General features: G+C 41.4%; 2 protein-coding genes across 2 annotated transcripts; one reads left to right on the top strand and one right to left on the bottom strand.

Annotated features, from left to right (window-relative positions):
- Positions 34912 to 37619, bottom strand: LOC109839194 (zinc finger MYM-type protein 1-like). The gene is made up of 4 exons (XM_020407624.1): positions 37226 to 37619; positions 35702 to 36892; positions 35092 to 35604; positions 34912 to 35024 (listed from the first exon to the last, which is right to left on the bottom strand). Exons 1-4 carry the CDS (start codon positions 37617 to 37619, stop codon positions 34912 to 34914), a joined length of 2211 nt encoding a protein of 736 aa, XP_020263213.1.
- Positions 39895 to 56599, top strand: LOC109838014. The gene is made up of 5 exons (XM_020406424.1): positions 39895 to 40017; positions 40599 to 40653; positions 47809 to 47861; positions 48643 to 49583; positions 56350 to 56599. The coding sequence occupies exons 4-5, from the start codon at positions 48645 to 48647 to the stop codon at positions 56353 to 56355; spliced, it is 945 nt and encodes a 314-aa protein (XP_020262013.1). The 5' UTR covers positions 39895 to 40017; positions 40599 to 40653; positions 47809 to 47861; positions 48643 to 48644; the 3' UTR covers positions 56356 to 56599.

Here is a 72089-nt window from a genome sequence, read left to right on the forward strand (position 1 = left end):
TCTTGTTCAGAAGTTGCTCCAACATCTCCCTTAAGGAGTCGATGGTTGCCTATTGTTCTTTGAACTTTTGGGCCACCGTATGTTCATGGGTGGGTACAGCCATATGTACCCTTGCCAGTACGTCCTGACTTGAGTGTGATGTTTGGGACGTGGCTGCTGCTGAGTACACCTTGTCTTCGTCGCCGGAGGAAGATGCCATGTTTGAGTAATCAAACCCGATGCTCACCCCCGTGCGACTACGGGTACACTAGTATATGCTGCTGTTCGCGGGAAAAATCGTATCTTTCTTCATTATTGATTCCATTGCACACTCTTGTAATAGTTTATCGATTACAAAAATCCGATCTTTTTATAAGATCCGGTTACAACGAAAATCAAATAAAAGAAATGAAAATTACAACTTTTCTCTTTTTTGTCGAACAAATCGCGAGCTCCTGTTTTGCGGTCGCTCGCTTTGTGGGTTCTTTGCCTGCGCCGGGGTTTATCCGTGGACCACCGCGAGATCTAGATCCGGTCGGATCTAAGCAGTACTGTTCGTAGGAAAATCGTGGTTTTCTTCATCATTGATTCCATTGCAAATTCTTGTAATAGTTTATCGATTACAAAGATCCGGTCTTTTTTAGATCCGGTTACAACGAAAATCAAATAACACAAGAAATAAAGAAAATTACAACTTTCTCCTTATTTGTCGAACGAATCGTAAGATCCTGTTTTGCGGTCTCTTGCTTTGTGTGGGTTCTTTGCCTGCACCGGGGTTTATCCGTAGACCACCGCGAGATCTAGATCCGATCAGATCTAAGCAGTACGACGGGTATTATTCCACAAAGGAAATAACAGCCGGGGAGGATTAATTCACCAAGGAAACAATCATCCAAGTCTCAGGATCTAAGACCAAGCTTAGATCCGAAGTACGTCTGCGTAGATCTGAGATCCGGTCCTCTCGAACACCTGCCTTTTTTGGCGTTGACGATCGTTGAGCACCAGATCTGGAAGAGTGAGTCCCCGAAGTCCCAAAGCTCCAATCTTTTTTAAGTTTTGAGTCTTCAGATCTGTTCTTTGCCTCCTCTCGAAATCCTGCCTTTTCTGACGTAGGTGCTCGCCGAGGATCAGATCTGTACGTGCAAGTCTTCAGGTCTTCAAAGCTTTGAGTTCACTCTTCAATCCGGCAGAGTTTTGGCTCTTGAAATTCCAACCTCTGAAAATGAACACCCCCTCTCCTATTTATAGGCACCCAGATCTGTGCCTAGGCACAGATCTGGGCTGAGGTGGCTCGGCCATCGAGCCACCTCAGGGTGGCTCAGCTTGGGCCGAGCCACCTTGAGGTGGCTCGGTTTCGGCCGAGCCCCTCCGGGTTTTGCGTCCGTCGTTCGGTTGTTTTGGTTCTTGTATCCGCTTCGTCCGTGATTCGGTTATGCGGTTGATTGGTCTGAAATCGATTCGTTGACTTGATTCCTGATTTGGCAATAGATCCACTTTTGAGTTCGAGTCCGAAACTGATCTTGATTCGTCTGAGTATGCCCTTGGTTGGATGACTCGTTGACTCCTTGAACACTTGGCTTGATTCCGCACGCGAGTGGATGTATTCCGTTGCTTGCGTGCGATTAGTCAATCTCGTTGCCTCGTTGGTTTGTCGGTTTGTGTCGAGCTGAGCTAAGGGATCTATAAGCAATTTTATATGCCTACAGATACCCCCTCCAAAGTATTTCAGTCTCGTTCTTTTATAGAAGAGTCTGGAATACTTTGGATATGATCGTCCCAACCTTCAGTCGGTGTAACGGGACTTTGGAATGACTTCTGTTCTTGATTCCTTCAATCTTCCAGGCTATTCGGTGCTTTGTCGAATGTCTGTAAGAGTTCCGACAGTGCATTTATTGTCTGACCGTTGTCGGAATTTTAAACTTGAAGTTGATTCCTGACTTTCTATTCTTTAGCTGACCATCGATTGTTGGCGTCGAGTCTTTATCTGCAACGCGTTGTCCGGCATAGTGTTGTTGAGTTATCCTTAAGAATATTTATGAAAAATATTCTCCAGGAACTTCTCAACAAAAATTAGGGAACAGTTTATACTCATATACCTTATTGGAGTATCAGGGAGCAGTTTAACCTCTTATACCGGTCGGAGGATTGAGAAACAGTTTATACTCGTATACTCTTTGGAGTTATGATTCTTTCATTGCAACGCATTGATTGGCGTTGACCTAGGGTTACGCGTTGACCGGCGTTGACCTTAGGGTTTTAAACGTCGTACGCTGGCTTTTTGATCGCAACGCGTTGACTGGCGTTGACCTAGGGTTACACGTTGACCGGCGTTGACCCTAGGGTTTTGAACGTCGTTGGATGTTCAAGTCACGAGACAAGCTAATGAAGTTGATGCATCAGTGACTCTCGTATTTATAGGATTTTTGGCAAACCCTCAGCCATCAACGGGTTTGATGAGCCTTTACCGACTACCGTTTGAGTCGGGCTAGCATGCGGATTGTTTTAAGTCCGTTCCGCATGTGACGTTATGCTAAAAGAGTTAACTCTTTTAGTGCTACGATATTGAATACGTAGACTTCGTCTTTCTCACGGGAATAGACTACCCGGCGACGCGTTTTAGGCGTTGACTTTAGGATTTTTGGCTAATCCCCAGTCTTCAACGGATTTGATTATCCTTTACTGACTACCGTTTGAGTCGGGCTAGCATGCGGATTGTCTAAATTCGTTCCACATGTAACGTTGTGCTAAAGGAATGAAACCCCTTAGACTTGATGCTACGACTTCGAATACGTAGACTTCGTCTTTCTCACGGGAATAGACTACCCGGCGACGCGTGTTAGGCGTTGACTTTAGGATTTTTGGCTAACCCCAAGCCTTTAACGGATTTGATTAGCCTTTACCGACTACCGTTTGAGTCGGGCTAGCATGCGGATTGTCTAAATCCGTTCCGCATGTAACGTTGTGCTAAGAGAGTGAATTCTCTTAGACTTTGTGCTATGATGTTGAATACATAGGCTTTACCATTGTTATGGGAATAGGCTACCCAGCAACGTGTATTAAACGTTGACTTATCCCTCCTTAGGCTTCGGGATAAAATACCCCAGAATCGAACTCTGGTGTCTTTTTCAATCGGTAAAAGACTAAACCGGCGACACGTGTTAGGTGTCGACATATCCTTTCTTAGGATTCAGGATGACATTCCCCATGCGTGTAAGGCATGGATTTTGGTGTTATTAATAACAACCTGCCACAATGTTGAATATGTGGACGGATATTCTTTTCAACGGTTAAGAACTAACCGGCGGCGCGGGTTAAGCGCCGACTTATCCTTGCTTAGGTTTCAGGATAAAATACCCTAGAATCGAACTCTGGCGTCTTTTTGTACGGAAAAAGACTAAGCCGGCGACGCGTGTTAGGCATCGGCATATCCTTTCTTAGGATTCAGGATGAGATTCCCCATGCGTGTAAGGCATGGATTTTGGTGTTATTAATAACAACCTCCCACAATGTTGAATATGTGGGCGAGTGTTCCTTTTAACGGTTGAGAACTAACCGGCAACGCGGGTTAGGCGCAGACTTATCCCTGCTTAGATTTAAGGATAGGATACCCCAGAATCGAACTCTGGTGTCTTTTTCTACGGAAAAAGACTAAACCGGCAGCGCGTGTTAGGCGCAGACTTATCCCTGCGATAAAATTCCCTGTACCTGTGAGGCACAGATTTTGGGATTTGAAAAAGGTGGTGTCTTCTCTTGGGGCAAAGACGAACCCGAAATGGGAGAGGAAGAATTTTATATTCTATCTCCCGACACTGAGGAAGAAGAATTTTATATTCTATCTTCAGCTGGAAAGGAAACTCGAGGTAGGATCTCCACCCCCAGAATCCGGAAGGGCGAAACCAAGAGTGGGATCTCCACTCCGAGATTCGAAAAGATTCAGATAACCCTAACTGTCGGAAGGTTTGATTACCGAACCAAAGATGAATTTCTCCTTTATCGAGAGCGAATTATGGTTTTGACCCTAACTGTAAGAAGGTTTGGCCAAACAGGAGTTTGAGATGACCCTAACTGTAGGAAGGTTTGATCACTTGGAAGGTTTGAGACGATCCTAACTGTAGGAAGGTTTGATCGCTCGATTTGTGGACCTCTCGTTCATTGGGGGAATCAAGAGGGGATTTTGACTGTGGTCCTAACTGTAAGAAGGTTTGACCAATTGGGAGATTTGAGACGATCCTAACTGTAGGAAGGTTTGATCGCTTGATTTGTGGATGGACCTCTCGTTCATTGGAGGAATCGAGAGGGGATTTTGACTGTGGTCCTAACTGTAAGAAGGTTTGACCAAGTGGGTGTTTTGAGACAATCCTAACTGTAGGAAGGTTTCATCGCTCAATTTGTGGACCTCTCGTTAATTGGGGGAATCGAGAGGGGATTTTGACTGTGGTCCTAACTGTAAGAAGGTTTGACCAAGTGGGTACTTTACGTCCAGACTCTAACAGAGAGAGTGTTGAGTGCATAGACATGGTGAGAATGGGAGTTCTTATTCATTACATTGCTGTGGTTTTGGGAACTTCCCATTACATAAATCGTCCACCCCCAGTTTCCTCTGCGGAACTGGTTCGGACATTATTATCAGTTAACTAACCGGGTTATCCTTAAGAATATTAGCTTAATATTCTCCAGGAACTTCCCGTCAAAAGTGGGGAAACAGTTTAGACTCATATACCTATTGGAGTATCAGGGAGTAGTTTAACCTCTTATACCGGTCGGAGGATTGAGAAACAGTTTATACTCGTATACTCTTTGGAGTTTTAGGAAGCAGTTTATACTCTTATACCGGTCGGAGTTTTGCCATTCTCAATTGGCTTACCTCAGCGTTATGACGCCGGCTTCAACCAAGGTCTGAATGCTATTCTTGAGAGCAAAGCAATCCTTGGTGGGATGAACGACCCTCCTGTGGTATGCACAGTACTTTGGGTCCGTAGTGTTGTCAGCTTCCTCCTGATTTGTGATAGGTGGTAGCTTGATCTTGTTACCTTCAAGGAGGGATTCGAAGATGGCTGGAACGTCTTCGTCCTTGAAGGAATACTCTCTTTGGAGTCTCGGACCCGAAGTCTTTTGCTGCCTTCGGGATTGCTGTTGTGACGCTTGATTAGCACCACCAGTAGCTGCAGGTGTTTTGCCCTTACCACGAGAGGCGAAATTTGAGTCCAGCGGATTAACCGTCGGTTGGTTCCTCTCGGCCTTCTTCCTTCTAAGGAATCGCTCAGCCTGCTCCCCTCGGACCTTCTGATCCTTCCAAGTGTTAGACGGAGCTGTCCCCATTGCTTCCAACACGTCCAACGAAAGATTATTGTGGCAGGTCTGGAGAATGAACTCCTCAGTGATCGGGTCCCTGCAATTCAATGCCTTGTTCCGGAACCTCTTGACGAAAGTATCGACTAATTCCCCGTCCTTTTGTTTCTCATCGAGCAACGCTCCGATGGATATCTCGGTGTCATCATCGAAGAAGTTAGCGAGGAATTTTGTCTTCATGTCGTCCCAGCTATTTACGCTTCCTGGCTTGAGGCGGCGATACCAATCGAAGGCGGCTCCGCGAAGAGTGCCAACGAAGGACCGCACCATCAGAGGCTCATTGCCGGAGATAATACCCAGGTGCGATTTGAAATAAGTCAAATGCTGAGTGGGGGAACTCTTCCCATCGAACGACGTGAAGTTAATCAGACTGAACTTCGCCGGATAGGGAATTGATTCCCATTCTCGTGGGTAAGGACAAGGAATGCCCGTCTTCTTCACCTCTTGAGCAGAAATCAACGTATTGATTTTGCTCTCGAGGTTTTTGATCTTCAAGTTTTCATTTGTATCTTCATTGGCATCCTCGTTACCACCCCCTGCATTGATAGGAGGGTTATTGGCGTTATGAGTTTAATTTGCACCTGTGTCCTCATCTTCCAGATTGTTCTGGTTACGACGACTTGGTTCACCTTGTTGGTTCCTCAATGCCTGGATTTGTTGCTCATGCATCTCTCTCATAGTCTGCATGGCCATCTGCATCTCGAACCTGAACCTTTCCTGTTGTTTGGCCATGGCATCTTCGAGCATCTTGGCCACTTGTTCCGCTTTTATCATCAGTGACTCGCGGGGTTGTCCATCGCTGGATACCATGTTATCTGATGCGACGGCAGAGCAGGAATCTGATTCTTCATCTTCTGACGGTAATCTTATCCGAACTCTACCATAAGTTCCTCGTATGATGGCTTCAGACCTCAGACGAGTTACATATTGGGGTACCGGCGGAATTAACTCGGGATTATCCCTTGTCGATGCCCTTTTGCTAGTCATATTGGTAGTGACCCTAGGAAGTTCTCCGTCTTCAATTACCCTTCTTCTTTGCCGGAAACGCCTATGCCTTGGTTTTAGTGCTTCGGTACTAAGCCTTTCGAACATCGAAACTCTCTCGGTGACTGCCTTGATGCAGTTGCACTCAGACAGTACCGCCCGAATGAGCTTTGAACAAGGGCACTGAGTTTCTAGCCTTCGAGGACTTCTCTTTCGGGTTTTGCTCGTACCCCCAGCACGATAGTACAGCTCGTCCGTTTGGAAGTCGGAGAAACCTATCGTGTGTTGGGACGATTTCTCAAGCATAACGTAATCATCATCAGACAATAACGTTTCCTTCTGAGAGTGAACTATCTTCTTCGGGCTTTCAAAAGTTACGCGCCTCGAAACATGCCTTTTTGGGCGTGAGTTCTCAGCAGGCTCTTGGACTTCAATGCGCAAATTGGTGCGCATGACTGTCCTGGTCTCTTTGTCATGTTGGAGGAGACGGCGACCCCCAGCATGTTGCGTCGTTTGGGGATTCTTTATCGGGCCCAAACGCTCTTGGACTGGAGCCTTGCCTCTCTCGTCGGGAATTGGACCGAGGCGCTCCAAGACTGACTTTCTCCTTCGGGAAGATTCCTCATGATCTCCCGGAGTAGCTATGGGAATTCTCGGTGACTTAGCTTGGTTCGCCGGAGGTTGAACTTTGGTTGGAGGCTGCAAAGGTTGCTCCTTAGCCTGAATTGCCGCTTCAGACTTTGGCCTCCAAACTTGGCGGGTTGATGGCGGTTTCTTGGCCACCTCTTTCTGCAACTTTCTACGGGCCTCTTCAGCTTGAGCCCGTGCCTGCGCTGATAGTGCGCAGCGTTTGCGGATGCGTTCTTCCAGCGTCGAACGATTCCGTTTAACACGGATCCATTCCATTGTTGGCGGCTTGGAAGAGGTGCTATCGATTACAAAGATCCGGTCTTTTTTTGATCCGGTTACAACGAAAATCAAATAACACAAGAAATAAAGAAAATTACAACTTTCTCCTTGTTTGTCGAACGAATCGCAAGATCCTGTTTTGCGGTCTCTTGCTTTGTGTGGGTTCTTTACTTGCGTCGGGGTTTATCCGTGGACCACCGCGAGATCTAGATCCGATCAGATCTAAGCAGTACGACGGATATTATTCCACAAAGGAAATAATAGCAGATTGTTCGCGGTGAAAATCGTGTCTTTCTTTGTAATTGATTCCATTGTCATCTTAAATAACAGCTTTTTGAGTTACAAAAGATCCGGTCTTTTTTAGATCCGGTTACAATGAAAATCAAAGAAAAATAAACAAAGATTACAACTTTCTCCTTATTTGTCGAACGAATCGCAAGATCCTGTTTTGCGGTCTCTTGCTTTGTGTGGGTTCTTTGCCTGCGCCGGGGTTTATCCGTGGACCACCGCGAGATCTAGATCCGATCAGATCTAAGCAGTACGACGGGTATTATTTCACCAAGGAAATAATAGCCGGGGAGGATTGATTCACCAAGGAAACAATCGTCCAAGTCTCGGGATCTAAGACCAAGCTTAGATCCGGAGTACGTCTGCGTAGATCTGAGATCCGGTCCTCTCGAACACCTGCCTTTTTTGGCGTTGACGATCGCTGAGCACCAGATCTGGAAGAGTGAGTCCCCGAAGTCCCAAAGCTCTAATCTTTTTTAAGTTTCGAGTCTTGAATCCGGTAGAGCTTCGCCTCCAAAATTTCCAACCAGTCCCCTAAAATGATGAATGACCCCGCCTATTTATAGGCAACCAGATCTGTGCATTTGGCACAGATCTGGGCGGCCACCTCAGGGTGGCTCGGTTTCGGCCGCCGACCCCTAGGTGTTTGTCGTTTTGCCTCTTTGTGCCCGTTTTCCGGTTCTGCGGTTGATAGGTTCGGATTCGATTTGTTGACCTGATTTAGCAGTAAATCTGATTCCTGATTTGGCGGTAAATCCACTTCTGAATTTGAGTCCGAAACCGATCTTGATCTGATCTTGATTCGTCCGAGTATGCCCTTGGTTGGATGACTCGTTGACTCCTTGAACACTTGGCTTGATTCCGCACGCGAGTGGACGTATTCCGTTGCTTGCGTGCGATTAGTCAATCTCGTTGCCTCGTTGGTTTGTCGGTTTGTGCCGAGCTGAGCTAAGGGATCTATAAGCAATTTTATATGCCTGAGCTAAAGGACCTATAAGCAATTTTATATGCCTACAGATACCCCCTCCAAAGTATTTCAGTCTCGTTCTTTTATAGAAGAGTCTGGAATACTTTGGATATGATTGTCCCCACCTTCAGTCGGTGTAATGGGACTTTGGAATGACTTCCGTTCTTGATTCCTTCAATCTTCCAGGCTATTCGGTGCTTTGTCGAATGCTTGAGAGGGTTCCGGTGCTGCATTTATTGTCTGACCGTTGTCGGAATTTTGAATTTGAAGTCGATTCTTGATTTCTTGGCTTTGGTGTAACGGGACCTTGGAATGGCTTCTGTTCTTGATTCCTTCAATTCTCCAGGCTATTCGGTGCTTTGTCGAATGTCTGAAAGAGTTTCGGTGCTGCATTTATTGTCTGACCGTTGTCGGAATTTTAAACTTGAAGTCGATTCCTAATTTTCTAATCTTTAGCTCGTGTTTGTTGGTTCAACATAGAACTGACCATCGATTGTTGGCGTTGAGTTCTCATTTGTGACGCGTTGTCCGGCGTAGTGTTGTTGAGTTATCCTTAAGAATATTTTTAGAAAAATACTCTCCAGAAACTTCTCAAACCAAAAATAGGGAATAGTTTATACTCATATACCTTATTGGAGTGTTAAGAAGCAGTTTATACTCGTATACTTTTCGGAGTATTGATTCCTTCGTTGCAACGCATTGATCGGCGTTGGCCTAGGGTTACGCGTTGTCCGGCGTTGACCTTAGGGTTTCGAACGTCGTTGGATGCTCAAGTCACAAGACCAACTAATGGAGCTGATGCGTCAGTGACTTTCGTATTTATAGGATTTTTGGCAAATCCTCAGCCATCAACGGGTTTGATGCGCCTTTACCGACTACCGTTTGAGTCGGGCTAGCATGCGGATTGTTCAAGTCCGTTCCGCATGTGACGTTAAGCTAAAAGAGTTAACCCTTTTAGTGCTACGATATTGAATACGTAGACTTCGTCTTTCTCACGGGAATAGACTACCCGGCGACGCGTGTTAGGCGTTGACTTTGGGGTTTTTGGCTAACCCCCAGCCTTCAACGGGTTTGATTAGCCTTTACCGACTACCGTTTGAGTCGGGCTAGCCTGCGGATTGTCTAACTCCGTTCGCATGTAACGTTGTGCTAAGAGAGTGAATTCTCTGAGACTTTGTGCTATGATGTTGAATACATAGGCTTCGCCATTGTTACGGGAATAGGCTACCCGGCAACACGTGTTAGGTGTTGACTTTATCCCTACTTAGGTTTCGGGATAAAATACCCCAGACTGGTATTCTGGTGTCTTTTTCAATCGGTAAAAGACTAAACCGGCGACGCGTGTTAGGCGTCGGCATATCCTTTCTTAGGATTCGGGATGAGATTCCCCATGCGTGTAAGGCATGGATTTTGGTGTTATTAATAACAACCTGTCACAATGTTGAATATCTGAACGGGTGTTCTTTTTAACGGTTAAGAACTAACCGGCAACGCGGGTTAGGCACAGACTTATCCCTGCTTAGGTTTCGGGATAGAATACCCCAGAATCGAACTCTGGTGTCTTTTTGTACGGAAAAAGACTAAACCGGCGACGCGTGTTAGGCGTTGACTTAAAATTCCCTGTACCTGTGAGGCACAGATCACAGATTTTGAAAAAGGTGGTGTCTTCTCTTGGGGCAAAGACGAACCCGAAATGGGAGAGGAAGAATTTTATACCCTATCTCCCGACACTGAAAAAGAAGAATTTTATATTCTATCTTCAGCTGGAAAGGAAACTCGAGGTAGGATCTCCACCCCCAGAATCCGGAAGGGTGAAACCAAGAGTGGGATCTACCCTAACTGTAAGAAGGTTTGGCCAAACAGGAGTTTGAGGTGACCCTAACTGTAGGAAGGTTTGATCACTTGATTTGAAAGTGGACCTCTCGTTCATTGGAGGAATCGAGAGGGGATTTTGACCATGGTCCTAACTATAGGAAGGTTTGACCAATTGGAAGGTTTGAGACGATCCTAACCGTAGGAAGGTTTGATCGCTCGATTTGTGGCCCTCTCGTTCATTGGAGGAATCGAGAGGGGATTTTGACCATGGTCCTAACTATAGGAAGGTTTGACCAATTGGAAGGTTTGAGACGATCCTAACTGTAGGAAGGTTTGATCGCTCGATTTGTGGACCTCTCGTTCATTGGGGGAATCAAGAGGAGATTTTGGTTGTGGTCCTAACTGTAGGAAGGTTTGACCAATTGGGAATTTTATGTCCAGACTCTAACAGAGAGAGTGTTGAGTGCACAGACACGGTGAGAATTTGAATGGGAGTTCTTATTCATTACATTGCTGTGGTTTTGGGAACTTCCCGTTACATAAATCGTCCACCCCCAGTTTCCTCTGCGGAACTGGTTCGGACATTATTATCAGTTACCTAACCGGGTTATCCTTAAGAATATTAGCTTAATATTCTCCAGGAACTTCCCGTCAAAAGTGGGGAAACAGTTTAGACTCATATACCTATTGGAGTATCAGGGAGTAGTTTAACCTCTTATACCGGTCGGAGGATTGAGAAACAGTTTATACTCGTATACTCTTTGGAGTTTTGAGAAGCAGTTTATACTCTTATACTTATCGGAGTCTGCCATTCTCAATTGGGAGCAGTTTAACCTCTTATACCGGTCGGAGGATTGAGAAACAGTTTATACTCGTATACTCTTTGGAGTTTCAGGGAGCAGTTTAACCTCTTGTACCTGTTGGAGGATTGAGAAACAGTTTATACTCGTATACTCTTTGGAGTTTCAGGGAGCAGTTTAACCTCTTTTACCGGATACAGATCTGTGCAATCGATGGTCAGTTATACGAGCTAAAGATTAGAAAATCAGGAATCTAAGCATTGAAACGACTTTTGATCAACCTGTTGGAGCTGAACTAAGCATTGAAACGACTTTTGATCAACCTACGGTTCAGTCCTTCACCTATTTAACCCCTCTACCATATATTTGGAAGGGTCGGAGAGATTTTTGAACCCAAATACTGCCTTTTTCGCACATTTTTTGGGCCGGTTCAGATTATTCGAACCTAAAGAATACTCCAATAAGGTACACGAGTATAAATTATTCCCTCCTTTTTGTTGAGAAGTTTCTGTAGAATATTTTTCTAAAAATATTCTTAAGGATAACTCAACATAACTCCCAGGAGTGTATGAGTATAAACTAGACCTCCCCGCTCCAACTCCTTAAGAGCTTAAACTGTGTAGACTCCAAAATACTTACGAGTGTAAACTGTGTTAAACGCCGGACAACGCGTCACAATGAAGATTCAAAGCCGTCAACCGATGGTCAATTCCATGTTGAAGAAACTAATTCGAGCTAAAAAGCCAGGAAATCAAGAATCGACTTCAAATTCAAAATTCCGACAAACGGTCAGGCAATAAATGCAGCACCGGAACCCTCTCAAGCATTCGACAAAGCACCGAATAGCCTGGAGGATTGAAGGAATCGAGAATAGAAGCCATTCCAAGAGCCCGTTACACCGATTGAAGGTTGGGACAGTCATATCCAAAGTATTCCAGACTCCTCTATAAAAGAACGAGACTGGAAAACTTTGGAGGGGGTATCTGTAGGCATATAAAATTGCTTAGGGTGGCCTATTTATAGGCTACCCTCACTGTGCCTTGGGCACAGTGTGGCCGGCCACCTAGGTGGCTCGGCGGCCACCGAGCCACCAATAGGTGGCTCGGCCACCGAGCCACCACCTGGTGGCTCGGTGGTGGCCGAGCCACCTTGGTGGCCGCCGAGCCACCAAGGAGGTGGCTCGGCCTCCGAGCCACCATTTGGTGGCTCGGAGGTGGCCGAGCCACCCCAAGGTGGCTCGGCCACCGAGCCACCTAGGTGGCTCGGCCGAGCCACCACTTGGTGGCTCGGCCACCGAGCCACCTTGGTGGCTCGGTGAGCCGCCTCGGTGACTTGGTTTCCGACGAGCCCCTCCGGGTTTTGCGTCCGTCGTTCGGTTGTTTTGGTTCTTGTATCCGCTTCGTCCGTGATTCGGTTATGCGGTTGATTGGTCTGAAATCGATTCGTTGACTTGATTCCTGATTTGGCAATAGATCCACTTCTGAGTTCGAGTCCGAAACTGGTCTTGATTCGTCCGAGTATGCCCTTGGTTGGATGACTCGTTGACTCCTTAAACACTTGGCTTGATTCCGCACGCGAGTGGACGTATTCCGTTGCTTGCGTGCGATTAGTCAATCTCGTTGCCTCATTGGTTTGTCGGTTTGTACCGAGCTGAGCTAAGGGATCTATAAGCAATTTTATATGCCTACAATCACAGATGCTCCACTTACTGAAGATTATAGCTCCACACAAATTCTGAAGAAGCCGGGTTATTTGTTTGGTGATCATGTCGAGGATCTGGATATGTTGACCCTTGATGATGAGGATTAGCTGACTGATGATGAAGGAAGTCCCCTATATATCCCTTCCATTACTCGCTAGTACTTGTTTGCACACTTCGAGAAGCAAGCCGTAGGACGATAGATGATCATGAGCGGGTTCATTATGGCTTCATTACCCATCACAGGACTCCAAACTCAAATGGGTATAACTATATTCGTGGTCTTCAATCGAGAATTTTGGGGCTTAATACGGCACTGTAGGCATCAAAAATTGCCGATAGGTCCCCACGAACAGCTCAGTGTTAGGGAATGACGATGGCCGAGCCACCTTTTGGGTGGCTCGGTGGCCGAGCCACCTTGGCCGAGCCACCTAGGTGGCCGAGTCACCTAGGTGGCCGAGTCACCTAGGTGGCCGAGCCACCCAGATCTGGATTGAGATGCCTATAAATAGAGAAGGAGGTTGGATTTTTGAAAGGACTTGGAACTTTTGGAGGGGAAACTCTGCTGGATTGAGAACTAAACTTCGGAGTTTTGGAGCTTTGAAGAGTCGGACTTTTCAGATCTGGTTCTTGGCGATCATCCACGTCAAATAAGGCAGGAGTTCGAGAGAGATCAGATCTGAGATCCACACGGTCATCCTCCGGATCAAAACTTGGTTTTTGATCCCGAGAAGAGTATCGATTTCGCTTGGTCGATTTCGATTACTTAGGGCTATTATTTCCTTGGTGAAATAATCCCCTCGGCTGTTATTTCCTTCGTGAAATAACACCCGTCATACCGTGTAGATCCGACCGGATCAAGATCGCGTGGTGGTCCACGGATTAACCCCGGCGCAGGCAAAGAACCCACACAAGCAAGAGACCGCAAAACAGGATCTTGTGATTTGTTCCAGAAAAGAAAAGTTGTAATCTTTTAAGATTTTCTTTTTCTTTGATTTTGTTGTAACCGGATCTAATAAAAAGACCGGATCTTTTGTAACCGATAAACTGTTGCTCAAGAAAACAATAACATCAATGAAAACAATTTTTCCCGCGAACACCACACTGTAAAACCCCCAAAATTTCTAAAAATACTATGGTAAATAGTAACAAATGAGTTATATTATAATAAATATTATTTATTGATGAATGAGTACGTTAGTAATTGATTTGAGATAAATTAAGTGTATATATGAGAGTATACAAGTGTTAAACATGCACAAAACAAGTAAAAACATTCACACACATGCAAAACCTGTATCCTAGAAAAAGCCAGGGGTCGGTCGACTGATGCTTGCCAATCAGTCAACCGATAGGAGTTCATAAGTCGACTAATGGCAAGCCATCAGTCGACCGACGGGAGGTTTTGCAGTCTGCGTTGGTTTCAGGTTTTATTATTTTGGTTCGGGTTCGTTGGTATATATATAAGTACACATACCCGAAAATTCTCTTTTTCATCATATTTTCTGAACCCTAGCAATCTCCCTCTATCCCTCAAAACCCTAGATTTATTTTGGTGAAATTTAAGAGCTTTGTGAAGCAAATACTGAGAAGAGGGTGAGATCGCCGACGTTTGACGAAGGAGGATCGGTTTTCTTGCATTTTTGGGGAGTTCAACACTTTTGGAGGCGAGTTTCATCCCTCCAAACCCATTCCCCGTTTTTATTTGGTTTTACTTGGTTTTATTGGACTTTAAAACCTAATTTAAGTATAAAGATTGCTCCTTTAAACTATAAGATACAAAGATTCGATCTTTTGTTTTTTTAAAAAAAAATTTATAAAACGATTTCTCTAATTTGGATCCAAGTTCTGAAAATAATTTAACATGAGATTTTGTTGAGTTTTATAGTTTTCAAGATGATTTCTCCGATATGAACATGCTAGGATTGTTAGTATCCCCTCAAATATAATAATCTTGTTTTCATGTAGTTGAATAAACCTTGATCATGTTAAATAAGTTTTATACATGTATTTATTAAGAAAAAATTTGAATTGTTTCTTACAAACAAAACTTGTAAATCAAATCTGCACTAGCATCAATCGACCGATCGACATGATTAGTCGACTGAATTCCACCTTCTACCCTTCAGTTTCCATCTGACCAGTCGACCGATGAGGTGCTTCGATCGACCGGCCACTACCTGTTTGCATGCATGTTTTGTGTAGGTCACCGCCAGTCGACCGATGTGGGTTTCGATCGACTGAGCAGTATTATATTTGTGAATTTGTTTTTGGCACGAGAATTTATCACGAATACGATGTTAGGAACCGCACATCGAGACACGTGCTTGACCACTGGAGTACATGTATTGAGTTTGCTTTCGCACAAGCTGTTGAGGTGCGTAACATATATTTTGAGTTTGTCATAATAAAGAGTGACGTATATTGCATTTCATGATAGTTTGGATGCTTGAGTGAGTTAGTTGGTATATCATAATGAAACTGCGATAGACTACACTTAAGGTGGTTAGTTGGTAGACTACAATGAGACCGCAGTAGACTACACTCCGTTGTGCATCATTGTATTCCGAAATAGGGTGATATGCCTATTTCTGCAGGGCGATTGAGTAAACTTGTGCATCATTGTTTGGATTATTTTGCTCGACATATCCATTCTCGTGTTGTGGATTTCTAAATATCATTTTCCTCTTAGTTTAGTGCATATGATTTATATATTGTAGGCGTATAAAACTGCTTATAGGTCCCTTAACACAGCTCGGCACGGTGATTCGACAAACCAACGAACCATCGGGCGATATATCCCAGCATGATCGTTAGACCACAACATCAAAGCGGATTTACTGCCAAATCAGGATCCGGAATGCCAAATCAGAGTCCAGATCAACAAATCTAGTTCGAATGAAGCGCAAAACCAGAAAACGACAAAACCAAACACCTGGAGGGCTCGGCCGAAATCGAGCCACCTCTAGGTGGCTCGGTGGCCGAGCAAACCGAGCCACCACTTGGTGGCTCGGTCAAAGCCGAGCCACCTAGGTGGCCGGCCGAGCCACCTTGGCCGAGCCACCCAGATCTGGGCTGCCACCTGGCCGAGCCACCCAGATCTGGGCCCAGATCTGAGCCCAGATCTGGATTGAGATGCCTATAAATAGAGAAGGAGGTTAGATTTTTGGTTGAACTTTGGAGGTGAAACTCTGCTGGATTGAGAATTAAACTTTGGAGTTTTGGAGCTTTGAAGACTCGGACTTTTCAGATCTGGTTATTGGCGATCATCCACGTCAAATAAGACAGGAGTTCGAGAGAGATCAGATCTGAGATCCACACGGTCATCCTCCGGATCAAAACTTGGTTTTTTGATCCCGAGAAGAGTATCGATTTCGCTTGGTCGATTTAGATTACTTAGGGCTATTATTTCCTTGGTGAAATAATCCCCTCGGCTGTTATTTCCTTCGTAAAATAATACCCGTCATACCATGTAGATCCTACCGGATCAAGATCGTGCGGTGGTCCACGGATTAACCCCGGCGCAGGCAAAGAACCCACACAAGCAAGAGACCGCAAAACAGGATCTTGTGATTTGTTCCAGAAAAGGAAAGTTGTAATCTTTTAAGATTTTCTTTTTCTTTGATTTTGTTGTAACCGGATCTTTTGTAACCGATAAACTGTTGCTCAAGAAAACAATGACATCAATGAAAATAATTTTTCCCGCGAACAATCTGGCGACCACAGTGGGAGACAACAGCCTCGCTGCCGAGGCTGTCGTGCCGCAGCCAACGATCAAGATCCCGATGTTCGAAGAGGTCGAATACGAATTTGACCAGCAGAAATTTGAAGAGTACATCTCCTCCTCCTCCTCCAGATCTGCTCCTCCTCATAAACGCAGGAAGATCTCCTCCTCCCATAAGATCCGCCGGTCTCCAGATCTGAAGACCCATGAAGTCGATCTCCACGTCATCGCTGCCACAGTTGCACCTTGCAACGATCCGCCGGCATCCAATGAGACCAGATCTGCAGATCTGAACTCCTTCGCGATCAAAGAGCCGACTGCTAAAGGCGCGCCAACTCTATCAAAGAGAGCACATCAAAGGAAACGCCAACGCCTAGCACGCCAATTCGCCAAGGCTTTGGATCAGGTGGATGGACTCCATTACCAAGCAGATCTTAAGTTCAGAAAGCGCCAAGTGGCTAATCTGTCGCCACGACCAGCATCGGAATCATCTTCTCGACCTCCAATTAACGAATGGGTTCATGTCAAACGAACCCGCTCTACTCTCGAGGAGCGGATCTAGAAGCGCCGCGCCTTGCTTGCGCATGCCCAGACCCTTGTGCGAAAAGCACATGAAATGCAAAAGAACGAGGCAGTTAAGAGATCGTCGAGATCCAAACAAGTTTGGATGCCAAAAGCCAAATCGGCGCCTAAGGCAAAAGCAGGCGACGTTGCTCTCCGGCCTTCGTCAACTCCAGATCCTGCTTCCGCACTTCCGGTGAAGTCCTATGACAGCGTGGGTCTCTCCAAATCTAGAATCCTATTGAAGGGTCGTATTGGCTCTCTACCCGAGGATCGAGGCAAAGCACCTATAAAGGAACACTTGGGACCATTGAAGGAACCCCGAGCAAACATCCGGACTGGGGGTCATACGCGACATCCTAACAAATTAATTTCTACAATGGCCCGCTTGGCGGTGCGTGCAGAAAACCAGGAGTCCGTTAAGGTTTCACCCTCACAAAGGTGTGATTCCAAGCGTGTGACTCCTGTAGACGCCGACAATGCGATGTTTACTCAGAGGAAAATGCGTTAGACAGAAGAATGCGTTATACCTGAGAATTTATGTAAACAGCTGATAGGTTGCTCTGACCGTAACGTCAATGAGTTGTACTATCGGGCTGGGGGTACGAATAAATCTCGAAAGAGAAGTACCCGGGAAGCGGACTCTCACTGTCCGTGTACCAAAATTATCAGGGCAGTATTATCAGCGTGTAGCTGCCCCAAGATCGCTCCACGGAGGGTCTCGATATTCGAAAGTATCCCCGCAGAAGCATTGAAACCCAAATCAAGGCATTTTAGCAAGAGGCGATCAGCCAATCGAGATGACGAACTCCCAGCATTCACCATCAATATGGTCGATAAGGGGAAGTCTCCGATTACTTCTAACCTCGATTTCTCCCCATGAAAGAGAGTCAAATTCGGGGATAGCCCAACTAATGTCTCGGCTTCAATTAGAAGCCGTCGGGCCTGAACAATCCGTAGTCACCGCTAACGTGACTGATAAGAGGAAATCTACCCGACCTTCTGATTCGGACCCCCTCATATCACATCGTTTAACTCAGCTACGTGCAGGGACTACTAGACATAGAGATTATCTGAGGATGACCAGAGGACTATCCTCGGACAATGAAGCGTCAGACGCTTGCTTGGCAGTCGCTTCAGAAGCCACCGTATCCAGTCCCGGACAATCTTGTGAGGTGTTTATGATCAACACCGAGGAAGTAGCCAAAATGGTTGAGGATGCTTTAGCTAAGCAGAAAGAAGCATTCAAGATCGAAGTGGAAATGGCTATGCAGGAGATGAGACAAATGCACGACCAACAAATCCGAGCTTTATCAAATCAGCTAGGTGAGTCCATCCGTCGCAGCACTGCTAACCAAGCAGGTAGCGATTCAGATATGGATGAACACAACGCTGGGGGTGGTCCTACTAAAAATAACGACGCTGGGGGTGGTCCCACTAAAAATAACGACGCTGGGGGTGGACCTACCTATGATGATAACACTGGGGGTGGCCACATTATTCCTCTCGAAAATTGTCCAAAATAGGATATAGATGAGGACGAAAAGATGAAGGATCTCGAGAGAAAAATTGATGCCCTGATGTCTGCTCGAGAGGTGAAGAAGACCGGGATTCCGTGTCCTTACCCAAGAGAATGGGAATCGATCCCGTATCCGACGAATTTCAACCTGATCAACTTCACGCCGTTCGACGGGAAGGGTTCCCCCACTCAGCACCTGATCTATTTCAAGTCCCATTTGGGAGTGATCTCTGGCAACGAGCCTCTGATGGTCCGGTTGTTCGCGGGAAAAATCATTGCTTTCTTCATTGATTCCATTGTTATCTTGAATAACAGTTTTTCGGTTACAAAAGATCCGGTCTTTTTTAGATCCGGTTACAATGAAAATCAAAAAAAAAAAACAAAGATTACAACTTTCTCCTTTTGTGTCGAACAAATCACGAGCTCCTGTTTTGCGGTCGCTCTCTTTTGTGGGTTCTTTGCCTGCGCCGGGGTTTATCCGTGGACCACCGCGAGATCTAGATCCGATCAGATCTAAGCAGTACGATGGGTATTATTCCACAAAGGAAATAATAGCCGGGGAGGATTGATTCACCAAGGAAACAATCGTCCAAGTCTCGGGATCTAAGACCAAGCTTAGATCCGGAATACGTCTGCGTAGATCTGAGATCCGGTACTCTCGAACACCTGCCTTTTTTGGCGTTGACGATCGCTGAGCACCAGATCTGGAAGAGTGAGTCCCCGAAGTCCCAAAGCTCCAATTTTTTTTAAGTTTCGAGTCTTGAATCCGGCAGAGCTTCGCCTCCAAAATTTCCAACCTCTCAAAATGAACAACCCCCTCTCCTATTTATAGCCAAGCGTCACTGTGCCCGTGTGCACGTGTGGCCACCTCATAGATGGCCGGCCACCTCAAGGTGGCTCGGCTCATGCCGAGCCACCCTGAGGTGGCTCGGCCTTGGCCGAGCCACCCTGGGGTGGCTCGGCCACCGAGCCACCTCATGGTTCGTTGGTTTGTTGAATCATCGTGCCGAGCTGTGTTAAGGGACCTATAAGCAGTTTTATATGCCTACAGATACCCCCTCTAAAGTATTTCAGTCTCGTTCTTTTATAGAAGAGTCTGGAATACTTTGGATATGATTGTCCCATCCTTCGATTGGTTACGACGGGATTTTTGGAGTGGCTTCCATTCTTGATTCCTTCAGTCCTCCAGGCTGTTCGGTGCTTTGTCGAATGTCTGTAAGGGTTCCGGTGCTGCATTTATTGTCTGACCGTTGTCGGAATTTTGACCTTGAAGTTGATTCCTGATTTTCTGATCTTTAGCTCGTGTTTGTTGGTTCAACATAGAACTGACCCTCGATTGTTGGCGTTGAGTCTTTATTTGCGACGCGTTGTCCGGCGTAGTGTTGTTGAGTTATCCTTAAGAATATTTTTAGAAAAATATTCTCCAGAAACTTCTCAACCAAAAATAGGGAATAGTTTATACTCATATACCTTATTGGAGTATGTAAGGAAGCAGTTTAACCTCATGCACTTGTTGGAGGATTGAGAAACAGTTTATACTCGTATACTCTTTGGAGTTGTGATTCTTTCATTGCAACGCATTGATTGGCGTTGACCTAGGGTTACGCGTTGACCGGCGTTGGCCTTAGGGTTTTAAACATCGTACGCTAACTTTTTGATCACAACGCGTTGACTGGCGTTGATCTAGAGTTACGCATTGACCGGCGTTGACCCTAGGGTTTCGAATGTCGTACGTTGACTTTTTGATCGCAACGCGTTGACCGGCGTTGACCTAGGGTTACGCATTGACCGGCGTTGACCCTAGGGTTTCAAATTTCGTACGTTGACTTTTTGATCGCAACGCATTGACTGGCGTTGACCTAGGGTTACGCGTTGACCGGCGTTGACCCTAGGGTTTCGAATGTCGTAGGATGCTCAAGTCACGAGACCAACTAATGAAGCTGATGCGTCAGTGACTCTCGCATTTATAGGATTTTTGGCAAACCCCCAGCCATCAACGGGTTTGATGAGCCTTTACCGACTACCGTTTGAGTCGGGCTAGCATGCGGATTATATAAATCCGTTCCGCATGTGAAGTTGTGCTAAGAGAGTTAACGCTCTTAGTGCTACGATATTGAATACGTAGTCTTCGTCTTTCTCACGGGAATAGACTACCCGGCGACGCGTGTTAGGCGTTGACTTTGGGATTTTTGGCTAACCCCCAGCCTTCAACGGATTTGATTAGCCTTTACCGACTACCGTTTGAGTCGGGCTAGCATGCGGATTATGTAAATCCGTTCCGCATGTGACGTTGTGCTAAGAGAGTTAACGCTCTTAGTGCTACGATATTGAATACGTAGACTTCGTCTTTCTTACGGGAATAGACTACCCGGCGACGCGTGTTAGGCGTTGACTTTGGGGTTTTTGGCTAACCCCCAGCCTTCAACGGATTTGATGAGCCTTTACTGACTACCGTTTGAGTCGGGCTAGCATGCGAATTGCCTAAATCCGTTCCGCATGTGACGTTGTGCTAAAGGAATGAACTCCCTTAGACTTGATGCTACGACTTCGAATACGTAGACTTCGTCTTTCTCACGGGAATAGACTACCCGGCAACGCGTGTTAGGCGTTGACTTTAGGATTTTTGGCTAACCCCAAGCCTTTAACGGATTTGATTAACCTTTACCGACTACCGTTTGAGTCGGGCTAGCATGCGGATTGTCTAAATCCGTTCCGCATGTAACGTTGTGCTAACGGAATGAACTCCCTTAGACTCGCTGCTACGACTTCGAATACGTAGACTTCACCATTGTTACGGGAATAAGCTACCCGGCAACACGTGTTAAATGTTGACTGGTGTCTTCTTTAATCGGTGAAAGACTAAACCGGCAACGCGTGTTAGGCGTTGACTTATCCCTACTTAGGATTCGGGATAAAATTCCCTGTACCTGTGAGGCACAGATTTTGGGAGTTGAAAAATGTGGTGTCTTCTCTTGGGGCAAAGACGAACCCGAAATGGGGGAAGAATTTTTATATTCTATCTCCCGACAATGAAGAAGAAGAATTTTATATTCTATCTTCAACTGGAAAGGAGACTCGAGGTGGGATCTCCACCCCCAGAATCCGGAAAGGTGAGACTGAGAGGGGGATCTCCACTCCGAGAATCGAAAAGATTCGGATAACCCTAACTGTCGGAAGGTTTGATTACCGAACTAAAGATGAATTTCTCGTTTATCGAGAGTGAATTATGGTTTTGACCCTAACTGTAGGAAGGTTTGGCCAAATGGGAGTTTGAGGTGACCCTAACTGTAGGAAGGTTTGATCACTTGATTTGAAAGTGGACCTCTCGTTCATTGGAGGAATCGAGAGGGGATTTTGACTGTGGTCCTAACTGTAGGAAGGTTTGACCAATCGGGAGATTTGAGCTCGTTCATTGGGGGAATCGAGAGGGGATTTTGACTGTGGTCCTAACTGTAAGAAGGTTTGACCAAGTGGGTGTTTTGAGACAATCCTAACTGTAGGAAGGTTTGATCGCTCAATTTGTGGACCTCTCGTTCATTGGGGGAATCGAGAGGGGATTTTGACTGTGGTCCTAACTGTAGGAATGTTTGACCAATCGGGAGATTTGAGACGATCCTAACTGTAGGAATGTTTGATCGCTCAATTTGTGGACCTCTCGTTCATTGGGGGAATCGAGAGGGGGAGAGTGTTGAGGGCACAGACGCGGTGAGAATTTGAATAGGAATTTTTTATTCATCATCTTGCTGCGGTGACTGGGTTATCCCTAAGAATCGTTGGTTCGTCGGTTTGTGCCGAGCTGTGCTAAGGGACCTATAAGCAATTTTATATGCCTACACCGGTCATTTGTTGGCACCCTTCGCGGGCCCGCCTTCGATTGGTATCGCCATCTCAAGCCCGGAAATATTAACAGCTGGGAGGACCTGGAGAGCATGTTCCTCGCTCATTTCTTCGATGATGACGTCGAAGTGTCGATCAGGACACTCTTCGATGAGAAACAAAAAGACGGAGAGTCGGAGGATACCTTCATCAAACGCTTCCGTAATCAGGCAATGAACTGTAAGGATCCCGTCACGAAGGAATTCGTCTTGCAGACTTGTCATAACAACTTGTCCATTAACATCTTGGACGTTATGGGAGTAGAGCCGCTCAATACCTGGAAAGAGTTGAAGGTGCGTAGAGAGCAAGCCGAACGCTTCCTCAGAAGGAGGAAGGTCGAAAGAAGCCAACCGATGGCTAACCCTCTGAATCCGAGTCTCATTTCCCATGAGGAAAGGAAGGCACCTACAACGGTTATTGATGTTAATCAGACGTCGCAACAGCATCCCCGAAGACAGCAGAAGACTTCGGATCAGAGGCTCCAAAAAGAGTACTCCTTCAAGGACGAAGATGTTCCAGCCATCTTCGAATCCCTCCTTGAAAATAACAAAATCAAGCTGCCACCGATCACGAATTAGGAGGAAGCTGACGATACTGCGGATCCGAAATACTGCGCGTACCATAGGAGGATCCTTCATCCCACCATGGCCTTCTTTACTTTAAAGAATAGCATCCAGACCTTGGTTGAAGCCGGCGTCATAACGCTAGGGTAACCCAGTTGAGAACGGCAAGACTCCGACAAGTATAAGAGTATAAACTGCTTCTCAATCCTCCGACCGGTATAAGAGGTTAAACTGCTCCCTGATACTCCAACATGTATATGAGTCTAAACTGTTTCATTTCTTTCATGGGAAGTTCCTGGAGAATTTTTATATGTAATATTCTTAAGGATAACCCGGTCAAATTCCTAATGTCTCATCGAGTTGGTCTTGTTGGAGACGAGATTCGATCCTTTTGACAGATTTAATCTTTCCTCATCAAAAATCCCCCACTGATCAATCAATTGACGGTGGGTCCAACTAAATTTTCTGTCTGCAATGCATTGCAATTTCCAAAGCTTGACGTGTTAAGTCCTGATTACTTAACATCATAAACCCTTCATCGAGTGGCCAGTACAAACCAGTATTTCTAACTGCTACTTTATTCCACTCCCTTTGCTTTCAGGTCAAACTATAAAAAGTTAGGGCACAACCAAAATCCCCTGCGAATTCCGTCCAGGAATGAAACGAGAGGCCGCTCAAACAGAGTGATCAACCTTCCTATAGTTAGGGGTCACCTCAAACATCCTGCTTGTCAAACCTGTATCCTACAGTTAGGACAAAACAAATTCACTCTCGATAAATGAGGAATTCACCTTAATTCGGTAATCCAAACTTGCCGACTGTAGGCGTATAAAACTGCGTTATAGGTCCCTTAACACAGCTCGACACTGGTGATTCGACAAACCAAGGACAGTCGGCGCGATATATCCAAGCGGGGATCGTAGACCACAACACCAAAGGGATTACTCCAAATCAGGATCCGACTTGCCAAATCAGAGTACCAGATCAACAATGAAGTCGGATAAACTGCGAACACCGCGAAAAACGGACACAAAATCAAACACCAGGACGGTTCGCCTTGACCGGGAGCCACCTCTGGGTGCTCGTGGTGGCGAGCCACGCACATTGGTGGCTCGGCCAAAACCGAGCCACCAAGATGGGGCTCGTGGCCGAGCCATCCAAGTGGTGCTCGGCGAGCCACTAAGGTGGGCTCGCGAGCCACAAGGTGCTCGGTGCAGCCACCTTTTGGTGTCTCGGTGGCCGAGCCACCCAGGTGGCCGAGCCACCTGGCCGAGCCACGGATCTGGGCCCAGATCTGGACCCAGATCCGGTTTCAAATGCCTATAAATAGACATGAGGGCTCATTGTTTTGGGACTTGGAACTTTTGAGGTGAAACTCTGCCGGATTGAGAACTGAACTTCGGAGTTTTGGAGCTTTGAAGATTCGAACTTTTCAGATCTGGTTCTTGGCGATCGTCCACGTCAAATAAGGCAGGAGTTCGAGAGAGATCAGATCTGAGATCCACACGGTCATCCTCCAGATCAAAACTTGGTTTTTAATCCCGAGAAGAGTATCGATTTCGCTTGGTCGATTTCGATTACTTAGGGCTATTATTTTCTTGGTGAAATAATCCCCTCGATTGTTATTTTCTTCGTGAAATAACACCCGTTATACCGTGTAGATCCGACCGGATCAAGATCGCGCGGTGGTCCACGGATTAACCCCGGCGTAGGCAAAGAACCCACACAAGCAAGAGACCGCAAAACAGGATCTTGCGATTTGTTCGAGAAAAGGAAAGTTGTAATTTTCTTCTTTTTTTCTTTGATTTTGTTGTAACCGGATCTTATAAAAAGACCGGATCTTTTGTAACTGATAAATTGTTGCTTAAGAGAACAATGACTTCAATGAAAACGATTTTCCCCGCGAACACCGACAGTTAGGATTATCCGAATCTGTCTGATTCTCGGAGTGGAGATCCCACTTCTAGTTTCTTTTGCGCTGGAAATAGAATATAAAATTCTTCCTTTCCAGAATCAAGGAATAGAATATAAAATTCTTCCTTCCTTGTATTCGGGTTCGCCTTCACCCTAAAAGAAGACCGGGAAGTAGAATATAAAATTCTTCCTTTCCCACACCAACCTTTTCCAAGAATTTATCAATCTAGGATTCATCCTAGGAAGTTTATCCCGAATCCTAAGCAGAGATAAGTCTGCGCCTAACACGCGCTGCCGGTTTAGTCTTTCTCCGTAGAAAAAGACACCAGAGTTCGATTCTGGGGTATCCTATCCTGAAACCTAAGCAGGGATAAGTCTGCGCCTAACCCGCGCTGCCGGTTAGTTCTTAACCGTTAAAAAGAACACCCGCCCACATATTCAACATTGTGGCAGGTTGTTATTAATAACACCAAAATCCATGCCTTACACACATGGGGAATTTCATCCTGAATCCTAAGAAAGGATATGCCGACGCCTAACACGCGTCGCCGGTTTAGTCTTTTACCGATTGAAAAAGACACCAGAATACCAGTCTGGGGTATTTTATCCCGAAGCCTAAGTAGGGATAAGTCAGCGTCTAATACACGTTGCCGGGTAGCCTATTCCCGTAACAAATGGTAAAGCCTATGTATTCAACATCATAGCACAAAGTCTCAGAGAATTCACTCTCTTAGCACAACGTTACATGCGGAACGGATTTAGACAATCCGCATGCTAGCCCGACTCAAACGGTAGTCGGTAAAGGCTAATCAAATCCGTTGAAGGCTGGGGGTTAGCCAAAAACCCTAAAGTCAACGCCTAACACGCGTCGCCGGGTAGTCTATTCCCGTGAGAAAGACGAACATCATAGCACAAAGTCTCGGAGAATTCACTCTCTTAGCACAACGTTACATGCGGAACGGATTTAGACAATCCGCATGCTAGCCCGATTCAAACGGTAGTCGGTAAAGGCTTATCAAACCCGTTGAAGGCTGAGGGTTTGCCAAAAATCCTGTGAGTATTATGGTCAATCATTCCAAACAGAATGAGAAATCACAATAAAGATAAAGATAAAACCATTTCCACTAAGAGGATCAAAAGTCAAAATATTCAGGAAATGAAATCATACATCAAGCCTATGGCTAAAAATCTGCTGACTAAACTTAGACAGCTTCTCATCATAAGCTTGCCTAAGCTCATCCTGCAATTCAGCTCTGATGGACTCTTCAGTGGTGGCTAAAGTCTTCACAGCAATCTCCTCCGTCTCGACCAGCTTCTGCTTCAAGGATTTCAACTCCTCAGATAAGGCAGTGTGGGCTTGCTGATCCTGTACCTTCATCATTTGAAGGATACTCAAAGTCTCCTCTTCTTCACGAAGTCCTCTTCGGAACTATTCTATCTTGGTCTCACAAGAGGCAATAGAAGAGTCAAGATCGTCAAGTGAAGATGATCTAACAGCAAGATTGGCGGCCTCAACTCGGTCTACCCAATCCCGCTGCACCTGAATCTCGGACTCAGCAAAAGCTCGAGTATCGCACCATGTTTGTAAGCGGGTATCCAAATTGGCAGCAATGAATGAAGAGGCACCTGCATCCCGGAGCTCACGTAACATCTGAAGCTCGTGCTCCAGGCAATCAAGGTCATCAATTAAGCCTTCGCCAGATCCGGATATCCTGCATCCCTTATTGAATTTATTTTGGGATCAAGGAAAGACTTAAATTGGTGAAGGAAAAGTCCGCCATGGAAGAGTTTGCCAATCATAGTATTCACGAAGGAGAAGAAGGAACAGACTTCTATACAGATGACGATCTTCTCAGGATCGTTGTCTGATAACAACTCCTTCATGAGGACATGAAGCCGAGAAGAAAGCCCTACACAAAAAGGGGAAAATCCGTCAAAAGCCTTGATGAGGAAATAAATGACATTTCTCAGTTGCTTAATTTATACCTCCTTCCCCTTGAGTCACTGGGGGTAGTGGAGGTGTAACCACTGTTGATGTATCAGCTGATGTAGTTGGTCTCACAGCCGGCTCAACAGGATCAGTCTCGACAAAAGCTTATGTCAAACACAAAACGGAATTCTCAGATTCATCACATTATAGCTGCATTAGTCAAAAAATGGCTAGTCCTATAATTAACCTGAGAAGAGGCACATACCTTCAAAAGGACCATCCTCGGGATTCTTGGGGAGTGTAGACTCAGGAAACATATCTTCAGGCAATCGATCATCAATCTGAGGAGAGCCATATATGAAGTGGAGCATAGGAGTGTCCACAAGCAAACCTTCCTCGTCGAAATCATCAGTCGAAAAATCTGACACAAGAAAATATAAATGCGAAAGAAGAATAAAGAGACTACGACCAATGGAAATGAGCTACCTCCTACGGATGTGTTAGCCTCTCTACTCCTAAGGTCCACGTTTGCCCCCTGCAATTGATCTAAAGGAGCAAGAAGCATAGAGACAATTAAGGGAGGCACGAATTCTGAATCGTTCAACTCCTTTGTTTGCCATCTTTAAGGGAGGCACGAATTCTGAATCGTTCAACTCCTTTGTTTGCCATCTAAAGGGTATATTGTCAATGGTAGATGTACCTGGATTCGCTGAATCGGGTCCTACATTGATAGTCTCCCTAACATCGGCAGCTTCTGCAGGCTTTTCTACCTGGTGTGATAAGTCAGACTCACCAGAAAATGCAAAATCACGAGGAGCAGGATCGAGACTCATGTCGTCTTCCCCACGCTCTCCTATATAGAGATGGAAAAACATGAGCCCGAAGTTCTGAATGATCAAGAGAATGGTCTATAGGGTAGATGTTACCTCCGTCGCTAGCGGAATCATCACCAGCCAAATCCATCTCAGATACTCGCGGATCTGTACGCAGATCTGCACACGACTTGTGGTGTCGCCTGAGTAAAAGGGCGGAATTCTTCTTCCTTGTCAGCCACTGTCCCTAAAACATCAAACAGTTGTCAAGATTAATAACTCTGGAAGACAGAGGGAAAAGATAGATGATTAACCTCGCTCGAAATATTCCTCGAAATCTTTAGGATCTTCGCCTGAGGCCTCTTCAGCAGAATTGAAGGTCTTTTTTCCTTATTCGTCAATTCGACGAGTCTTGCTCCGCGTCCTCTGTGACCGAGCATCTTCCCGAATCACACGAGAATCAGCCTGAGAAGCCTCCTCTGCCACTAACTCTGCAATCGGCTTCACGGGGACGGGTTTGTTAGCTGCTAACAACCACCTGCAGCTTAAGAAGGTGAGATTCAACTGCCGCTCAGCACTCGGGAGACTGAACTTAGCACCAGTACAGCCCAGGGTAGATATGGCTCTATGAAACACTGATTCCTCACCCGGAAGGTCAGATAACCCGGCCTAATGTTCATTAGCCAATTAAAGCAGCCGATATCTAAATGAGTTCGATGCCCCCTCGGCCTCTCTTCATCAGTCAAACACTCTCCATATTGGCTAAAGAACCGTGGGAAGCAAGTGGAAAATACCCAACACTTGTGGACCCGTAGCTGCTTCCTGACTTCAAGGAATCCTCGCCCCTCCCACCTGCCATTCTCAAACAACTGTAGTAGGGGAACAGAGCGGTCTGTGGTGTTAGGTACCGACATCATATCAGAACGATGAAGGACGAACCAAGCCATCAAATAAGTGTATGGAAGCTCCACCTTAATAAGAGGAATCCGAGCCGACGGTACACCTTCTTTCTGTGTGAAAGCACTAGAAATCTGTCGAAGCCCTCTATGAATGTTAGCTACCATCACCGGAAGAAGCGAAAGTTCCTTCTTGTAGGCAAGCTGAACCGCTGGGTAGAGCACTTCCAATGGCAAAATGTCACTGGACTGATACGGGACCACGCATTTCTTTAACCAGATGGCGAGGTAACCGGCAAGAAGGGTCATCGGCTGAATTGATGTGGTCGCATGCCATAAGAATGATTTAAACTTGGTCCCTGTAGGAAAGCCACTCTCGGGACTGCTAATGGTGTAGGAGTGAGCGTCAATCTTCTTCAGCAGACCATTAACCTCTGAAGGAGTAAGCGTTGCCAGCTCACAAATAGCCTCGCCAGAATTGCCCTCTAGATTTCTGAACAAATAACACGCGAACTGCTTCAGGCTCACCTGTGACTTAGTCCTCTTCACTAAAGGCTCAGACTGCGCCAAAGCAATATGGTAGTGACATGTGAGATCCCATAAAGTCTCGTAGCGGCTGGGCATGCGGTCTTTCAGCTGACTCAATTCATGGTTGGAGGGAAAGTACTCCTGATATAGCATCTGGCCCATTGGCAAACCAGAAATCTTGTGCATCTCATGGAGAGCCAAGCCCAACTCTCCGTGCCTAGTCAGAAAAGTGTTCGAATCCGGGTTATAGAGCTCGCACAAAGCGAAGAAATGTTTAGCGCTGAAGGGTAAACCGTACATGGTGGCACGAATAGCTGCATATAGACCACAAGCGTGCAACTCCTCGCTCCATCGGCTTAAGACGTAGTTCGTCATACGAGTCCACCAAAGCTTGTCTGAAGAATGGACCCAGCCATAGAATCTATGGCGCAACGCAGGCATCTACCGTCCTAAGTCGGCAAGACGATTCTTCAAAGTAGAAGCAGAAGCAAGAAACTCGTTACGTGGCGGTGTATCTAGCCCCAATACTCCAGGACGCAATCCAATGATATGACTCCTGCTCGAACCAGGAGTTGCCTGATGAGTAATATAGCCACAGTGAACGCTCTCATGCTCCTCCGTCAAACGCCACGGCATCTCCCGTGTCACGGCCTGACACCTGAGCTCAGTCAATGAGCGGTGACGAGAAATCTTAGGCAAATATAGAAAACCCTCGTCATCTTTATGAAGCCACTGCTCGGCATCAATAAACACTGCATCAGGATCTTTAACAGAGTCACCGAATAAAAAGTCAGTCTTCCTGAGAGGCTGAACAGAGCTGGTATCCTTCACGAAAGGCGCATCAGTAATCAACTATCGAAGAACTCGATGTCCACCTTCCTTCACCACTTGGGCAACCTCTGTCAACGTGCCCGAAGCAAACTGAGGAGTAAGTGGAATAGGTGAAAAATCATCGGAGGTTGAATAATACTCGTCACGACGCCCGTCCACTGCATGAGATGAGAACGCTCCAGAGGGATATTCCACTGAAAACAAGCAATTAAGAGTTTGTTAGTCTCAGTTATAAAAGGAAGTTGAACTCATCTTACAAATGGGTAAGATCACTGCCTTATAAAGGGTGAGACGATTTGGCCACATTATGCATTCATAAGATAGGGTATATCAACAATATATCACTGCCTTATAAGACACAATGCAGCTTCAAAGCGCCCCCTTTATTTTTGAGATATGGTTTTGACCAAGTAAAACCTATCTTTTAAAGCGTCAATCCTCACCAAGGAGAATCAAGGCTCTTCCCAATTGTCTCACCAAGGAGAACAAAACGGGGAAAAAGGATTAATCTACAAATTTCGAAATACGCCAAAAAAAAGAGCTCACCAGTATACGAGGGAAGCACGCCATCATCCGACGCAGTAGGAGATTGACCTCTCGGGATATGCGACATGGTGATCTGCAAAATAAATCAGAGGATCGGATACAGAAAAAATTTCAGTTAGGGTGACAAACTCTAACCCTAAAATTTTAGCCCCTCTTTATTGCAATTAAACCCCTCAGATCTCCAAATTCTACCCCCTGAAATATGAGCTCGGGACGTTAAATCACAACCCTAACCCTCATATGCAATCCCACAAATTCATATACTGAATTAAACATGAAATATGCCAAAATTATGGAGGATTTACCTGAGGAAAAGCTCGAGGATCCAACAAAAATCAGATCTTGAAGGAGGCTTGAATCACGTGCTCGAGGAGCCTGAGAGAAACTTTATATATGGAGATTTTGAAGTATTTTCAGTCTAAGATCAAAAGGAAAGGTAGATCTTAGACGAATTTTAGGGTTTGAAGGAGAAAGGATGCACGAGGGAAGAGAAAATTCCAAAAAGAGGGAGAGGGGGGGCCGGCCTTATGAAGGAGAAAAGAGGCTCTTTTATAGTGTTGAACCAGCCTTGAACCGAACCAGACCAGGTTGAACCAGACCAGACCAGGCTAAATCAGTTCAAATGAGGCTGAACCAGACCAAACCAGGCTGAACCAGACCAAACCAGGATGAACTAGCCTGAACCAGGATGAACCAGGCTAAACCAGTCCTGAACCAGTCCTGAACCAGTCTTGAACCAATCTTGAACCAGGTACCAGATTTGAACCAAAATTCAAATTAGAGCTGAACCGAGTATCGAAACGACTTCAAATCGACCGATGGTTCAGTCCCTTATTTATTCATTCCTCTCCCACACATTCGGAAGGGTCGGAAGATTTGTTGAGCCTAATTACTGCCTTTTTGGGTCATTATCGGGCCGGTTCAGCTCCTTCGGACATGAAAAGTACTCCAATAAGGTATACGAGTATAAACTATTCCCTATTTTTGTTGAGAAGTTTCTGGAGAGTATTTTTCCAAAAATATTCTTAAGGATTAAGGTATACGAGTATAAACTATTCCCTATTTTTGTTGAGAAGTTTCTGGAGAGTATTTTTTTAAAAAAATATTCTTAAGGATAACTCAACAATGCTCCGAAAAGTATAAGAGTATAAACTGCTTCTCAAGACTCCAGCAGACGTACGAGTATAAACTGTGTCAAACACCGGACAACGCGTTGCAAATGAAGACTCAACGCCAACAATTGATGGTCGGTTCTATGTTGAAGCAGCAAACACGAGCTAAAAATCAGAAAATTAGGAATTGACTTCAAGTTCAAAATTCCGACAACGGTCAGACAATAAATGCAGCACCGGAACTCTTGCAGACATTCGACAAAGTACCGAATAGCCTGGAGGATTAAAAGAATCAAGAATAGAAGCCATTCCAAGGTCCCGTTACACCGATTGAAGGTTGGGACAATTATATCCAAAGTATTCCAGACTCTTCTATAAAAGAATGAGGCTGAAATACTTTGGAGGGGGTATCTGTAGGCGTATAAAACTGCTTATAGGTCCCTTAACACAGCTCGGCACGGTGATTCGACAAACCAACGAACCATCGGGCGATATATCCAAGCATGATCGTTAGACCACAACACCAAAGCGGATTTACTGCTAAATCAGGATCCGGACTGCCAAATTAGAGTCCAGATCAACAAATCTAGTTCGAATGAAGCGCAAAACCAGAAAACGGTAAAACCAAACACCTGGAGGGCTCGGCCGAAATCGAGCCACCTCTAGGTGGCTCGGTGGCCGAGCCCACCTAGGTGGCCGAGCCACCTAGGTGGCCGAGCCACCTAGGTGGCCGAGCCACCTAGGTGGCCGAGCCACCTAGGTGGCCGAGCCACCTAGGTGGCCGAGCCACCTAGGTGGCCGAGCCACCTAGGTGGCCGAGCCACCTGGCCGAGCCACCCAGATCTGGGCCCAGATCTGAGCCTAGATCTGGATTGAAATACCTATAAATAGAGAAGGAGGTTGGATTTTTGGTTAAACTTTGGAGGTGAAACTCTGCTGTATTGAGAATTAAACTTTGGAGTTTTGGAGCTTTGAAGACTCGGACTTTTCAGATCTGGTTCTTGGTGATCATCCACGTCAAATAAGGCAGGAGTTCGAGAGAGATCAGATCTGAGATCCACACGGTCATCCTCCGGATCAAAAACTTGGTTTTTTGATCCCGAGAAGAGTATCGATTTCGCTTGGTCGATTTCGATTACTTAGGGCTATTATTTCCTTGGTGAAATAATCCCCTCGGCTGTTATTTCCTTCGTGAAATAACACCCGTCATACCGTGTAGATCCTACCGGATCAAGATCGTGCGGTGGTCCACGGATTAACCCCGGCGCAGGCAAAGAACCCACACAAGCAAGAGACCGCAAAACAGGATCTTGTGATTTGTTCCAGAAAAGAAAAGTTGTAATCTTTTAAGATTTTTCTTTTTCTTTGATTTTGTTGTAACCGAATCTTTTGTAACCGATAAACTGTTGCTCAAGAAAACAATGACATCAATGAAAACAATGACATCAATGAAAACAATTTTTCCCGCGAACATATATTATATATGTTATCACTTGTATTTTTATACACAAAACCCCTTCCCCCTGAGGGTGGTGGAGATGTTCTTGCTAGCACTTTAATGCTACTTATTTCCATTTTTCAGGTAGCGAGTCAGGTATCCAGAGAGTCGTAGGTTGACGGAGATTCAATCTAGCTCACTGTCATCTATTAGTAGTTTATTAGTGCTCCACAGTGGTTTATTATTTGTTTTCAGTCTTTAGAGATGTATTTCATGTTGGAGGCTGAGTGCCTTAGTACTGTATTTAGAAGACTCTTGTGTTAGAGATTTATTACTCTTATTTCAGACTTATCAGATGTAATACTTATCTTCTGTTGGAACATGATTATATTTATTATTGGATATCTCTTCTTTATATTATGTTCCTTGTATTATTTTACCTTTACTCTATTTGCTTGTACCCGTACTTTTTTTATTTGATTCCACTAGAGAGATATTTTTGTGATGATAAACATGTTATTGCACAATGTTGGGTGCATGTCATGTTTGACATCATTGGGTTCACCTTAGACTGCAGCTTTGTGTGAAACCAGTGGCGTCACAATAGAAAATTTGAAGAACAATTTTATGCTAGTTTTGTCTTTGTCAGAAGCACACGTTTTCTATCAATTTGGGTGCTAAATAGATCCTAAAACTCCATCAATCCAAATGACAGCTCACATAAAACCGTGATTTATCAGAGATTTAGGGGGTGTTTGTTTCAAATCTTGTAATTTTAGGATATGGATTTCACCATGAGATTTGAAATCCATAGGTGTTTTGTTATGAGTTGGGATTTCTAAAATATTATTTGTTTCATTAATATTTTGGGATTTAGAATACTACAATTTGTAATATTTTGTTTATTTCAAGCTCAAATTGTAGCATTACCAAATGCCAAAAATTTATAATATGATGAATATGCTATCTTGGTGAGGTTAACTCCCACAAAAAGATAAAATTGAGATTTGTCAAATCCTCTTCAATTGAGTGGTAAACACACCCATTTATGGAATTTGTCAAAATCCTCTCCAATTGAGAGGATTTGACAAATTTTAAAAATTGGACACTTTTTGCACTTTTGGGATTCAATATTCTAAAAATTTTCTTAAAACAAACACCATATATGGAATCCCAAAATACAAAAAAAATCACTTTTTAATTCCAAAACTTATAATCCATACCAAATGCCAAAATTTTTGATGAAACAAACACCCCCTTAAAGTATCTTGTATCCGTTCATCTCTTTTTACACCTCAAATTCAAGACATATCGCGTCCTATCGACCCCGGACCAAATTGAGCGCACCCTGGCCGTGGATAGTCAGAAGTAGCATGGCCAAATCCGACTTGATTTATAAATTCCTAATTTTCCGTTGCGATTCCATCATGACGCTCATAAATTAAACGCCAAGAATCAACAAAGCGCACTCAATATTTTCACCACGTTCCATTCGCACGTTGCGGGACCCAATATTCTCTGAAGACGTAAATTGTTGTCCGAGTGCGAGTGAAAACAGATGGAGACTTTCCCACCTCGCTACTCACCGGTTCATCCTGTCTCCCTGTTACCTAACCCTCCCTCCTGCAGAGCCTGCAACAGCGGAGATTTATGCTAGCGGACCAGAGCCGGTCCTAGGTTTTCTAAGGCCCAGGGCAAATTTTCTCTGTGTGCCCCATTTATACAAATTAAACAAACAAATAAATAAATTATTAACTAATTAACTTTATTAAAATTATAAGATTTTACAAAAGACAATCTTCTTTTCATTGCATTAAAAGAAGGAAAAAGAGTACCTCTGGATTGTAAACATTGCATTAAAAAGTGAAAAACTACATATTTGAGTCTACATGCTTCCTCCCAAATCTCCATAAGCATTTCTTGATTTGATCAATCTTCTTTTCATCCTCCACAATTAATCGAAGCAAAGAATCATCACATGTACCTACAAAATAAAAATAGCAATGAAATCTCAACTACAAAACATCATTTAAAATGTCTTCTTGTTGCACTTTTAGATGCAAAATCATCAATTATACTATCATATTTAATGTTCTCTAACATATCCTTTTCAATGCATAATATCGCTAATCCATTTAGCCTATCTTGAGTCATGGTGGTCCGCAAGTAAGATTTCAATAATTTTAATTTAGAAAAACTTCTTTCAGCAGATGCCACAGTCACAGGTATAGTCAATAATATCCTATAAGCAACCATTACATTAGGAAACATATCCACACTCTTTACAAACTCAAGAATTTTAATGGATGTCCATGGTTTATCTGTTTCATATGCTTCTTTTGGTAACATCACTTGCAACACCTGTAATTCTGAAAATAAGTCTCTTGCATCAACATCGGAAACATCACCATGTTTTAAAGCATTTTCAAGATTCACACAAAAACTTTTTAATTCATTATCATCAAGCGAAGTCAATTTTGCAGCATCAAATAAGAACCCAAAAATAGATTCAAAACAATGCAATTGTTCAAACCTATTCTTCAATTCACCAAGAGCAATATCCACTATAACAAGAAAATAATCAGTTCTAAATGATTCTTCAGCTGATTGTTGTTCCCTATCACTATTGGAAACCTCATCAAAATGCCTTTTTCTACAAACTTGACGTTTTTTTTGGAAATATAGGCTCAATTCCCATATCAAGGGAAATTTGCTTAGCATCAATCATGGCAGAAACAAACCCATTTATTCTATAGTTTTCAAAAAATAACACAAGTCCTTCTAATTGTCTTACAGCAGCATCAAGACGCATGTCTTCAGATTGTAACTTTTTACTAACTAAGTTAATCTTATGCAAAATGTCATGCCAAATAACCAAACTTAATATAAATTCAAAACTTGAAAGCTCTCCTGATGCTAAACTTTGAGCATCCCTACTCAATTTGGCATCTTCACTAATTTCTGTTAATTTAAATAAAGCTTCTCTAATTTGGGAAGCTTGAGATTTTATTGCTTTGACACTTTCAATGTGACTTTCCCAACGTGTAGTTGACAATGATTTCAAAGTCAAACCATCTATGTAATCAAGTAACACATTCCATCGCTTTGTTGAATTAGAGAATACCGTATATATGCATTGACATGCTCCAAAAAAAGATTTTGCTTTAACACATGAGTTGGCCATATTACAAACTATTAAGTTGAGACAATGAGAACCACATGGCATGTAAAATGCTCTAGGATTTATATCAAGTAATCTTTTTTGTACACCTAGATTTTTTCCTTTCATATTAGAGCCATTATCATAACCTTGTCCCCTCACATCATCAATATTAAGTGTAAGCGACTCAATTACATTTTGCAATTCATTAAAAAGTCCTAATCCAGATGTATCTTCCACATTCAGAAACTCTAAAAAATACTCTTCTATATTTATTGGAGTACTTGAAACATCTACACACCTCAATATTAAAGTCATTTGTTCTTTGTGACTTGCATCAGGAGTACAATCAAGAATGACAGAAAAATATTTAGCTGTTTTTATTTTTTCAATGATTGCATGTTTAACATTTGATGCTAAAATAGCTATCAACTCATTTTGAATTTTATGGCTAAGATAATGATAATGAATCTTCTTATCTTGAATGAGTCGAAAATGGTGTTGCATTACTAGATCAAACTCTGCAATCATTTCAAGCAGGCCTAAAAAGTTACCATTACCATCTTCATAAATTTTTTCATTTGTTCCACGAAAAGCCAAATTATGTGTAGCAAGACATTTCACAACAGCAATGATTCTGACAATAACATTTTTCCAGTGTAGTGTATCTTTCTTGATTAGCTCTTGTAATTCTGTATCAATTGTTTGATTTGTTTTCAATCTGATTTGCAATTCAACACAAGACCTCAAGTTAGTGAGGTGTCAAATACTGCTTTCATGTTGTTTAAGCTTCTCACCAAGATGGTTTCAATCTCTAATTCCTTCACTAGTTAACTGACTTCTAGAATTCATTGTTTTAAACAACTTACAACAGAAACAAAACACTTTATCCAACTCCTTTGAGTACACTAGCCATTTTCGATCCTTAGTTTCCCCATTTGGTAACGTACGAATATAATAATTTGAAGAAAAATGTCTATTGTGTTCGTCCATGGGGAATTTGAGATTAGTTTCTCTTAGGGGACCTTTTTCTACAAGTAAATCTCTCATTTTTGCATCAAGATTATCCCAAACTCGTGGATCATAAATGTTCAAATCAAATCTTGTTTCGGGACATTCATTTTCATGGCAATGTTCATCAATATTTTCATTTTCATCAAGGAAAGGTTCATCACTATTTTCATTTTCATCTAGATCACCAATTTCTTCATTCACATCATTCTCATTTTCTACTAATTCTTCCAATATTGGGTGTTCATATTCATTTGGTAAATCATCTTCATCTAAATTTTCAAGTGAAGCATTGGTTTGTTTAACAAAATATTTATTCAAAGATCCTCTTAAACTTTGAGCAATTTCATCATTTTTTTTCTTTTTTTGTCTCTTGAGATTTCCGGAAAGTTGTTTCTTAGGAAACATTTTTTAATTTTTATAATAAACACTTAACAAAGAACAAAGAACAATAAAACCTGGATTTTGAGCATATGTTCTTCACTTCTTCCTCTTGAAACTTCCAATTATAAAGATCAAGAATCCCAGCCAATGTTTCTGTTGAATCAAATGTTTGCGGAAAAAGTTGCTGTATTCATTGCTGCATTCATTACAACTTCGATCGTTACAATGAAACAAAAAGATAGCCTTTTTATAAGACCGGTACACAATGAAAACAAAAGAAATACAACTCTTTTCAAACAAACGCAAGATCCGTTTATCATCTCTTGCTTGCGTGGGTCTTTGGCCTGTGACGGGGACGTTGATATCCGTGGACCACCGGGCAATCAGATCTGCTCCGAGAAAATCTGGCAGAGCTTCGTCTATCCGCGAAGGGATATAGAAGCAGAACTTCGTCGATCCGCGTGAGATCTAGAAGTTTATAGCGTCTATCTCGGCTAAGCGAGATATGCGCTCTACTTAGTATCACCGCTAAGGGGCAACACTAAGGAAAAGAGAAGGGGTGAATGAAGAAGAAGACTCCTTTGCTGTAGACGGCTCGCTCACTCCTCGCTGCAGCAGGGCTTCGCCAAGGCTCTCCAAAAATCCTCCTCCATCTCTCTAGCCTTTCTCCAAGACCAAAGATTTCCAGCCCTTTGAATGAGGACCCAAGGGGTCTATTTATAGGCCAAGAGGAGTGAGGGGGGGTAAAAAAGTGAGGACACCCCTTGGGGTGTCTCGGCCAGGCCGAGACACCCCTTGGGTGGCTCGGCCAAGCCGAGACACCCTTGGGGGGTCTTGGTTTTGCCAAGACACCCCTCGGGTGTTTCGAGCTCGCCGAGATACTCTTGGGTGCCCCGGTTCAGTCCGAGGCTCTGCCGTTGTTCCGCCGTTGACTTTTCGTCCCAACTCGGATTCGAGTGCTTTCGGATGCGTTGGAATTCTGACGAAGAGCTCCTGATGGTTGGATTATCAGTGGGGTGAACGGGACACGAAGGGCGCTGCTTCTTTTGCAGCGGTGCCGGGTTCCCGATTGGTCCGGGTCTTCGTTGTTCCGAGATCCTATCAGCTCACGTAGCTCGTCGATTCACTTCAGTCGTTCGTCGACGTCAATTAGACTCTTGTGGATCGGATGGTGACGTTCATCGTCGCTCTTTAACACTGAACCGTTCGTGGAGACCTATAGGCAATTTTCGATGCCTACATCAAATAATAAATAAGAAAAAGTTAAAAAGATACGTATTACTCAAGACAATAATTCATGCTAACAAACCCAGTCAAATAATTCATGCTAACAAACCCATTCTAGAAATTACCCCGAGTTCGTCGTGTATGACTCAAGACAATATTTTTTTTGAAGCTAAAAGAATTTCTCCCCAAAATAAAGAGATCAGATAAAAATAACTATTCATTAAGCAACTACTTTTTGATAAAGAACCACACAAAACTTAGTTCTGTCATAATAAAATCAAAATCAATGAGATCTGACCTCCTACTTGCTCGGGTTTGTTCCCTGGACGACGAAATGAGCTCGATTTTGGTTTCGCTTTTCTCTACAGCATTCAAATTGGAGCTCCAAAATATTTGGTGAAGGAAGACCGGAAGAGATGAGGTGAAGAAAGACTGGAAGAGATGAGGTGAAGAAGAGGTGACTGGTGGGTTGATGGGAAATTAGCACTAGCAGAGCCGGCCTAGTGTAGGGATGAAGAAGACTAAGAGGCTTGACAACTTGCTATGAGTTGTAATTGTGGTTTTTTATTTATTTATTAGTGCACCCCATAGTTTCTTCACCCACCCCCTAGTGCCCCCTCAGTTGTGGGCCCCGGGCTGTAGCCCTGGTGGCCCTACCCCTAGGCCGGCTCTGTAGCGGACCATGAAGTGTAAGCATATTTTCCGGACAAATTTTCAAAACCAACCTATTTGGACTTTTATTCCCAAAAAACGACCCCATTAAAAAATAATTACAAAAACCGACCTGGTTTCAGCCTCAGTGCTGAAACCAGGTCGGTTTTTGAAAAAAACTCTCCGAAACTTCACGGGAGTTGAACTCCCGTGAAGTTTCGTAGTTCAAAAAACTTCACGGGAGTTCAACTCCCGTGAAGTTTCGGAGAGTTTTTTTCAAAAACCGACCTGGTTTCAGCGCTGAAGCTGAAACTAGGTCGGTTTCTCTAAATAAATGTGAAACGGGTCTTTTTTTGGGAATAAAAGTCCAAATAGGTTGGTTTTGAAAATTTGTCCCATATTTTCCACACTAGGCGGTGACCAGAACTCAGCTGTGACTATAAAGACTCGCCTATAATTTCTCCGCCGACCAAAGACCGCTGCTTGAGCTTTGCTTGTTTGCTTCCTATTTTTTCAACGGTACTCACCGTCTGACTGATCCAAGGTGAAGATCTCAACGTTATTTCTCTTTTCTGGAACAAATTATTGAATCAGGTCATCGATATTCTCTTTTCACTTTAATTTCTCTCTAGATCTGAACTGCTCATAAGCTTCTCTTTGATCTTCAAAAATCGATATTCTGTTTGGCTAACAGTCGTCATTAATTTCTTCAATTGATATTATGTTTTGTCCCTAGATTCAAACTCTATTCTGTTGATTGATTTTTCTACCGAGCTCCCTCTCAATCCTTTCCACTTCCACGGAAACCCTAACCCTAGATCAAACTTGAGATTTTGGGATTCGAGCTTTCACCTCTCTTTTTCTTCTTCTATTCACCAACTTTGCTTCGATTGGTTATGGGGATCTCTAGCTGAGGCTGCGATTGATCTAATTTTCTCATTCTGGTTCAATCGATATCAGTTCCTCTTGCTCTTGTTGATCTGGTCCTTTTTTAATTAACTGCTCTCTATCTGCATGCGTGAAAGATGATACCTTTTTTTGATTTAGTTTCTTTATTTGTTCTATATCTTTGACCAGGATTTATAAATTAGTATAATTCTCATTCTACAATTTATTTTTTTGTAGATTTTACACTTGTTGAAGAGACACACTTAATACTTCAGTGAATTGCTCAGCGCAGGTAAGGATTAGATCACTTGTTCTATTTTTGTTCTAGCAGCAAGATAGTTAGCGTATGTATGAGCATTGCCTCAATTTTCTATGTCAAGCTTTCCTCTATAGTGATTAGCATTGCCTTGCTCATCCTATGATATCTTTGATGTATAATTTAAGTTTTTTGTTTCTTCAAGTTGAATTTCAGTTATAATTCCTGTAATACATATTTGAAGAGTTTTCATGAAGAATTATTGATTTGGCATGCGAGATACAGTTGTTTAGGGTCTTTAGAATTATGTTGCATGCTGATGCATAGATGTTATAGAGCATATACAGGGTTTTACTTCTAATGCATGTAGAAAAATCTACTGCTATCTAGAATATGTTTGTTTTAAACTCTTGGATTGGGATTTGATTTAATTAAAGCATAGACCAGTGTTTTATGGATGAAAGGCGACACCAAGGTGATGGCTTCCTAAGTCCTATATCGCTCGAGGCGAGAGGCGCCAAGTAAGGCGCTTGCCTGAGTAAGCTAAGGTGATAAAATATTACAAAAAATCATGACACTTATAAATAATACTGATATAAACACATTATGAGTTAAATTACATCATAACAAGATATTCATGAATTGTAGCCAAAAGTCATCTAAATAAAGTAGTAAGTAGTAACTAAAAAGTATTAAGTACTAACATAAAAAGTTTAAGCAAGTATGAACATTCAAGTTCATAAATGTATCATGTCCACAAAACAAGATAAACCCATTACTACAACCACAAAAATACTCAGTCAAACTTCACAAAATGTTATAAACTAAAATCTATTAGTCATCATCCTCCACCACGTCCTCTTCCCAAGCATCATCATCATCATCGTCATCATCATCATCTGATAAATAATCTTCCTCTTCTACATAGTTCTCGTCTTTTGATGAATCTGAAAAAGATAGTGCTTCCTCTTCCTCCACATGTACTCTAGGTTTTATCCTTCTCCTTGAACAAGAAGAACGTACACCATCCTCTGTTCGTGATAATCTAGATCTAAAAGTCCTTGTTGGTTCATTAGTTCCCAAAGCTTGAGCAACTATTCCCCAAGTGAATGTAGGGTTATCATAAAAAACTGGCACTTCTCCCTCATCCTCCATCACCCCAACTAGCCATTCATTGCTTTCATCAATATGCTTCAATGATATGGGATCAATGATATCCCTCCGACCAATTGATCCTTTAGTTGTCGATTATACTTCACAAGCACCAAGTCGTTAAGATCTTGTTGGTCTAGCCTATTCCTTTTTTTAGTATGGATCTACAGAAAAATGAGTGGCCGTGAGAACTTCAAATTTTGAACTATATGTAGATGTAAAGATTGGAACCAATACAAAATGAGAGACAATTTCTGGGTAACTTGGTACTTCTTTATCACACCGTCATATCAATTCCAATGAGCTCCCGTGCTTCTCTAAATAATGGTAATTAATTAGTGATTTTATCTTATATTATGGGATCTGACACATTTTTTAATAACATGATAGACACCTTGCATTATCTCTTGAACCACGTCTAATTCAAGATTTGCATAAGAAAACTCCGGATTCAAGTAGTGATCGGTGACATGCAATGGCCTATGAAGTTGGACCTCCCATCTCTTGTCAATTACATTGAAAACCTCCTCATACTTCTCTCTTTCATTACCAAAAGAAGCTTGAATTGCTTCCTTAGCCTTATCCATTGCCTCATAGATATAACCCATAGCCGACCTCTTTTCACTATCAGCAAGTCGAAGGACTCTCACAAGCAAACCTATACACTTAAGAATCCAAAGTATGGTATTCCAAAAGGATGTAGAATTCACAATCATGACGATAGCTTTTCCTTTTGGATCCTTAGCCCATCGAGTGGCCTTCCATCTTGATGAGTTAAACATTGTTCTCAAGCTTGACTTTTGCGTGTGAATTGATTTTAGAGTTAAGAAAGAGGTGGCAAACCTTGTTATTGCCGGCTTAAGCAACTCCCTTTTCTTTGTAAGATCTCTCATCATGCGAAGGCCACTCGGATGGGTGTATATAAATGAGGTCAGTTGCATAGCCCTTTGTAAACATCTCTACACACGAGACAATTTTCCAAAATCTTCCAACATGAGATCCACTCAATGAGCGGCACATGGAGACCGATATAGATGTGGAAATTTGACATCCGAAAGCCCCCTAGGAATAAGAAAATATTAGCACTTGCTTATTCACTAATTATCTACCACTTGAACCTTTTGAATGTGATTAAAGTTAGACAAGATTAAAAAAACATACCTGCATACTTATAACTTGAATGGCTATCTGTGACAACTTGGATGACATTTTTTGGGCCAATTTTTTGAATGCATGCATCAAGCAACTTGAAGATTTTATCTCCCCTCTTAACATAAGCTAATGCATCAATTTAATCAAGAAACATTATGCCATATGGAGTGTTAACCAAAAAATTGATTAATGTTCTGTCCCTTTGATCAGACCAATGTTGAAAATAGCGATAACGCATAGCGTAACGCTTACCTCCGGTTAAGTTACAGTAGCGATAACGCATAGCGTAACGTAGGTTAAATAATTTATTGTTATTTAAATAATTTATAGATATATAACATTCAAAATAAAAAAAATATGAATAATCATCGCAATTCTCAATTTCACAAATCAATATATCATCACAATTTTATAAATCAATATATCATCAAAATGAAAAAAAACATTTCATTCTCACTCTCATTTTACTTATCAATATTTCACAAATCAATATATCACAATTTACAGTATTTAATTTTCATATACTTGAACCAAATTATAACCTAAATATAGTTAATTTTTTACTGTTAATTAACTTAATTTTACAGTAAAATAGTTACAGTAATTAAGATAACAAATTAAAAGTATGCAACTATTCCGTTCCAATTATTTTTTACTGTAGCTGAAGGAAAAAAGGAAAACGAAAGAAAAAAAGAAAGAGAACGGAAAAAATAAACTGACCTTGCGCTGCCGAGCCGAACTTCGTCGTCTTCATGGCCGATCGTCGTCGTCTTCGTGGCCGCCCGTGGAGGATGCAGACAATTTTCGGAGGAAAGATAAGTGATCGACAAAACCTAGCTTGATTTCCTTCTCTCTTTGTTTTTTCCCCCTTTTTGACTTCGGCTTTAAACATGGGGAGCGGTTTTGGACCTGAACCCTCTTTCTTGCGGACCTGGGCATGAGACGATCACCTTGCGCCTGAAAAACACCGATCACAGCCATTAATCAAAGTAATCAAATAACGTAGGTCTTCAAACGCTATGAAGAAACGCCATATATCGTACGCTATGGCCAAAATAGTGTAGGTTATTTGGTATTTGCGCTATTTCAAAACGCCACGTAACGTTATCCCACCGCTAGGTCACGTTAAACGCGATTTTACGCTACAAAACGCGTTTTTTTCAACATTGGATCAGACCACCCATCTAACATTAAAATGCATCCATATTTTCCCCATGCATCCTTATGAGATTTCATGGATACATTGGTGTGTTCCACCTCTTTCTGAAGTGAAGATGTCAAAGCTCATAAGGTGATGGAGGCTTTAATCCCGGTCCATAGTTCCCTATAGCTTAAACCATCACATGAAACCCCTCTTGTTTGCTATATTGAAAGCAAGCCCCACATTGTACCAAAATCTTGCTATTAGTTGCACAATGGCTTCTCTCCCTTCTTTTTTATATAATTCTTGAATTGTTGCTTGCTACATCTTCAATTTTCTTTTTCTTTCGGTCACAATTTTGAGTGGACCAGGAGTGACAAATTTATGCATAGGAGCTCTGTTATGGTTGTGATCGTACTTGCTTCCCCTTGCTCAATGCTCTTAGTTTTGCTTCTTCATTTCTACTTCTTTTACACTTTATCGAACTCTCTTTTCCAATAGCAACTTGTTTGCCTTTATCCTTTGTTTTACTAATTTGAATTATTTCCACATCTTCTCCATTATATTCATCATCATCTTCCACCTCAACCATATTCTCATCACCAAGGTCAGGAAAGAAATTAGTCGTCTCTTGCTCCTTTCGAGTCTTGTTTGCTTAAAAATACAGTTTGAGCTTCTCCCGTACATTGGGAGGCACTTTTGCGCATGCTTTTGCATTCTTTCTTCCACCAATAAGGTGCTTGGTGGCACGGTAAATCCCTCCCTTGGATTGCTTTCTACACAATACACAAATAGTATCATTTGTATTTTTTCCCCATTGGATCACAACACATTTCGTCCATTCCCAAGCTAGATGTTTTCTTGGATCCGACATCTCGCCAATTCTTTAAAAAAAATCAAATTATTAATTTCAGGAGAAAAAATTCAGAAAAATAAAATTTAGGAAATACTTTTAGGAGGTAAATACTTTTAAGGAAATAACTTTAGGAAATAAATAATTTTAGGAAAATATTTTTAAGGAAATAGTTATTTCTCAGAAATAAGTTAAGTTTAGGAAGAGTTTATTTTCAAGAAGAAAACTAAAAAAGATTTGGAAGTGATGCAAGTAACTAAACAATTTCTTAAAAAAATAATTTTCAAGAAAAAACAATTTTCATGAAAAGCAATTTAGAAGAAGAATTGTCACATAAACAAATATTAGGAGAAAATAACAAATTTATGAAAAAGAATGATATACAGAAAAAAAATTATCAGAAAAAAGCAATGTTTTGAACAAAATGTTGGAAAAACTAGTTTCAGTATAAAAGTTACAAAAAAACACTTCTTGAGAAAATTAATTTTAATTACAGTAATTTTAAGCAGTAAAAGGGTAAAAAGTTGAGCTTTTTACCTTGTTCTTCTTCTCGGAGAGGTAGGGCAGGAATTTGGATTATGGAAAAGATAAAGAAACAAAGGAGTGGAAGAGTCATCTTAAGTCAAACATATTTGTAATTTAATATTATAAATTTTCCATGCGTACAACGAAATAGATGATAGCCACACAATAGATAAACAGATAAGTAAACAAAGACTAGGGCCCTACCACCAATTAAAAGTGAGATCACTACACCTTTTTAGTAGAAAGTGTATTCAATTAGGTACACTTGAAAGAGTTATTTATTTGGGGTATGAATATACCCCAAACCAAAAAGTCACAATTTCGACCTCAAACGCTCGCCTTAGCGCCTCGCCTGGGCTGAAAAAAACAGTGCCTGGGGATCTAGAAGTGCCTTAGGCGCTTGCCTTGGTCAACCCAGTGCCTGACAATATAGCAAGGCTATGAGCTTCCAAAACGCCTCGAGCGCTCAGGCACTTCGCGTTTAAATTACTGGTATAGACGTGTGTAAGAATATGCCACGCCTTTCGTTTGGATTAGCTTCCATCATGAATACCTGCAAATTTTGCATAAGTTAGTAAAAATATTCAATTTCCTACTACCTAAAGAGTGGTATGCACAATTTTGAACTCTTCTGAACTCTTCCTCTGTCCACTGTTGCCATAAACAAAAAGCGGCTTCAAATGATCCAAAACCCCACATTTTACTTTTCAATGCCTTCCCCTCTCTAATCAAAAGACACCCATCTCTCTCTCTCTCTCTCTCTCTCTCTCTCTCTCTCTCTTACTACCATGAGACAGAGGAAGAAGTGCTTATAATTGAAAGGGGTCTCTGATATAATGGCGGTTGTGATGATGGGTGGAGATGAGAACAGCCCACTGTTTCATGATCTCTTGGTGATGAGCTGTGGTGATGGTGATGATATAGGCTCCCCTGTTGTTAATAAAGGAGAGGTTTCTGTTGGAATTTCTTCAGGTAAGTTTTGATCTGGGTTTTGGTTGGTTTTGCTTGATTCCTTGTTCTTTGCTTTAATTTGGGTTTTTTGGGGTTATTTTTGATGGGTTTTGTTTTTAGGGAATTATTGCTTAGAGAAAGTTCATCCTTTTGATGGTTTCTTTGGAATAATTGTTTTTGGTTTTATGTTTGTGTGATGTTAATGTTAGATGACTTAGTGGGGATCTATTTGGTTCACTTTTTGTTGGAAAGGTTTATTTTTTTTCTGTATAATCTAAGCTTTTGTATGTCTGAACATTTTTGAAGATTTCTTATGATTATTGGTCCTTTTCTTTTTCCTGATTTGGTATTTTGAACTGTCTAATGTTTGGCAGTTTTGGTGTTTTTAGACTAAACAGTTGCTGTTTAAAAATTGATAGTGTTCCTTAACTCTCTTGATTATCTTCAGATCATGCGTTACATATCAATTTTTTTGACTTGATTTTATTGTCTGGTAGAGAAATAAGTTTTTTTTAATCTATCTTTTGCTCATTAGTCATTTCTTTAAATGAAGGGCCAAGCTCTAATATTTTTTTGCTTTTAGCCTGGTTTCAGTTAGAATATATTTATGCTGTACATCTTAAAATTATACTTTGTTGATTTACAAAGACCATATTATGACACCTATATAATGTTCACTCGATCCCTTTAGCTAAAGTTTCTGGTCAAATCTATTACCATGAAACACTTGCCTCATGAAGACAATTTGTTGGCTACATGCTCTTTGATTGAAAAGTCCACTTCTCAGATTACTTGGTCATTACAGTGAACACCCATATTACCCTCTTTTATTAATTATTATCCCTTTAACCACTTATAATCTCTCAGCAAATTCATGCTTTGAAAGAATTGCAAAGTTTCACTTGAAGAATACTAATAGGGAAGTCAGCCATTTGGTAGTGTGTGTGTTTGAGAGAAATTAGCAATATCTTTGGGTATATGATAAATATATCTTGAGTCCTAACTTCTTGTTCTATCAGTTTCTCCCTGACTTTTTCTGATCATTAGAATATAACCAGTGTAGATCACTAAATCATCAGTTATCTTGTGATGAAGGCCTACCTGTTTAAAAAAAGTAGATCATTAGAAGAAACAAAGTCTTGTTAGAGAGATATTAAAATGACATATGACATAAGGAATAGGTAACAGAATGAATACTATATGCTAACCTCTGCAGCACCAAATGAATATCCATACATCTCACTAATCCACCCGGGGCCATAAATATCACCAGTTTTGTTTGTTCCCCAGTGGGCACGATCCTCTTGGCCTCCTCTGTTTTTTAAGAGCCACATATGACATGGGAAAATTTCTTTCCTGTTGCAAGTCTGCAGTCTTTGAGAATGATGGAGCTAATTTAGTCTTATTGTTGTTTCAGGTGATTCAAGACCTTGCAAAGCACGTCTTGCTTCTTGAACGGAGGAGAGGAAGGTACAATGATATATACAAAGTGTAAAGAGTACAAGAATTTAGAAAGAAACTTTCATTTTAATCAGATGTAAAAGTAGCATCAAAGAAACTAGTGCGAGAGCAACTTAAACATGACACTTTATGATCGGGAGATGGTAACTTTTGTTGGTTTGTGTTTGTTGGATATTTTAGATCTTTGGCTTTGTTGAATTGTTATATGCAAAGTTTGAAGCTTCTACTTCAATTACTTTTATAGTTGCTAGTGGTGGATGAGTTTACAAAATTTTATTGATTTTTTATGTTGATTATTAGGTGAACTACTAACATTCCTGCATTTGAGATTTTAAGGCATTTTATCTATATGCTAAGTTAGTTGGATAATTTGATATACTATTCGAAGCATTTCTTTCCACCAATTTTGATGCATAAGTTGTGTAAATTGATTATGTTGTTTCTAAAGTGTATTCGTACTACAATTCTAGTTTAGAAATGCAATTCTACTAGTTTCCAAACAAATTGAAAAATTTCCGAATTGAAATTCTAAAGTTTCCAAACATGAACTTGGAATTGAGAATTCTGGAATTGAATTTCGGATGTTCCCCAAACGAAGGAATTGAATTTGAAACTCTTTCTGGAATTTGAAATCAATTCCTTGAATCCAAACACAACCTAAATATAATTGAATTTTCAAATGCGATGTCAGAGTGTCTTACGGGAGTCTAAAGTAGCTTGTTCAACTTTATTTCAAAATAAATTATCGAGTTTGTTATATTGTTTGCTAACTCTATTTAATGAATAATAGATATGGCATCCTCTGATAACTTGGAAGTTGTTGCAAGAGAAGTGAAGGAGAGAGAAAACAAAGATGAGGACAAGGACGAAGACAAGGGGGGCTTCATTGAAAAGGTTAAGGATTTCATTCATGACATCGGGGAGAAGATTGAGGGGGCTGTTGGATTTGGAAAGCCTAGTGCAGATGTTGCTGCCGTTCACATTCCTAAAATCAATTTGAAGATGATAGAGATTGTTGTTGACGTGCTGATCACAAACCCTAATCCAATTCCGATCCCCCTCGTAGACATAAACTACCTTATTGAAAGCGATGGGAGGAAACTTGTGTCTGGATTAATCCCAGATGCGGGAACAATCCATGCTCATGGTTCAGAAACAGTCAAGATACCCGTGACATTGATCTATGATGATATAAAGAGCACCTATACTGATATCAAGCCAGGAAGCATTATTCCGTACAAAATCAAGGTTGATCTTATAGTGGATGTACCTATTTTTGGAAGGATTACTCTGCCTTTAAAGAAGACAGGCGAGATCCCTGTTCCATATAAGCCTGACATTGATGTTGATAAGATTAAGTTTGAGAAGTTCTCATTTGAAGAAACTACTGCAGCTCTCCACCTCTCTCTTGAGAACAAAAATGACTTTGACTTGGGACTAAATTTGTTAGAATATGAATTCTGGCTTTCTGATGTTAGCATTGCGAGTGCAGAGCTCACAAAAACTACAAAACTTGAGAAGAATGGAATTACTCATATGGAGATTCCCATATCTTTCAAGCCTAAGGACTTCGGTTCTGCTGTATGGGACATGATTAGGGGAAGGGGTACTGGTTATTCAATGAAGGGTAATATTGATGTGGACACTCCCTTTGGACAAATGAAATTGCCCATCAGCAAGGAAGGAGGAACTACGCGCCTCAAGAAAGAGGATGACGACGACGACGACGAGGTATGCAATCCATTTCTTATTCTTTTGAGATACCGCTTATTGTCTTTGTCATGTATTATTCTGCATTGTTTATTCTGTGACATCAATTAATATATATTTTTCATTAAGGGAATATTTATAAATGTTAGAGCATAATTATTGTATCTGTATAACCAGCTGCACTGGTTTACTTTATGTTTCTATTCAAGAAGCTAAATAGTCATCAGTTTACTCTCTGAGCTGCTTTTAATTCACACTGACCTTAATTAGTATTTAGAGAGAGTGATATTCAGAAGTTGTGGATGTCATTGGGCCCTAATGTTAAAGGCTCTTCCCGTCACCTGAGAGCTTGGAGTGACATTCCTCCATATGCTGAATGAGATGGATAGCCAAAGGGCTAACTTGGAAGTAACACTTTTACATCATATTAAGGTAGAGTACTAAGGTTATGCAATTGTTGATATTTTGGAGTTAACAATGTGATTAAATGCAAGTAACAAAAAACAAAAGCACGCCAAACTGAATTGACAACCTTCTTGGATGCTTCTCGAATCTGACCTATGAAACAAAGGACTGCTGAACACAATTGTTGTGCTTGAGCTTCAAATGATTAGCATGTGTTAGTAACTGGTGGGGTCCGCCCAATTAAGTGGGTGGATCCTAAGTGGGCTCAAACCGGTCCTTTAGTGAACCGGTTTCTAATTCTAATAAAGGGTTTGGATTTTGTCATCTATTCTATACATATTGACTTATGTAGATATTAAATACATATAGAAAAACATTCTAGTGTCATCTTCCTCTCTCAATTCTATGATTTATTAGTTAGTCACGGGGTGATATGCGGAGGCTTCTCGTCGTATCAATGGTGTGATTGTCTTTTTGCTGTTGTTCGAAGATCAAGATTAAATGTGTGGCGATCCTTCCGAAAGATCCGGTAAAGATAATCTCTAAACAACAGATTTATCCATGTTTATGCATGACTTATATTGGTATCAGAGCAAGATCAAGGATGCTCGCATTTTTTATTTTGTTTTAGGGTTAGATCTTTTTTATTGCATCAGATGTTTGTATAGATTAGATTTCGTTTCTTGATGGTGATATTAGTCTCTAGAACTGATAAAGGTATGAATTTTTTAAAAAATTCATCTTTATTAAAAAAATAAATGTTTTGGTGTAAAAATCCTATTTTTTGACATCGGGATGTTAGATCTACAATAAAAACTTAGCTTTTATGAACTAGTGGGAAATTGTGAATTAATCAGGGAGTTACTAAATTTCTTTTGAAATTAACAAATTGTTTTTTTAATTTTTTAGAAATAATTTTTTTTTTGAATTTTTGAAATAAAAAATCAAAACCCTTGATCCAACTGACGTGGGCTTCAGGGGAGCTGTTAGCGGCGNGAGGGTGGCGGCCTGGTGCTGGGCGCTGAAGGCCAGCTATTTTCGGTGCTGGGTGTTGGTAGCGACGGTACTTCTTTATAAAAAACTCGATGTCAGATCGCGCTGCTAGAGGTAGGGCCGCTGATCGGTAATGAGACTCGACGAAAATAGCCTTAGCGCTGGTGCTAGAGGCATTGCCCAACCACCGCGGTTGCTAGGCGGTGGCGATTGGTCGATTGGTTTAAAAATAAAGATAATGCTGTTTTGTGAGGGCCAGTTAGAGGCTGAGGCGCTAGTCGTCGTCGCAGGCTTCGTCGCGGGCGGGGCTCGCTACCTAACCCCAACCAAGAATTTTAAAATCTTTGAACACCTTGGTTGGGGCCGTAGACCTCTTTCTTTGGGATGTAATTTTATTATTGGTATAAAAAACTTGATGAGATGGATTCAAGAAAGAGCACTACTCTATATATATGTGAATAATCTTAACGTATGCGTAGTTAGAGTGTCTTACTCCTTTTAAGGTACCAAAATAATTATTCTGATGTTCGTCTGAGACCGAGTAGTTGAGAAACCTTTGTCAAAAGATCTATTTTCTCCTCGGAGCAGGAGATTTTGGTGAATATTGAGGTGATATATTTGAGTCGGAATATGGTACAACTCGGACTCAGAGATTTGAGGCCAATCAGTATAAGATCTGGAAGTGACAAGATTGTTCAATGTGGTTTACCAGGTGGAGTGCAAAGATGAGTGATCTTATTGAGTATGATGATAATTTGAATGCAAAAAGCTTTCAGGATGCTCTTAATGCGAGAATTAGATAAGTCTGTTCAATGAGATTCAAGTTCTTATCATTAAGTCGGATTCAAACGAGATGATTGCTAGGCAGAATATTGAATTCACCTTCGTATGATGGTCTTCATGATTAGGGATCATGAGATATCTGGAGCTGGGTGTAGCTAGAAGTGGCAGATCCGGGCGGTTATCAGGATTTTACATAACTTTAGGAGTTGCAGATCGCATCGCAAGTGAAGTTGGAGTCTAAACACCAAGACATGTTGAAGGCTAAAATGTCTAATTCAGCTTTGAAAGTGATTCCCCGAGGCCCAAGGCTGAGAGCCCTGATTGCAATGGCTCCATCATGAGTTTTTTCGGAATAGATTTTGAAATAAAAGAAGCCAATTAAAAGTCTAAATAATAAGAGAGCAATTGATTTGACTGCGAGCAAGTCGATCATTTCGCGCATAAGGGCGCAAAATCGAAAAACTTAGGAGTCGTCTCTCGATAGTAAGACTTGTTGGGTTCTAGTTGGTTTCCCGTTTGTGGGTAACTTAAATTTGCTGCACGATTTCTCTACTTATAAAAGCCAAACTAATCACTTCGTTGATTTTAGAATGTGACTCTTTACTAGATAGCTGGGTTATCTTCTACTTTATCTTATGTCATGAATTAATATTAGATCTGATTTATAGTATAGTAGACTAATCATATTAGTGGAGACGTGAAGGCTCGCCTATGGCAGCCTTGGTATATGTACTAAGGTATTTGTCCATCTACGAGAATGATCTCGAGGGTATAATTACTAGAAAGTCATTTAGCAAGGCTATGAGCACCTCAATTGTAATTTGTTCACTTTGTTATATATAGGCATTTATGAAGGTACTAAGTGAACACGTTAATTCCTCATATTTATTACTTTATTTGCGATAACGTTTACCTAATTTCACGTCTAGTTGATAATTTGTTTCCATTGCTAAATCAATATTCAGTTGAGCAAAAGCATTAGGATTTTGCACATTAATCGTGAGAGTATCTATCTTGAAAGTTCAGGGAACTATGTTAAAGGAAAGAAAAGTCATATGGTTAACGATATCCCATATTTTGCTATAAAATGACGGTGCAGAAATGAGGAATATAACTCTATTGGTTCAGAATAGCTACCCATTAGATTTTGGAGAGATGTGCTAAAGAAAGTGGCATATAATCTGAACTGTGTACCTTCAAGATCGATATAGTCGATACCTTATGAGTCATGGACAACCGGTGGTTGGTGTTGGATCATTACGTCCATGTGGAAGTGCCGCTTTCATACACTACTTTTCATTAGATGAGAAGTTTGGACCATAGAATATTAAAGTGTATTTTCATACACTATTTTAGACACTGTGGGTTGTGTTTACATGTGAGCAATATCATGAGACTGTAACCTAGAGAGTTGTATATTAATTTCCTCGAGAATGATTCTTGCACAGAGAAAAAATAGGTCAAGAATTGGGTTCATATGAGATCGAGGAGACTGTCATGGATCCAGCTATGAAAGAGGAATTGGTTTGTCTACCCGCTAGGGATTGTGGGAGCGTGATACTTTTAGATAACTCGGAGCCATTAACATAATCTCAGCAACATCCGAGATCATTCCATGGACTAGTTGACGAGGAAATGTTCATGGTAGCACCGCATGCTGTTGCGGAGCCCAAGTCATGTGAGACACTATTTCTAGGTTTGCAGCGAAAGAGTGGGAAGTATAATGTATGGGGAGCATGAGGAAGACTAAAGTTTGGGACTAGATGAATCTTCCATATAAATGCGAGACTACTCAAAATGAACGGGTTTTCAACGTCAAGCATGACGGGTTAGGTCCACCAACACTAATATGCTGATAGAAGTTTGAGATCTGTATCATATATCGATGACAATTTGCTAATCAGATGCAGCATGGAGATCATTGAGACTCCAATTGCAAAGAGTCAAATTCTATGTATAGAGCAATGTCCTAACATGAAAGCAAATAAGTTAAATGTCAAGAATCTATTGTAGCTAGTAGCTATGTATGCGTACAATGATCGACACATCCTTTGCAGTAGGATTGATGAGTAGGCATCAGTTAAATCCTGGTATGACTCATTGGGATGAGTCAAGAGGATCTTCAGATATTTGATACAGACTGCACTTTATGTATTATGCTATGAGAGAATGGAGTCTTGCATATAGAGATATTCAGATGTCGTCTGAGTTGACAATCTGGATGAGCGAGTGTTAATGTCTAGTTACGTACTCTTACTGAATGATGTGGTCATTTCTTAGAGTAGTAAGAAGCAGTACTTCATAGCCCTTTTCCACTTGGATCGCAATATGCGGTACTATATGCAGTAGGATTGTATGCAGCCTAGTTGTATAGATTTTTGGATAATCTGACTGTAACGCGACATGTAGAGCTTGATATATTTTTTTGTTATGATGGCGTATTGACGACTAGTTATGAAATCGAATAAAATCCAAATAAGGTACTATGTCATTAAGAACCAAGGGAAGGAGGATGTTGTATTAAGTGTATCTTTATGATTCAGTTGATCGGGGATTTACGTGTGGCTGGTGCAACACACTTGAGCCTTATGGGCTACGTCTTTAATGATGATTTTTTACTTGAGACATCAGACACTTAGGTTATTATGGATGATGACTTTATAAGACTTTTTGCTTGATTATTTTAGTATAGACTATAGTATATGATGTGTACATGATACATCAATGTTACAGAAGACACTAGGCGGACTAGATAGACTAGACGTTTGAGCCAGCGCCTAGACGCCTAACCATACGCTTAGGCGGCGTCTAGGCGTTTGACTATTTTTAAAATTATTTAATTATAATAATTGTTAAAAATATTTATTAAATTTATATAATTTATAAAAAAATAGATAGCAATTCTAGATCCACAATAAACCATGCATACTTAAATGCTAAATAGCCAAAATAATAACTAATAATGTTATAGAAAGCGTTATAGAAAACCTACCTAGCCTCCTAACGCTTTCTATAACCTACCTAGGCTCTAGGCGATTTAATAGTAACTAACAAAGTTATAGAAAGCGTTACAGAAAACCTACCTAGCCAAATAAGATACTATTTCATTAAGAACTAAGGCAAGTGGGAATATGCTAGTAATTGGTGGGGTCCGCCCAATTAAGTGGGTGGATGCTGAATGGGCTCAAACCAGTTCTTTAGTGAACTGGTTCCTAATCCTTAAGGGTTAGGGTTTTGTTCTTTATTCTATATATATGCACTTATGTAGAGATTAAATAGATGTAGAAAACATGGTACTATCATCTTCTTCCACTCAATTCTATGATTTATGCGTTAGTCACGGGGTGATATATGGGGCTTTCTCGTCGTATCAACAGTGTGGTCGCTTTCTGGCCGTTGTCCGAAGATCTAGATTAGATGTTTGGCGATCCTTCCAAAAGATCTGGGAAAGGAAATTTACAAACAAGAGATTTATCTGTTTTTATATATGTTTATGCATGGTTTATGACATGCATTAGTAAAAACAATAATTATTATAAGGGGACCCTTAGGATATTTTTGTTCATGTGCCGCCTAATTAGACTACTCGAGGATGAACACCGCCATATTCTTAAAATCCCTAAGTTTTTAAGATCTGATGGGTCTTGACGCTAGGGGTGTGTTTTGGATAGATGTAGTACCCCTTCCCCTAATCTAGAGTTTGAGTTACACAACATGGAAATGCGTATATGGCAGTGTCACAATATGTGGAATTCTGTTAACTCTTTTAAGCTATCAATTGAGATGTAACAGGAGGTCGATTGAATATATCAATCACCACTGTGATGTTATCTCACAGAGGAGATGATGCTTCACCCAGGGCATTGTTCCAAACATCACCCACCGGTGACATGTTACCTGAGTTAGGACACTGTATATAATTCTACCGAAATTAGAGCTCAAGAGAAAATATTGACAGCATGCTTTACAAGCAATGATCAATAATATAGATTTCATCAAGGAACATCGTTAGGTACTTAATTTGAAGATAACCATAGTTGGGAGGGGTATCTTGGAACATAGAGCAGATATTGTATAAAAGACGAAGGCAAATTAAATTCAACATAATGTCCAGCGAAAAGTTGTTCTTATATTCCTATGTTTCATCTGGATTAAAAGTTTGTGGGTTGATTTTATCTCGTTGTCATCATTAACTTTTCAGTTTAAGCTTAATTGCATGGCAAATGTACTATGCATATAGTTGCCTGTTAAGTAGTTTATAGTATTGTAAGTTGGTGAGAAACATATCATCGTTCAAAATTATTAAAGTATCGGACTATCAAATTATTCAAATTATTCAAGTATCGAAATATTAACTATGGAAGTCTCCTCTTCAGAAATATTAGCTGCTGATAGCTTATCGCTGTCTAGCAATTTATATGGATCAAGCTTTTAGTTTTTTTTCATTATATAAATCCATGTGTTCTCTGTCAGCAAGGCCTTGGATGAACATACTTTCTTCAAAAATTTGTCTCTGTACTAGCTGCAACTTTGCCACTTTTGACCTGTTATGTATTCATTTTTGTCTAATTGGAGATTTAACATCCGAATATTTTTCGGTATGCAGGACTAGAGGGTTGGTGCTAGGGAGTATGCGTGCAGAGAGTATTTCATGAGTTCTGTAATTCTTCGTATGCTCCAGATTCTCTTATTGTATTAAGTGATCTCTGGTGTGATCTTGTGTTGTGTTGTTTGAGCTAGCACATCAAGGGCCATGGTTATGTTGGACTTGAGACATGTTTTGTTCGCTTTTACTTATTTCTCCTTGAGAGTTTCTATAATAAATAGACTGAATAGTAAAAAGGCTTCCTTCTTAAGTTAATATATATATGGTTGGCATATATTAGTGGCGCTGTCTTCATCGGTGTTTCTACAAGTTAGTCATACGATAACTCCAGAGGACTGTTTTGTTCCTCTTTCTGAAAATGTCGATGGTCAAAGAAGCTCCCGATTTATCTTGGTGTCGGGCGATGCCCATGACGCCTACGAATTTTCATTCAACAAAAGGTTGGTTACTATGTAAATAATTGCAAGTAGATGTTAAATTATAGTTAAATTCATAAGGCAGCTTGTAATTGATTTGCGACTAAATTGACTAAAAGTTTCTTTTAAAGGGTAAATTGTGAATAGACTCTCTTAGCATCAACCAATTGCAAATAAGCTCCTTATAGTTTTATTTGTTGCGAATATGTCTCCTGTAGTACATGATCTTTTAAAACATAAAAAAAAATAGCAATTAAGGAGGGTCTACTTGACTCATCACATTTTTAATAAGGAAAAATCCTCTTTTAACCCAAAGTTTTATCCCAACTTATTTAAAAACCCACTCACTTTTTAAAACATCAATAGACACATTGTATCTCATCCCATTTATTTTTAAACCCAACATGTACAATACACCCATTATTTGTACTGTATTTATCCAATAACTTGAAAAATCTTAAACTACCCTTCACCCCTAAACTGATCTCCCCCTCTCTCTTTCTCCTCCAACTGAGCCCAGAGCTCTCTTCTTCATTCCTCTTCTCCTTCAACCACTACCACCAACCTCCTCCTCTCCCCTCCCTTCACTTCCACTCCTCCCTCAAGCCCATCATCCTCTGCATCCACCGCCCCCTATCTCCCCTCGCCACCACATCACCCACCACCGTCGACCTTAAAGCAGATGAATAACCATCAATGATTTCGACATTAACTCCCTGCAGTTCGCCGACTTGGCGGCAGACAAGGACTCGAAGCACTTGTCGTTGCCGCCAGTGGACAGAGCTTGAGGAGCACCCGGAGTAATGGCGGAGGTCGAAGATCGCCTAACTTTGTAAGGAGTTGTTTTCGCATAAGCCGGCGATGATGGTGAGGATCCTTGGGGCTCAAAGCAAGTGGGTTCGGCAGGAGGAGGTGGGTTATGTTGTTCTCCATTGCAAGTCAGGTTAGTACAACTCTTTGCCCATCACCTATTCGTTGAATTTACGCTTAGTGTTCTCTCTTGTTAATATTTGATTTTGATAATTTTTGGTTACTCAAATTCTAATTTTCTTCTCGTGGACTTTTGTTGGTGTTGGGAATGGTGAAGTGATACGAGTTGCCGTGCGAGCACCTTTGATCGCAGAATTATCAAAGGTGGGTTGAGAAGAAAACAATAAGAACACAAGAATAACTCAGGTTTTGGGCGAAGAAAAATACCTTCTCTAGATTATGAGTATGCACTTTACAATCTCTCACAATCTCACTCTAGAATTGAAGAACAAGCTCTCTAAATCTCAATTACAATCTAATCTCCCTTGATTATACTCTCTGATTGTTTAAACCCTAAAACAATCCCTATATTGGTGTACAAACGAGGGTGGTAAAGTGGTAAATAACCAAGCCCAACCCAAACAGGAAAACGCGTAAATAGAGTTCTTAACGAATCTGGAAAGCTCCGATGAGTCGACTCATGAACAGTTATGAGTCGACTCATGACCTCATATGAGTTGACTGATAACTGATGAGTTGACTGGTCAGAGACTTTTGCTAACAGGGCTTGAGTTCTTGAGTCGACTCAAAACTGATGAGTAGATTGGTCAGAAACTTTTGACAAAACAACTGGGTTTCGTGGGTCGACTCATAACAGGCATGAGTCGACTCAACCTGATGAGTCGACTCATTTACATGTATGAGTCGACTCACATGCTGAAATCTGGATACTTTGACTCTTTGATTCTTTGCCTCGTTCCTCGCTCCAACCTGTGTTCCTCTATACTGTTTGACACCTCTATTCTCATGCTATCATGAGAATCATCTATCCTGAAGCTCCCATGAGGATCGCTAAGTTCCGAAGAGAAGATACACCCGTATCATGGGTCCCCCCTTTAGGAACTTGAAGTCCCGTTCAAGTTAGAACTTCAGCTGAGAAAACTCGCGAGCTCCTCCTTCATTGTTGAACCACTTAGCCTTGCTAGGAACCTGACCTTGACGTCCAATGAGAAACGACTCCTTCGTTCCCCGCCTCGTCGTGGTTGTCTTCCGCTCTAATATGCAATCTTCCTTCAGCGGCTCCTCTCTATCAAACCACAAGTCTTCAACATGCGGCAATATCACCTTGTCATCATCTTCATCATCCAGTAATGGAGGCTCAAACAACTTCAAGTACTCGGTATTGATCACCGAATACATGCCTAAGTAAGGTGGTAAATCGAGCTTGAAAGCGTTGTCGCCAATCTGATCAAGAATCCGAAATGGACCATAACGTATCGGTTTCAACTTCTTCCCTTCTCCCTTTAGCCTCTCCTTACTCAATTTCAGCCACACCATATCGCCCACGCTAAAGTTACAAGGAACCCGATGTTGATCATGCTTCGCCTTGTACCTTGCTTGTGACTTCTTCAATTGTGCTTCAACCGAGGCATGAATATGCGCAATCTTCTCCAGAAATCGCTGAGCACGTTTCATTCCCCTCCTTGCCGTCCGTCGTAGCTTCACTCGAAAACACAAGATTAAACGGACTCGGCGGTAAGAATCCATAACAAGTCTCAAACGGTGACTTTCCCGAAAATCCATGAATTGCCCGATTAAAAGCAAACTGCAAATATGGTAAGCTCTCATCCCAAGTCTTGGGATGCCTGGAATTATACCCCTACAACATATACACCATAGTCCGGTTGACTATCTCCGTTTGCCCGTCTGTTTGTGGATGAAAGGTCGTGCTCTTCTTCGATCTAGTATCCATCATACTCCACAAAGAATCCTAAAAATATACGAGAAAGTGGCTATCCCGATCCGAAATAATCGAACTTGGCAACCCAAAGTGTTTCCACACATGCTCAAAGAATAACTGTGCTGCACCCGCTCCCGTCACGGTCTTCTTGCATGGAATTAAGATCACCATCTTACTGAACAAGTCCACCACAACGTACAAATAGTCATGCCCGCGTTTGGTAGTCGGCAACCCTCCTAGAAAATCCATAGATATGCTCTCCCATGCCTAGAAGGAACCGGTAGTGGTAGGTACAATCCCCTCTTCCTGTTAGAAGGCTTCGAAATACAGCATACCTAGAAGGAACCGGTAGTGGTAGGTACAATCCCCTCTTCCTGTTAGAAGGCTTCGAAATACAGCATAATTTACACCCTCCAACATACTTGATCACATCATCAAGCATCCGTGGCCAAAACACATGTCGCCGTAGATTGAGAAGCGTCTTCTGAATTCCAAAATGCCCTTGCGAGGTATGTGCTTCCCTAATCCACTACAACCTATCACCCTCCTCCGAAATGCATAATGATGTCCCACGATACAACAAGCCATCTTCTTCAAGTGCATACTCCCCCTTTGACCAGTCTTCGCCTGCTCGAACACACTACCGAAGTCTCTACCGGATGCGTACAGCTGTACATACTCCAAAGGAACCAAGGGTTGAATACGCGTCGCCACCAATAAAGCCCTTACCGGCGGACGAGATAACATATCGGCCAACTTGTTTGTCGCCCCCTTCTTGTACCTAATAATGATGTTGAAAGCCATCAAATAAGACATCCACTTCATGTGACGCACCTGCTGTAGCTTCGTTTGGACATGTAAGAACTCCAACGACTTGTGATCCGAGTGCACAACCACCTCCTTCCCCAACAAGTACACCCTCCAATGCTTAATCGCCTGATAAAGTGCATAGAACTCCTTGTCATACGTCGGATAGTTCGTAATAGCACCCGTAAACATCTCAGAATGGTATTCCACTAGCTTTCCATCCTGAATCAACACCGCGCCCATCGCATAACTAGACGCGTCGGTCTCCACCTCGAAAGTCCGCTATAAAATTCGGCAAAGCTAATACCGGTGCCTCCGAGATCTTCTTCTTTAGCAACTGAAAAGCCTCATCATGCGTCCTCCCCCACTCGAACTGAACCTTAGCCTTTGTGAGGCCATGTAACTGTGTCGCATAAGTCAAAAAATGTCGAATAAACTTGCGCAAATACTGGCAAGCCCCCATGAAGCTTCTCCCCTAAGTCACTGTCTTCGGCGTCGGCCACTTTGTGATCATCGCCACCTTTCCCGGATCTATGCTCCTCTAGCCATTCCCCACGATGAAGCCGAGATACACCAACTCGTCCTTCCCAAACTTCCCCACGATGAAGCCGAGATACACCAACTCGTCCTTCCCAAACTCGTACTTCTTCCCGTTGAGCTTCAACTGTCTGTCCTGTAACACTCTAAATACCTTCTCCACGTGAACAAGATGCTCCTCCCAGGTCCTGCTGTACACCAAAATATCATCAAGGTACACAATCACAAAATCCTCTATGAAAGGTCGCAACAAATCATTCATGAGCCTCATAAAAGTCGCCGGAGCATTGCATAATCCAAACGGCATCACCAACCACTCGAACATGCCCTATTTGGTCTTGAACGTCGTCTTCCAAGTGTCTTCCTCCCGAATCCTTACCTGATGATAGCCAGACTTCAGATCCAACTTCGTGAAGAACCTCGCTCCCTCCAACTGGTCCATAAGATCATCGATCCGTGGTAGTGGGTAACGATTCTTGATCGTTATCTTGTTGAGCGCCCGGTAATCCACGCACATGCGCCAGCCTCCATCCTTTTTGGGCACCAATAACACCGACGACCCGCAATGTGAACAACTCGGCACTATCACCCCCGTCTCTAAGAGCTCCTGAACCTGTTTCTTGATCTCTTCGGACTCCTGTACTGATGTGCGGTATAGGCCTATGTTTGGCAAGGAACTCTCGTCGGTCAACATAATCTCATGCTCTACACCTCGCCGTGGTGGTAGTCCTGTGATTTCCAAAAACAAGTATGCATACTTGGCCTTCAAACTGTCAAGATCTCCCTCCTGAAGATTGCTCAAGGTGGACAAGCATATCCTACTCAGCTGCTCTTCATAAGACCGAATGAACAACAAAACGAACTTCTTGCCCACATTCACCAAACTCTTAGCCTGAGTCACCATCACAAAACTCGTCTCCTGCGGAAGAGATGCCGAATGAAAAATGAATTGCGCACCATCCTTGGTGAACATATACTTTTGGGACCGCCGATCATATACCGCGTGTCTATCCCACAAGTAACGATTGCCCAAAATAACTTGGCAAACATCCAATGGAACCACATCGCATATGACCTCATCAATATACGATTCATGGAGTGTAAATCTGAACGTACACTGGTTCACCACACTCAATCCCGCCTTTTTCTGAATCCACCGTAATGGATAGGGCTTCGGATGCTTCACCGTCTTCAATCCCAGCTTCTATACTAATGCTTCAGATATCAGATTCTTCTGGCTCCCTATATCTACAATAGCATCCACCAAACTAGTCTTGACCTGCAACTTTAGAACAAAGAGCTGCTCCCTCGGGTCGTCGTCTTCTTTAGTGTCCTGCTTGCTCGTCATAAGGTTGAGACTGCTATTGGGTTCAGTCATCCCGGGAACCTCTTTTCGGACCCTGTGCTATCACATACGTCTTTTTCTCCTCCTCCTTCTTTAACCCTTTCGGCTTCAGATGAGGGTACTTATCCCAGCAACGATTAGCTACGTGTCCTGTCTGCTTGTAGTGATTGCATGTCAATCCTGCCTTCCCTGAGTCACCCTTCTTCTTCCCATCCTTAGGTTGAGATCCACTAGATTTGCCTCCCGACTGTTTGGAATCACCCTTCATTTCGTTGCCCTTCTTCTGTTTGCCCTCAATGGCAATTGCCTTCATGCTCGCCTCTGCAATCGTCTCGACCGTGAACAGCTTCATCTCCTTCCGGATATAATTATTCAGACCCGCCATGTATTTCATAAAAATGGAGTATTCATCCGTTGTGATGTTTAGAACCATCGTCTGCTGCTAGAACTCCGTCGTATACTCTTGAATGGTCTGATTGAATCTTTGGCGCAAGCCGTACCACTTGTACCAACGCTCTTCGAGGAACCCTACAGGATAGAACTGCTTCCTCAGTAGCTCCTTGAATTTGTTCTACGACACCGCCTTCTTTTCATGTTTGCAATAGGACTTCCACCATGTCAACGCGTGCCCCGAAAGCTTTAACGTTGCGAACACGATCTTTGCCTTGGATGAATATCCGTAAAGAGTGAAGTACATCTCCATACGCTCAATCCAATCATCGAGCTTCTCCACATTGACACTCCCATCATAAACAAGAATCTCCATTTTGAAATCAATCTTCAAGTTTTGGTAATAATTCTTACCCCCTGTATGTGAAGCAGACTTAACAACCTCGGCCTCTTCTTCCGAATATGATTTCTCGCGTTCTTCATCGGACTCAACAAGTTTCTTCTTATCCTTCAAAGAAGATTCCTCCTTTTTGTCCCCTCCATTGATGAGACCCACGAACTGAGTAAGAGTAGTCCCGATCGTCTCTATCTGCTTCTCCATAGCGTCAAGTCTTGCTGAGTTATCTGCTTCAGACATCTTCTCCCTCCTTATCTTCTGGACCTCTTCCAATGAAATAATGACCTCGCCTAGCTACTTGTATTACGATCGAGTCAGGACCATACACAGGATGCCCCATTTGCAGGATCTGATCACTCTGATACCAACTTGATACGAGTTGCCGTGCGAGCACCTTTGATCGCGAAATTATCAAAGGTGGGTTGAGGAGAAAACAATAAGAACACAAGAATAACTCAGGTTTTGGGCGAAGGAAAATACCTTCTCTAGATTATGAGTATGCACTTTACAATCTCTCATAATCTCACTCTAGAATTGAAGAACAAGCTCTCCAAATCTCAATTACAATCTAATCTCCCTTGATTAAACTCTCTAATTGTTTTAAACCCTAAAACAATCCCTTATATAGGTGTACAAATAAGGGTGGTAAAGTGGTAAATAACCAAGCCCAACCCAAACAGGAAAACACGTAAATAGAGTCCTTAACGAATCTGGAAAGCTCCGATGAGTCGACTCATGAACAGTTATGAGTCGACTCATGAATAGTTATGAGTCGACTCATGACCTCATATGAGTCGACTCATAACTGATGAGTCGACTGGTCAGAGACTTTTGCTAACAGGGCTTGAGTTCTTGAGTCGACTCAAAACTGATGAGTCGACTGGTCAGAAACTTTTGATAAAACGATTGGGTTTCGTGGGTCGACTCATGACAGGCATGAGTCGACTCAACCTGATGAGTCGACTCATGTACATGTATGAGTCGACTCACATGCTGAAATCTGGATACTTTGACTCTTTGATTCTCTGCCTCGTTCCTCGCTCTAACCTGCGTTCCTCTGTACTATTTGACACCTCTATTCTTATGCTATCATGAGAATCATCTATTCTCAAGCTCCCATGAGGATCGCTAAGTTCCGAAGAGAAGATAATGGTGAAGAGTTACAACATAAAAATTCTAATTTTCTTTTTGCTTGGTGGCCCTTCAGATTCTTATTGTTCTTGTGGGTTTTGATAATTTGAAGCATTACGACATCAAAATCAACATTACTTTCATGTATTTTGATTTGGAAATGCACGATAAATTAGAATTGATATTGCATAAAAGATTATAGATGAATCCTTTGAAAGTGGTATGAAGCCTTTTATGCCAGCGTTTCTCGATATTACTTTCATATGTATTTTGTTTTGGAAATGCACGATAAGTTAGAATTGGCAGTTAATAAAATTTTCTTATTATGCAACATTGATTGTGGCATTTGTTTGTGCAGGAGCGTAGATTGCAGCATTTTCATGATGGGATACATATATTCCATCATTAATAGCATACCTCCATTCATTCATCAAACGATTGTGAACTCCTAAGAGCAAAGATCGCATTGCATTTGTCTCGGAGAAATCAAAAAATCTGCTAGAAAATATTGTAATTATTGTGCATGCTGTAATCATGAATGATGCTCTTTGGATTTTCGAAAAGTACAGCTCTCATAGTAAAGTATTGCATGGTGTGATGATCTTTGTAGTGGTGATGTGTAATTATTGTTTCATGCTGTAATTATGTTCTTATTGTTGAAATTATATCCTTTTAGAGTTTGAGTAAATTTTGGTGATTTTAGATTATTTTTATTGTTTAATGTTAGATATGAAAGATGCTCCGCAGGTCCTCTCTCAATTTTCTAGTTTTAAAAAAAATATATCACTTTATGGGAAAGTATAGCAGCTTATGGATAAAGTATAACACCTTATAACAATGTATAGCACTTGATGGCAATAGTATAACACCTTATTAAAAAAGTATAGTACTTTATGATCTCTGAAAATTCCGCAACTTAGTGGGATAAACTAAATCAGTTTTTCTCAGAGCAATGCAAACACTCGATGACCTGTATTATGTGTTGCTTAATCAATTATCCTCCTCGACGAGAGGTCCTCGCTCAGTTTTCTAATTATTGATAATGTGTAGCACTTTATGGGAAAGTATAGCAGCTTATTGATAAAGCATAGCACTTTATGGTAATGTATAGCACTTTATGGTAATAGTATAGCACCTTATTGAAAAAGTATAGCACTTTGTGATCTCTAGAAAGTATAGCACTTTATGGAAAAGTATAACAGCTTTTTGATAAAGTATAGCACCTTATGGCAATGTATAGCACTTTATGGTAATAGTATAACACCTTATTGAAAAAGTATAACACTATATGATCTCTGGAAATTCTGCAACTTAGTGTGATAAACCAAATCAGTTTTTTCAAAGCAATGCAAACACTCGATGACCTATAGTATGTGTTACTTGATCAATTATCCTCCTCGACGAGAGGTCCTCGCTCAATTTTCTAGCTTTTGGCAAAGTATAGCACTTTATAGGAAAATATAGCAGCTTATTGATAAAGTATAGCACCTTATGGAAAATTATAGCACCTTATGGTAATAGTATAGCACCTTATCGATAAAGTATAGCACCTTATGGTCTCTGAAAATTTAGCAACTTATTGCGTTGCGATAAACCAAATCAGTTTTTTAGGGCAATGCAAACACTCGATGACCTACTTATGTGTCGCGTGACCAATTATCCATTACGAGGGGTCCTCGCTCAATTTTCTAGTTTTTGGCAAAGTATAGCACTTTATGGGAAAGTATAGCAGCTTATTGATAAAGTATAACACCTTATGGCAAAGTATAACACCTTATGAAAATAGTATAGCACCTTATAGATAAAGTATAGAACCTTATGGTCTATAGAAATTCAGCAACTTATTGTGTTGCGATAAACCAAATCAGTTTTTTTAGGGCAATGCAAACACTCGATGACCTACGTTATGTGTCGCGTGATCAATTATCCACCTCGACAAGGGGTCCTTGCTCAAATTTCTAACTTTTGACAAAGTATAGCACTTTATGAGAAAATATAGCAGCTTATTGATAAAGTATAATACCTTATGGAAAAGTACAACACCTTATGGCAATAGTATAACACCTTATCGATAAAGTATAACACCTTATGGACTCTGAAAATTCAGCAACTTATTATTTTGCGATAAACCAAATCAGTTTTTTAGGGCCATGCAAACACTCGATGACCTACATTATGTGTCGTGTGACCAATTATCCACCTCGACGAGGGGTCCTCGCTCAATTTTCTTGCTTTTGGCAAAGTATAGCACATTATGGGAAAGTATAACAGCTTATTGATAAAGTATAGCACCTTATAGCAAAGTATAGCACCTTATAGCAATAGTATAGCACCTTATCAATAAAGTATAGCACCTTATGGTCTCTGAAAATTCAGCAACTTATTGTGATAAACGAAATCAGTTATTTTAGGGCCATGCAAACACTCGATGACCTACGTTATGTGTCGCGTGACTAATTATCCACTTCGGAATGGGTCCTCGCTCAATTTTCTAGCTTTTGTCAAAGTTTAACACTTTATGAGAAACTATAGCAGCTTATTGATAAAGTATAACACCTTATGGTAAAGTATATCACCTTATGGCAATAGTATAGCACCTTATCGATAAAGTATAGCACCTTATAGTCTCTGGAAATTCAGCAACTTATTATGATAAAACAAAATCAGTTTTTTTAGAGCCATGCAAACACTCGATGACCTACGTTATGTGTCGCGTGACCAATTATCTACCTCGACGAGGGGTCCTCGTTCAATTTATTAGCTTTTGGCAAAGTATAGCACTTTATAATAAAGTATAGCAGCTTGTTGATAAAGTATAGCACCTTATGGCAAAGTATAACACCTTACGGCAATAGTATAACACCTTATCGATAAAGTATAGCACCTTATGGTCTTTGGAAATTCAGCAACTTATTACGTTGTGATAAACCAAATCAGTTTTTTTTAGTACAGCCCTAAAAAATCTGATTTGGTTTATCGCAACGTAATAAGTTGCTGAATTTCCATAGACCATAAGGTGCTATACTTTATCGATAAGATGCTATACTATTATCATAAGGTTCTATACTTTGCCATAAGGTGCTATACTTTATCAATAAGCTGCTATATTTTCCCATAAAGTACTATACTTTGCCAAAAGCTGGAAAATTGAGCGAGGACCCCTTGTCGAGGTGGATAATTGGTCACGCGACACATAACATAGGTCATCGAGTGTTTGCATGGCGCTAAAAAACTGATTTGGTTTATCACAATAGGTGTCTGAATTTCCAAAGACCATAAGGTGCTATACTTTATCGATAATGTGTTATACTATTGCCATAAGGTGCTATACTTTGCCATAAGGTGCTATACTTTATCAATAAGCTGCTATATACTTTCCCATAAAGTGTTATACTTTACCAAAAACTAGAAAATTGAGCGAGGACCCCTCGTCGAGGTGGATAATTGGTCACATGACATATAACATAGGTCATCGAGTGTTTGCATGGCCCTAAAAGAAACTGATTTGGTTTATCACAACGCAATAAGTTACTGAATTTCCAAAGACCATAAGGTGTTATACTTTATCGATAAGATACTATACTAGTGCTATAAGGTGCTATACTTTACCATAAGGTGTTATACTTTATCAATAAGCTGCTATACTTTCCCATAAAGTGCTATACTTTGCCAAAAGCTAGAAAATTGAGCGAGGACCCCTCGACAAGGTGAATAATTGGTCACGCGATGCATAACATAGGTCATCGAGTGTTTGCATGGTCCTAAAAAAACTGATTTGGTTTATCGTAACGTAATAAGTTACCGAATTTCCAGAGATCATAAGGTGCTATACTTTATCGATAAGGTGTTATACTATTGCCATAAGGTGTTATACTTTGCTATAAGGTGCTATACTTTATCAATAAACTGCTATAATTTTCCATAAAGTGTTATACTTTGGCAAAAGCTAGAAAATTGAGCGAGGACGTCTCATCGAGGAGGATAATTGATCAAGCAACACATAATATAGGTCATTGAGTGTTTGCATTGCTCTGAAAAAACTTATTTGGTTTATCACACTAAGTTGCGGAATTTCCAGAGATCATAAAGTGCTATACTTTTTCAATAAGGTGCTATATACTATTGCCATAAAGTTCTATACATTGCCATAAGGTGTTATACTTTATCAATAAGCTGCTATACTTTTCCATAAAGTGCTATACTTTCTAGAGACCATAAAGTATTATATTTTTTCAATAAGATGCTATATTATTGCCATAAAGTGCTATACATTACCATAAGGTGCTATACTTTATCAATAAGCTGCTATACTTTCTCATAAAATGCTACACTTTATCAATAACTGGAAAATTAAGTGAGGACCTCTCGTCGATGAGGATAATTGATCAATCAACACATAATATAGGTCATCGAGTGTTTGCATTGCTCCGAGAAAAACTAATTTGGTTTATCCCACTAAGTTGCGGAATTTTCAGAGATCATAAAGTGCTATACTTTTTTTAATATAAAGTGCTATACTATTGTCAGAAAGTGCTATACATTACCATAAGGTGCTATATTTTATCCATAAGCTGTTATACTTTCCCATAAAGTGCTATACTTTTTTAAAACCTGAAAAATTAAGAGAGGACCTGCGGAGCATCTTTCATATCTAACATTAAACAATGAAAATAATCTAAAATCACCAAAATTTATCCAAACTCTAAAACGATATAATTTCAACAATAAGAACATAATTACAGCATGAAACAATAATTACACATCAGATATAATTTCAACAATAAGAACATAATTACAGCATGAAACAATAATTACACATCACCACTACAAAGATCATCACACCATGCAATACTTTACTATGGTTACAGCATGAAACAATAATTACACATCACCACTACAAAGATCATCACACCATGCAATACTTTACTATGGGAGTTGTACTTTTCCAAAATCCAAAGAGCATCATTCATGATTACAGGATGCACAATAATTACAATATTTTCTAGCAGATTTTTTGATTTCTCCGAGACAAATGCAATCGCCATCTTTGCTCTTAGGAGTTCACAATCGTTTGATGAATGAATGGAGGTGTGCCATTGATGATGGAATATATGTATCTCATCATGAAAATGCTATAATCTACGTTCCTGCACAAACAAATGTCACAATCAATGATTGCATGATAAGAAAATTTTATTAACTGCCAATTCTAACTTATCGTGTATTTCCAAAGAAAAATACATGAAAGTAATATCGAGAAACGCTGGCATAAGAGGCTTCATACCACTTTCAAAAGATTCATCTATAAGCATTTATGCAATATCAATTCTAAATTATCGTGCATTTCTAAATCAAAATACGTGAAAGTAATATCGATTTTGATATCATAATGCTTCAAATTATCAAAACCCACAAGAACAATAAGAATCTGAAGGACCACCAAACAATAAGAGAATTAGAATTTTTATGTTGCAACTCTTCACCATTACCAACACCAACAAAAGTCCACGAGAAGAAAATTAGAAGTTGAGTAACCAAAAATCATCAAAATTAAATATTGACAAGAGAGAACACTAAGCGTAAATTCAACGAACAGGTGGTGGGAAAAGAGTTATACTAACCTGACTTGCAATGGAGAACAACATAACCCACCTCCTCATGCCGAACCCACTTCCTTTGAGCGCCAAGGATCCTCACCATCGTCGCCGGCTTATGCGAAAGCAGCTCCTTACAAAGCTAGGCGATCTTCGACCTCCGTCATTACTCCGGGTGCTCCTCAAGCTCCGTCCACTGGCAGTAACGACAAGTACTTTGGGTCCTTGCCTGCCACCACGTCGCCGAACTGCAGGGAGTCAATGTTGAAATCATTGGGTGGGCTATTCATCTGCTTCAAGGTCGACGGTGGTGGGTGACGTGGCGGCGAGGGGAGATAGGGGGCGGTGGATGCAGAGGTTGATGGGCTTGAGGGAGGAGAGGAAGTGAAGGGAGGGAAGAGGAGGAAGTTGGTGGTAGTGGTTGAAGGAGAAAAGGAAGGAAGAAGAGAGCTCTGGGCTCAGTTGGAGGAGAAGGAGAGAAGGAGAGATCAGTTTGGGGATGAAGGGTAGTTTAGGATTTTTCAAGTTATTGGATAAATACAATACAAATAATGGGTGTATTGTACATGTTGGATTTAAAAATAAGTGGGATGGGATACAATGTGTCTATTGATGTTTTAAAAAGTGAGTGGGTTTTTAAATAAGTTGGGGTAAAATTTTGGGTTAAAAGAGGATTTTCCCTTTTAATAATTTTAAGGGTTAAAAAAAACTCGCTCGTGGGGGGTCTACTTCAAAAATAGAAATACAAGGTTTATTCATAATTGGATGATACTAAGGGGGTATGTTTGCAATTAACCCTGGCAAGTTACTTTTACAATAGAACAAATTTTTAAAATAAACCCATTTAAATTTTTTATTAAAAAATTCGACTCATTCCTATTTTATTTCTTAAAACCGACCCATTTCGTAGCCATGTCAGCAGCGTGGCCACGAAATGGGTCAGTTTTTTTAATGACGCCTCTAAATAGTCGGGGTTGCCAACCCGACTATTTTGTTATGTACAAGCTAAAATAGTCGGGGTTGCCAACCCTAACAAATTTAGGGTCCTGTCTAATTGGTCGGGGTTGGCAAATCCGACTATTTCGAAAACCCATTTCGAAATGATCGGGGTTTCCAAACCCGACCTTATGGCAGAGAGCTCTAGCCCAGTCACAGCTGATGAAAATGGCTAACGGACAATAGTCGGGGTTGTGAACCCCGACTATTTGTTAACTGGGCCCGCCCCCTATATAAAGGACACAACTTCATCTCTCAAGCCCTTATTCGTTTCCAGCCGCCGCTCTCTCTCATTTTTATCATTCTCCTCCTCCCAAACTCTGTTTGAGCCACCAATCTCAGATTTTAATCTTAATTTTTGTCTGAATTTCATCGTGAAAGATCTACCAGGTAATTTCTCTACATTCTCTCCTATTTTAACATGTACAAAATATAGGGTTTTTTCTCAAAAACAAATTTCTAGGGTTTGAACTCTATTTGTAGTGGTTTATTTAGAAAATTTATTCTTGTTGTAGTTGAAATTAAACATTTGGGGCATAGAATACTTAATTTTAGGGTTTAGGATTTGAGGGTTTACAGTTGTAATTGGGGTATAGGGTTGTAAGTGATAATATTTTTTAAATTTTTTGTATTTAAATGATATAATTTTGTTTTGCATAGGTTGAACAATATGATTTTTATTGCTTGCTCTTATGGTGGAACGATTAATTATGGAATGAATAATATGCCAATGTACGTCGGAGGGGTGACAATCCCGTTAATTATATCAGAATCATATAGTTACCTTGACTTGGTTAATGAATTGCATCAAGTTACAACAATTGACCCACGAGAGTATCGACTAAAAATAATATGCAATAGGCCGATAACTTATGATAGAATGTCCGCAATTGAGATCTCAAACTATCATTCAATAAGTATTTTGTTTAATTTGAGCAAGTCACAACCAACGGTAGAATTGTTTATTGAAACGGTGCCACATAGTACGGGCCAAATATTCAACCCTCCAGGAGAATTCTCACGCATGTTAGATCTGGGAGTTGAGTCTGAAGGCTTTCTTTCTTCTTCGAGTGAAATGCAGCGGACTCAATTTCAATATCACAGTGGTGCACCTTCATATGAAGAGGATGAAAGAAGTGACGCCTCTGATGGTGAAGATGAAGATATGCATCAATTGACAACATGCAATTTGTGGGTGAAGATGATGAAGAGAATCTGGATTGGCCAGATGAAGCTTATGTTAATAATGAATATGTTAAGTATGAAGAACCACTCACTGACGAGTTTGAGGATGATAAGTGGGTTCGTTCTTCCACAATACATGATATGCGCATTGGCAAAAGTTCATTCAATATAGGAGATGATGAGGAGGTCCCTTTAAGAGTTGGTGAATTATTTGAGACTAAAGACCAATTGG

This window comes from Asparagus officinalis, chromosome 4 (genome assembly GCF_001876935.1).
Source record: "Asparagus officinalis chromosome 4, Aspof.V1, whole genome shotgun sequence".
NCBI lineage: Eukaryota > Viridiplantae > Streptophyta > Magnoliopsida > Asparagales > Asparagaceae > Asparagus > Asparagus officinalis.

What these genes read in the sequence shown, in the direction of transcription:
- LOC109839194 (XM_020407624.1), bottom strand. Translation starts at nt 37,619, where the DNA reads ATGTTTCCTAAGAAACAACTTTCCGGAAATCTCAAGAGACAAAAAAAG. An exon ending in AGATTTACTTGTAGAAAAAG is followed by an intron (nt 36,893 to 37,225) that starts GTCCCCTAAGAG and finishes CAATTGATACAG; the next exon opens with AATTACAAGAGCTAATCAAG. An exon ending in ATTTCCAAAAAAAACGTCAA is followed by an intron (nt 35,605 to 35,701) that starts GTTTGTAGAAAA and finishes TTCTTGTTATAG; the next exon opens with TGGATATTGCTCTTGGTGAA.
- LOC109838014 (XM_020406424.1), top strand. Translation starts at nt 48,645, where the DNA reads ATGGCATCCTCTGATAACTTGGAAGTTGTTGCAAGAGAAGTGAAGGAG.